The following is a 72,089-nucleotide window of genomic DNA, read 5'->3' on the forward strand; positions in this document are numbered from 1 at the left end:
GGAGAGGGTAAAAAGACTTTGGGGGAATGATGAGGGTAAAGGGAGTGATTAATGAGCCATTGTGATTAAAAACCCCAAGCCAAACGCCCCTGAATGTAGTTCTGCGCCTATATGTTTCTCAGATTGCATTTGAGCTCTATTGTCTACGTTAGATTCTTGATAACCCTGATAGATTATAGGTATAGGCATAAATTCTTCTAAATGCGGAAAATTGGTTGTCCAACTTAGTATTACTCGTACTTGCTTCAGTTTCAGTCGATTTTTCCCAAAGGGAAATAATTGTTGTCAAACTTCGTTAGTAATGTCACTGTAGTGATCCCTTGACCTAAGGGCGAACCTAGCATACCACACCTTAGATTTACTCTACTATTGAACCTAGCAAACCACACCTTAATTTCACTTTTTATTTTTTTTCTCATATTGCAGTCTTTGGTGCTAGGATTCTACGCATATTTGGGGTTTTTAAGGGCTAGGCTCTGTTTTTCCATTGGCTTGTGATATTTCATGTTGTAACATAATACTTATTTGCCTTCTTTGAAAGAAGCTTACTGAATGTATCTTGCTTAATATTGTGTCCTTGTGCTTCTATGAAACTTGGTTGCTTCTGGCTTGAGCTGCTTATTAAATTTGATGCATTTAATAGTTTCATTTTTTGGCTTTGCTGTTGAAAGTTTACTCCTTGTTGGCTTCTGAAGTGAACATTTTGTGCTGGAGTCATGAAAATTAGTTGCTTATTTAGTTGATTATGATGGCATTGTTAAAAGTACTTCCATTATGTTCATTTATTTAAATGCCTTTCCAAGTGATTAATCAAATCTCCAAAACTTCAAAAATGCTTATTTTCTGATGATTGTATCATTGCATGCAGAGCTTGGTCTTAGTGTGCCTCGATGAGAACGGATCGTAGTTTGGAACTAGAGCATACTTCAACAAGTTGCTGCATGGCCCTTTACATTTCTCCTCACCATTGTGAAGTTTGATCTGACAAGTTCTGTATGAAACCCTGCCATGCTTTAAAGTTATCATATTTTCAGGATATGAAGTTTATTGCTCAGATAGATTTTGTTTAATAGTAACAGATGAAAAGCTGTTAAGTCATTTTTTTAATCAATAAAACTTCTTCTCAGCCATTTAACTTTTGGCCAAATGAAATATTCATGTGGAAGTAAAATATTTGTGATTCAGTCTATTGACTCGGGCACTTTTGCTGGATAAGCAATTTAGCCAAGCTGCATTCTTAATTGTTTGCAGGATATTCTGCATTTCCTTATTCATAAATTTGATTTTGAAGTTTTCAGTTTTCATAAACTAGTTCTTACCTTCCTGATTATACAGTCTTGTAACAGAACTGAATTTTGGTACAACAAATACTACTCCATAGCAATTATTGTGGATTTCTGCACTTACTCGAGATTTCTACACCTGTCAATACACTTGCATTTACCGATGGTGACTGGTCATTAGTGCACAACAAGAGCCTCTGTGTGACTGTCCGCAGTATGGTGAATGCTTCACCTACGCTTTATGCTCAGTTGCACATTGGCATGTGTTATGTGTACCATCTTTAGGTACGTTTGGGTGTGATGTAGATTTTGTCGAGTGCTTGTAATCTTATATTCTTATTACAGAGTACAAAGTTTTTTTTTTTTTTTTTTTTTTTTTTTGGACAACACAGTACAAATTAGAATTAATCTATTTCCCAAAGTAATTGATGTTTAGCAAAATTATATTCAGAAAGTTGGGACCATTTCATAGTGTAGAGGGTAGCACGAGTTGGTTTGGTTATTGGTTGTGTGGCCCAATAAGTTGGTTATTGGTTTAGAGGGTAGCACGACCTGGCCCATTTTTGCACGACCAAGAGGCTCAACAAGGCTCATCAGCTGACTGAGTTAAACAAATCATAGTTTAGTCACTACGGAAGTCCGGAGTAGTTAGCAAGTTGACATGTACTTTTCACAAGAGAGTTAGGAAAACCAAGCTTATCTTCTACTACGAATATCAAAATATTTTTGTAGAAACATTTTAAACCATCAATTTTTGTAATGTCAAGTGTAACTAACAACAATTAGTTAGCATTGGGATTTGTGCTCTTGTTAGCCAGTTTTGTCAATCCTCCATGGACATGTTTATTACAGTACAAAGTATAGCAGCGAATTTGAAAACTAAGTTAAGACATCGTCATTCTATTTCATTCCCAAAATCCTAAGGGGGCGTTTGGTTTGCGGAATATGGTTATGAGGTATGGATTTAGAATAACTAAAATCCATATCATATGTTTGGTTGTCAAAAGTATGAATTTTAAACCTATACCTCAAATCAATGAGGTATGGGGTTTAGAAACCTTGGGGGGGAGGGAGGGAGAGGTGGGTTTGGTCCATTTCATTCCCTTAGGTATCAAATAAAAGAAGAGAATAGTGAGATATTTCATTCCAGAATTGAACCAAACACATTGTATTAAGTATCAAGTTCCAACTCGATCACCTTAATCTCATTCCTGATTCTAAACTCATACCACTCTGCGAACCAAACGCCCCCTAAGATATGTGGGTTACGATAGAGTTTCTCCACGAACAAAGTACAACTGTTGTGTCGTAAATCATTTAGGTCCGTTTGGTTTGATGTAAAACATTTTAATGGAAAACATATTTTCAAGAAAAAAACACAATTGCAAATTCGTTTTCTGTTGTTTGGTTGCATACAAGAAAAGTTTTAGAAATATAAAAATAGGAGTGGAAATGTGGATGAGAGGGAAGTAAAAAGGAGGTAAGGAGGAGGGAGGAAAATACGATTTTCCTTACTTTGTAAAGGAAAATGTTTTCCATCATTAAGGATGTAATTTTCCACCATTGGGAAAATTGCTTTCCACTCTTTCACAAACCAAACAAAGTAAAATGATAAAAATCATTTTTCACGAAAATATTTTATATCAATCCAAATGGGGTCTTAGTCCGTAAACCGTAAAGTCAAACACTTTCTTGGGACAACACACTAGATGACTAGAAGTAAGTATAATTGATAAATTCCCCCAAAAAATCTCCAAAAAGAAGGGTAAAGAATAAGGGAAGTAAGAGAATAGAGTGTAGTGAGTAGTTAGGTATCTTAAAGAAGACGAGAAACGCACGTGAGAGAGAGCGAGTGTATTGATGTGGTTTATTGGTTGATTGAGATAATTTTTGTCTCCTTATCTTTTTCTAATTAAAAGCAACAACTTCCTCTCTTTTATCATCGTTTTCATGTCTCTCACATGTACTGTATTGAGTACTAAGTATGATACTTTGTATCTATACCTTATTTTATACGTTATTTATGTCATAATTTGTACGGATATACTTGCTACGTACCCCACGTGTTATTATGTATCTTTATGCCATCAATCTTTGGTCTTTCACTTTGTATTATTAATTCAAAGTTAGTTGCTTTACTTTGATGGGTGTTTTAGTCTATGAATTTTAACCAATTTTATGCACTTTTTTAGTGGCAATAATCTTTATTTAATGTGGTAAATTTACTTATTTACATATTCTTACAAGATCAATATAGATTACATTTTATATTGTATATAGTATGGTTTTTAGAATTGCAATTTGGATATTAATTAGAATCTTACAATTAAATAATTCAAGTTACGTGACTAATCTTGATTATTAGTAAATCTTAACTTGAGTAGGATATTACGATCCTACCAAAATACACATGTTAATAAGTGCGAGCTTGGATTTTAGTACAATATTACAATCCAAAGACCTGTCCAACAATAATAACAGTTTAAAATGAAAAAAATAAAATCACTTTAGCCGCAACTCTCATATATTTTTTATTTTTTTTTATTTTTATCTATTGTTCGTGGTCCAGAAAATTAAAAGTAAGGAGATAGGATAAGTGATTACCACCCCCCAAGTACTACAGTTAGAGGATTCGATTTTATGAGCTTGAAGCTATAAGGTATATTCCTAATCAACTAAACCAGACAAGCTTGGTACAAAATATAAAGTTGATGGATGAAAACTTAACGACCTGATTCTAAATTGCCCTATCAATGTAGAGTAGCATTCTGATACTGACAATTTGCATATGCACATTAATCGTGCATTATAAGTTTGAGAAGCTATTGCGTGCGAATGCCCGCACGCAAATTTCCGTGCGCAGCTGGCTTGACTGATATGTTTTACTTGTTGGCTTATATGTTTCACGTGTTAGCTGATATATTTCATTTGTTGGCTGATATAATTTTTGTGTTGGCTAATATATTCTTTTTGAAGGCTGATATATTTTTTTTTATTTTTGATAGGTTACTTTTGTTGGCTGATATCAGACATCATTTGGCTTATATGTTTCTTTAGTTGACTAATATATTTATTTTGTTGACTGATATATATATATATATATATTTATATATATTAATTGTTGGTTTATATGTTTTATTTTGTTGGCTGATATGTTTATTTTGTTGGCTTACCTGTTGCTTTTGTTTGCTGATTTCATCCTTTTGTTGGCTGATACGCTTCATTTGTTGGCTGATATGTTTCTTTTGTTGGCTGATAAGTACCTTTTGTTGGCTGATATATTCCTCTTGTTGGATGATATGTATCTTTTGTTGCCTGATATATTCCTTTTATTAGCTGATACGTTTTTGTTGATGTCTAATATGTCCATAGTAATAATTGATATCAAACATCATTGGCTAATATGTTACTTTTATTGGCTGATATACAAAGTACATAAAATTACAAAGTATTTTTATTTCGTTCTTCTCTCTCCTCTTTCCTCCTCTTCTTCTTCCTCTCTTGCTTTCTCTCTCCTTTTAGCAGGTCCTCACCGACCTCACGCCACCCCTCACTCTCTCTCCTTCTCCTTCGTTCCCCACTTCCCTTTCCTCCTCGACAAATCAGTCTGACCACCGAGCTTCTCCTCGCCGTTTGTGCCGCCACCGTTCATCGAACCCATCGCACCTACCACAAATCGCAGAGCACACCACCACAAATCGAAGCCCACCACAAATCGCAACCCACCATAAATCGCAGCACACTACTCTTTGTTAGTTGAAGAGTGAAGATTGAAGAACCCTAAATATTCGGTTAGTTCTGGATTCTTCATGGCCTTTGTTCAATCGATTAAGATGAGGTATGATAATTTTGAATCTGAGTTTTTGTTGATTCGATCTTTTATCGACGATTACTCCTGGATATGGAGTTTCTCGATGACTTTTCCGACAATTACGACCTCCACCTCTGCCGCTGCTACTCCCGATACCTCCTAGCCGCACGAACACTTGGGTGCGGGTGCCCGCACCCAATAGTTTATGTATAAGTTTTGATTAAGAATGGGAAGAATACCGTACTTTTTTTCTATAAAGAAAATTTTAGTGGGTCCTTACTCCTTAATTAGCATAATGGAGCACATGTTAAGCCAACAAAATTTATAATTTTTTGAAAATATGTATGTAAATAACAGACAGACTCTTTACCGTGAACGTGGAAGAATCCTCCATGCATGGAAACCCATCTACTAAGAGAGATAGCGACCATTCTTAGTTTCGAATTGCATTTAAGATCGATCATGCTTCGTGCATTATAGATGTTATATTTTGTACGTCGTGACTTATTAATTTGACAAGTTATTGGTGTGTTCTATTCACTTGATTTTCACTTATCTGAATTTATCAACCTTATCAAAACTTATTTTAGTTGTAATATACTTTAGTAACCCTTATTACTTATTTTTCCTGAACTTATCTTATCTGAACTTAACTAACTTATCAGACCTGAAATAAATGAAAATAGGGTGAACTTAACAAACTTTAGTCCGATTTATTTTAACTATTTTCAGGCAATTTTATATTAAAATAATGTGCGTAAAAAAAAATTGCATTAAAAAAAGGATTAAAATAAGTTAAACAGATTAAGCTCTTACCCTCGGATTATTTGATATTAGAGAATTGATGATATAACGGATCGGGAGTGATTAATCATTTGAGAAGCAAAAACCTAAGTATATAGTTGTATGTATGAATCGTCATTAATCTACACTAATTAGCCACTCCAATATAATAAAAATAATAATAAATAAATAAATTATTAAAATTACTTATCATGTCAAACTATTTTCATAGTATATTAAAGTTTTATTACAAACCCAATATATATATGTTGGAAATTTTATAATCAAGAAGAAAAAAAACGTGTTAACCCATCTCAACATTGAATTATTAGTTTACTAGATTAGTGCCCGTGTGATGCATGGTAGTAATAATCATTTTTTCATAATTAATTGTGCTATAATATAAAAATAAGACAACTCATGCGGAATAAAAAAAATGCAATGCATATAGAAAAATAAAATAATAACGCAAAAATTATTAAAACTACCATTGTGAAAATATATATATATTTATATATATATATTGTTGGTCAGTTGTGTTGAAAATATCTAAAAGTAGTATATATATTATATTACATTAATAATGCATATTATTTCCAACAAAACTATACAATATAGTGACAATATAACTAAAGACTTATTTATAAACGCCTTTTAATAAACATGAAAATGTTAATAAAACAAGAATAAAATCTACAGTAAAACTATTAAACTATTAGCACAACATACATGTAAATATATAAATTACAAATAATATATCACCTTTATATCCAATAAATAATTTCAAAGTAAATAAATACTACTCGGATCATTAAAGGCAATTATAATCAACATTTAGGCAACACTAACCTATTAATAGTACATTTTCTGTTTAAAAATTGATGCTCTACATAGTATCGTCGCTCTTTGTTACTATATAAAAATGTGTTTGAAACTATCCAATAATTGTAGTATAATCATTGTTTGTTTATTACCTTAAAAGTGTATTTGTTGATGATAGTTATTTATCGAAAAAAGAATACACAAGAAGATGTCACTTGTCACTATATCTGATGTGTCTTTTACTATGCATCTTATTTATAATGTCAATTGTAATAAATTTATCATCTCAATCACATGTTTCTGCAAAAGATAATATTTTTTTTTTTTTGTATTTACTGAGATATAAATTTATTTAATTAAGTAATAACAAAAAAATTGATGAAATTTCACATTTTCCTAGAATTAGACATATGATATAGTTGTCGAACATAACAATTATTATATAGTCATGTAATACGTCATTAGTCTAAGAAACAAAATATTAGAGGAATTTGAAACAAAAAATTAAATTGATGTTTTAAAGTAATTTCTTTACTATCAATCATATGAACCAATTTTATTACATTAATACTTTTAGGGCAAAATTTCAATAATACTCCGGCTAAAAGATGTCCAGGCACTAATGATAGTATCTTGTACGTGAATCAGTGGCTCACTTTTTCTATAATTAAAAAAAAAAGAAGTTAGAATAATATTTTAGGTAAATGTAAATGGAAGAATTAAGAACACAAAATAAAAAGAAATACATTTTTATGTAAAGATAATATATAAGATTTGGAATATTATTATATAGTTGTATTATACAAATTTTCCAAAAATAAAAGATTTTTGCTAAATGGGGATGGAGAGTTTTGGAGGGAAAAAACAGCACCAGAAAGTGACACGTGTCATTTCTGATGTCTATTTAGTATTATGTTATTGATTGATGATATATAGTGTTTACTAATGGAAAATAGTTATTGCAAGTAGTTGATTTGGACAATTAATGGCAACAAAATATATAAAATATTTTTCTGTAATATTCCTAGTATTCCTTGGCGATATATGTGTACATACTACATAGGCTATATGCTTATATACATGAATTGAAATAGATGCCAGACTGCCAGTAGTGCGTGTTGTGCGACGGTGCAGGTTTTGACTATTACGTACAGGTTTGAGGTGGAACAAAAGATTACTAAAGTTCCTCCATACTCTGTAATCATCTGACTATTATCGCCGTTAAATGTTATTTATAATTTTGGAGTATTATTTGTGAGATATAAAAAAAAATCCAAAATTACAAATTACAATTAATGGAAGAAGTATATAAAGTATAATTCAAATACTTCCTCGTTCATCATTCGTCAAAAAAAAAATGTATACTTCTTTAGAAAATTTAATAAACTCATTTTAGGTAAATTGCATATATCCAATAATGTATCCTTAATTTTTAACATGGAATACATGTTTTAGTTAATGTTTGCAATCATATGGACAAGTTTATAATTTTATCTTTCTTTCTCTTTCTTTTCCCCGTTAGTTAAATTTTGTATACTCCCCTCATATTGCAATATTAAAGGAACAAATGAAGCGCTATATTTTCTTCTAACTTGGAAGTGTCTAAACATTGAATTTTATCTCACACTGAGATAGAGAAATTGTGTGTTTGTATGTGCACGCGTCTGCTTGTTACTTTGTTAAACCTCTTAACCTTAGAACGAGGTCACCCCATAAAAGAACAACCCTTAGGTTGAAAATGCATTTAGACACATAAAAATACAAGTACTTGGTATAGACTAATGAATGGAAAGCTGTGACATTTTAAAAGAAAAAAGTAGGTAAATAAAGTCGTGTAATAATTTATAATTTCCTGAAAAGAACCAAGCATAAATATATGGAGTCATCCCAAAGGAAGCAGTCGAGGTATATTTTCCAAAAACGAAGAGTAGAAACTAGAATTAAACTTCAAACTAAAATAGTAAGAGTATCCCAAACCTTAGGAAGCATCTAAAAGGCATCAATAGACTATAGTGAGTAAGGTTTCCAAAAAAGAAAAGTATCAACAGTCATAAAATATTATAATCGTACTCTGTATATAGCTGGTTTTTGAATTTATAAGTTTTAAAGAGATGCTCGTACTTACATATACGAAGCAATAAAAATAATGCGTTTCAATATGATACATATACGTATTCAGTACATAAACTTTGTATAATCTAGTGCTAATTTGTGTAATTAAATTAAAAAATATAAATGATCAAATAAAGGTGTACATATATTACAGTCAAAGATAATATTAGGCCGTATTACTTCAAATGTCACAATCTTTCTCCATCCTCGATTGTATCAAGAACGATATTCTTTGTACCTAAGAGGGAGCTAAGCTAGGAAAGAATATATTCTATGCAATAATGTCTTACATCAAATTGTAATAAATTCATATCATCAGTAAACAAAAAACTAACAAAATCAACAGAAATATATATATTCTAGTAAAAGATTTTATCTACTTCTATATTTAAAAAAATAAAAATAAAAATAAAAATAAAAATAAAAATAAAAAAAAACAATGAAACTTAATATTCTTTGCTTTAAATTTAGGTATTAGTTGTTTGAGTTTGAATGGTAAAGGGCAAAATTAAGGCAATAACATGATAGTACTGGTGACTAGAACATGGGTGCATGCAGTGAAGACCATGTGATAATCTCCGTTAAGTCTGCTGCCTAACTACGCATTATTTTTAAAAATTATTTAATTGATTTTGACTTATCTACGTTTATTTTCAGCCACCCCTAATTATTAATTTAATATTATAATTTATAAATAATGTCTTGAATTTTTTGTTGAACATGCTATATGACAGGCCCGCCCGCCCAACCCAAATTTTCACCTAAAAAAATTAATTAAAATAAAAAAATCTAAGGTTAGAAAATTTCTTACTTTACAAATATTATGTCAGTGACCAATCAAAGTTTAGAGTTATTAACGGCTCAGAAGGTAAGATTATGTCTTAGTAAACAAAATAAGGTCATGTATAGTAATAGAAGGATTTGTAATATGCGTATGGAGACTACTATTTATGGAATGTACACTCATGGTTTACATTTATGATGAGGCTACGTTTTATGTGTCAACAATATAATAATGCGGATATAACATATAGAGTATATAGAGCAAACAATAAGGAGCGTATAATATAGACGTTTTACATGAAAGCTGTAATGTCTTTGTAAAGGACGAGAAAATCTATCGACCTGTAATAGCATTTTGAATAAATAAGATGCATACAAGGTTTCTCAACCTAAAGCTTCGTGCTTATCGCTTACACACTTTAATTTGCTCTCCAAAGTTTATCTAACCTCTCTAATATGAGAATTATGTTTTTATAGACGGTTTAAACATGTATCTATCACGAGGAAAACAAAACTATTAATAATTTATGAGTCGGTTTCTTCTTAGTATTTGAAATATAACACATGTAGTTATTTGTGCACGTATCGTGGAGTCACTTTTGGACATGATAAATTAATCATAGACGTGACAAATTGATTGCTAATGAAAGTGGCATAGCCAAATCATGAATGTGAAGCTTATAGGTGACTTTCTCTATGGCTCATAGACGAATTTAGATCACGTATGACCTACTTTCAATACTACTTCCTCTTCTTAGATCGCATTCTCATTGTAACATTGGTATGCTGCAATTGATGCTACAACGCAAGCCATCTCCACAACCCAACACAACAATCGACATTTTTTCCAAATGAATACTAAGGGTATGTCATCTACTTGCCTAATAATAACTCATTCGAAAACAAAAAATGCATTTCGATAAGCTTGAGTTCAAATAAGTACAAATAAATATAACCCGCTCCATTAGGATTTAGGAATCATTGAATTAAAACAAACAACTCAACATCTTGGTATATCATATGGACAAACATATATCAAGCAACAAGAAACAAGAAGCTTCAAACGTTCCACATAATAACAAAACTAAAAAAATAAAACAATTGAAATTAGCTAGTTATACATACTTAATAAAGAATTGGCCTATGGATCAGTGTAGCTGTTGCCTAGGATCCTGTAACGATTATATACTACCCTAACATGATATGGTCATATGATTTTAACATTAAACTATATTATTAATCTGACCGTGCAGAGTGCAATTATATTCCTCTTTCTCACATCATCTCATGCATTTGCCAATATTAATCTAACTTAATTTAATTAATTAATTTGATTCTCTCTTTAATTTAATTATAATGTATGTACCTCGAAAAGTGTGTAAACTAAGTAAAGAGGTTAATCATGCTAACAACTGGGGCAGCTTGATTTGGAAAGCGGAAAACAATGTTAAAAACAGAGGTTAATCATGAATAACTCTGCTACTAACATTCTCTGAACTCATGGGGTAAAACTCTGGTTTTTTTTTTTTTTTTTTTTTTAAATCAATCATCATCTAGGTGATTACTGGTCAATTTTTATTTTTTTCTTAGTTTAATTTCATTTATTTTTCCTCTGTGTACAAATTATTGGGTTAGTTTTCCAATGTACTTCTTTTAGTTTTATTAATTACACCGACAGTTTTTACATCACTCAATGTTTTGTAAATGGCCTATATTAACATTATATAGAATAGGACATATTTGTATAATGTAGTAATAATAGTGTGGAAAATTAGTATTCACTCAAAAAAAAAAAGCTACTGTATGAATTTTGAGGTTAATTATGGGAACACTGTAAAGTGACGCGAAAAAAATGAGTTTGTAAGAGTAATTAGCTATAAAAGTGCGTGGAGGAAAAGGATTTATGAGGATGCTCATACAAGATAGATTCTTGGTTCATGCTATTGACATCTTCTTTTCCTATATTCTCCCTTTCTCATCAATTGTTATCTTTCATTTCTTTTTAAATTTTTCCGATCAAATTAATTCATCAATATCTTCTCCCAATTGCATCTTAACAATGTTAATTAATCACACTCCAAACCCATCATCTTCAGCTGTTTTCGTATCTTTTATCATTTAAATTTTCTAACCTAAAATCGATCAAAATAGAAAATTGAGCTTGTTAATACATAATACGAACTTACGAAGTATAATTTTTTGCTAGGTTTTTAATTGGTTTTGGCTTTTCTATTTCTTAGATTAAATAGCTCTAAATACTACATTTGGTAAATGACTTTCAAACTAGATAGAAAATTGCTTTCATAACCAAAATGAAAAACCTAACGAGGAAGATTACGTTTTGGAGCGACTTTTAGATTTTATTAAGAAAGTTAGTCATTTAGACTCATTTTATAACAACTAATAGCTAACATTTGAGTATACCATATATACATCGTTAGAGTTTATACACACATCTATTCCTAGTACCAAACTCATATAACCAAGTCAAATCATCAATACACACAATTATCTAGTCAAATAAGTGATACATCAAACAAGTAATTTTTAAGCAAATACCAATATAGAATAGTGAAATGACGGTGTTTTTTTTATTATTTTTTTTATTTTTTATGGTAGCTAGTTCAAACCTTATATTCCTTCCGTTTCTAAATAATTGACATACTTAATTTTTTTCACCACTTTGATCATGTTTATATGTGTAAGTAAGATGCTGGATTTATCTTAATCTATATTATTGAAATATCAAATTTTTATTAACATTATGTTATATCAAAGTAATAGCAATAAAAGATAGTCAAGCTAAGAAAAAAAAAGGCAAGTGTTTTAATTAATCGAAAACGGAGGAGTAATGAATAGTTGAATAACACCCACGTCAAAAAAAATTAAAGAAAAAAATTAATGAAGATATTTCGAGAAGGAGATAGTACATGCCGTAAAGTGTTGAGGGTCAATCATGTAGCAATATATTATGCCGTTTATGTGTATTTCATTTTTGTTTGAATAAAGTGATATCACTCCACTTATCAGCTCAATCACAACCTTTAGGATTTCTAAAGCATCAGTCGGTTAGTTTTCGGTAGGATCTCTAGATTATATGATTCCGTACACTTTATTTGATGTGATGGTACTCTAACAGTGTGTCTACACAAATCGATAAATATGTTCCTATATTTCGACATTTCATCATATACTCTAGCTTTTAGTGTCCTAGTTAGTTCAACTTAATGAATGATATTCATTAATTCTTACTTATTCTTCCTATTATGACAGATATAAGAAAGATTAACGAAAGTAACAAAAAAAATCATATATAGATTTTACGTGATTCATTAATGATAAGCTAGCTATGTCTTACAGATAAGTGAGAGAAGAGTTTCATAGACTACAAAACAAACTGCTAGGTTAAATCCTAAGGGAGTATTAGATTGAAAAGAGGCCTGAAAACATAAAATCGTAGCTAAAATAACAAGTGGGGTTAACTGATTTAAGGCATATTCTAATACAAAACTTGATCTTTTCATATGACAAAGTTTTAAAAAAATAAATGGTTACACTTTATTTTTAAGATCAAAATTTGAAATCTTTGTAAAAAAAATTCGAAGAAGTGATAGTTGAAAAAAAAAAAAGAAAAAAAAAAAGCATAGTTTATTAAAAAAACGAGGGACCCCAAAAAAACTTGTTTTAAGGATAATGTATACAGTTTTGTATAATTTCCAACAAATTTAGTCGGCTACAAGAGGCAGGTCTCGCATATCTTTCTACCAATTCTTAACTACAAACTATTTTCATGATTGCGGGAGTTTATGCATCACTTTCATGCTATAATTTTAGCTAATTAGCTTAAAACCCTTGAAAAAGAACTTCTAACCTTAATTCTTTTGCACTCTCTTCGCCAACCCTTGCTTCTATTTAAAATACCAAGCAATTGAATTGACAAATCATTTGGTACATGTCTTTGTCTCTTTTTTTTTCTTTTTTTTCCCTTTCTAGTGTTAAGAAAGGTACAATGACCATGTTTAAGAATACTTGGATTCTAGGGTGAGAAAAATTAAAGCTTTATCATTGAGAAAATTTCTTAATGCCTTTCGAAGCGTTCACTTTTGTTTTCAACTTTGTCGAAATATAAGGATATGACCTCTTCCTTAGAAACGAATTTCTAAACCCAATATTTTTATAATAGAACTCAGCTCGTTTCAATTTTCTAGATTAAATAGTAATTTGTATAATGCATATCTTATCAGTCAAAAACATTGAAATACGCTTTTTTTTTAACGTACAATTCCCCTTCTACAAAGCAATTAGCATTAATTACTCAAGTAGTATCTCTGAAGTTTAATTAAGTGCAAACTCTTGAACCTTTATCACCTATTTAAGGGGTACTTTAATGTAATTTTAAACATACGTTTTTCTTTTCACAATAATAATGTAAAATATTTAATATCTTACTTTCAATCAAATATAAAAAATAAAAAAAAAAAATACAAAAAAAAATGACCAAGAATCTTTGGACTTGTAATCTGATCAATTTATATATACCTCCCCTATTTAATTTCTCAATCCAGCCATCTTCCATAGTCACTTTGACTTTTACATTGCAATACAATTTAAACTATTATTACGTTAATTATACGATAGAGTGTAAAATATGATCTTGGGTCTCAACCATTAGCTTAAACTTTTGGTTGAATTGGTCGTTTAACATGGTATCGGAGCAAGTATGACATAAAGTCACGGGTTCAAATCTCATCCACCCCCACTTTTAAGTGGAATATTAAGCGTTGGGTATGAAGAGGGCCTATGTTGCATCCACACTTCAAGCCCAACGGGCTCTCATGTAAGGGAGCGTTGTTGAGTTGGTCCTTTAACATTATATAAAGTTAAAAATGTTATATTATGAAAATATGCACCAAGATTAACCCATCAACGCTTAAAATAATGACATTTATCTTCACTTTTTACTCATAAAGTATGTTTAAATTCAATACAGTAAGAAGTCAAAGTAATACACGTATTGAGAAATGAAAAAATAAAGGAAAATCGTTAATATCTCGAACTCGAAAATAATAATTAATGGGAGGGGGGCAGGTCCCCTTTGCACTTACTTCTTTAGGGACACTTACTTAGTTACTTGTAATTTAAAGAAGATGCACATGATGTCGCTTCAATGCGCCCTTAACAAAGGGCCCCTTTCACCCTGCTCTGCCCTCTGATTCTACCATCACCCCTTTAAGTCACCATAACGGAATGTGGATGGATAGGTGTTGCACTACCATCCATCTTTCTTTTTTCTCTTTTCATTTTTTTAAGTTTCCTATTGTTTGCCGACGATATTTAATTTATAATTTTATCTTACGCGCATGAACCTCTCTAATTTAAATTATATATGTATGGTGATAGGATTTGCGCATCTCACATGCTCGGGTCGATTTATTTAAGATAAATTATTACGTAATAATATCTAACGCATGTGCAACTCTGTTAGTGATAATATGGCTCATGTACCGACATATGTAGTGCACAAGTTAAATAATAGTAATGTTTTATGAGAATTTTGAAAATTACAAGTATGTTTAACGGTGAAACTTTGACAATTAATTGTGTCGATAATGTATCAACCACTTATTTACAAGATTAGTTAAAGCCTATAGTACTATGACTAGTGTTAATTGGAAATCACAAGGGGCTTAGTTGGCAAGTCAATTACCCGCTAGTTGAGAATTTGAGAGAATTAAATTAGCAATTTAAGTTGTGCTTCATCAAAGGTTGCTTTCTTTATTAGGTTAGGTTTAGTGATCATGTGATGCTTAGTGGAAGCACACTATTTTTTCCTTTTTTATTAATATATTTAATAACAACCCCCTCCCCCCCAAAAAAAAAGGGGGGGGGAAGTGGCAAGACTTGACTTGTTAATGCTCATGCACGTCCAAAGATTAGTCAAGCTAATCATCGAACCAAACGGAGTACAAAGTTGCCAATGCATGGGAAATAATGTTTCTAAAATTTGCCAAATTTGGCAAGGAAAAATAAAGGATTATGAATTATAATTATGTAAAAAAAAAAAAAAAGGCTACAACAACGATTAATTTGCAAAAAGCAATGCACTCCCTGACTATTTTTTTCCTTTTTTTCTATGCTCTTTTGAGCTAGGGTTTAATCCCTTGCTCGAATGTTGCTTTCAAAATTTTTTAAAATGAACCAAAGAAAATTGAACTTGGAAAAATTGTTTCTTGAAAAAAAAGAAGAAAAACCTAGACAAATGCTAGCTACTATTATCAAACTCGTCTAAGATTAAAATTTTAAGTCCTCTTTGTTACCCTCACTAGCTAGCTAGCATAATTTGATCACTCGACTATATGAGTTGCCTATAGTCTGGCCCGATATGTTGGTGGATCAAATAATCATCACCATTAGAGGGGTCGAACATCATATTGCTACTAGTATTTGGATTATGATGAATGAGTTGTTGTTGATATTGGTGGTGTTGTTGTTGCATTTGTTGTTGCCTCATTAGTTCCTTTTGTCTTCGGAGCTCAGTCACCTTTCGGTGGGAGTTCGAATGCTTTGTTAGCATGAAGGTCGGGCTTGCAGCGGGTCGGTACTCTGGCACCAACCGACCCGACTTGTACCGGACACCGCAAGCATTACAAAGCGTCTTTGGGCCCATGGGCCCAGTACGCCATTGTGGGGTCTTGTCAGTCGCGCAATGCAAACACTTCCTCACCTCACCCCCGGAGGTCGAGTCCACCATGGGCCCAACCCCACCTAAACTCGACCCTTTCTTCTTTGAACCGACAGACTTTGCGGGCTTTGCAACTGGAACTTGCTCGTTACCACCCGGGGCAAGGACAAGGAGGCGCGAGGCCCAATTGCACGAGGCAGCACGGGAGCGCTTGCTTCGGGCTTTCCCGGGCACGGCCATCTCCGGGCTAAAAATTGGGCTTGTCGGGAGCGGTGTTGGCCGGGTTTGTTCGGTCGGGTAATACCGGGTTTCCGAGACATCATCAGTTCGGGTCTTCATTGCTGACATGGCAGGAATGAGGTGGAATTTGTGCAAGTCTTCACTCGAAAATGATTCCTCCACAAAATTTGAGAGCCATTCTAACTCAGCTAAATCGTCATACTGCCCAAACATAAACAAAAGATAAATTAAGTTCATAGTAAATTAAAATTGATAAAAACAATATTACAGTATAAATTGATCATCATATAATCAAAATTTTGGCTTCATATATTGAATATTCGTTGGCTTTTTCTCCCTTTATTCATGGAGTACAAAATCAATGGACCCACAACGATTACTTCGTTCATAATGCATTCACTGACTCTCTTCACCCCCACCCTTTTCTAGATAAAGACGTTAAAGGACAAGAAAAATTCATCAATTTTCCAAAAGAAATTGGCACAAAGAACAAAACTAGCTAGTAAAATTCCTTAACTTCAAATTTCTCATCATAAAAAGTAAAAAAAGAACCAAATTTCCCAACATTAAAGAATTCATGATTATTAAACCCTTAATGTCATTGTCTAAACCATATAACACTATATACTTTACCAATTAAAACAAACAAGATTCCAAACTCAAGTCTTAATTCTTAGCCTTATTATCCCTCAAATTAGCTAAAATTCATCAATTTTATTTTTATTTAAAAAACCCTTTTATAAAAATTCATAAATAAGAACATATTGTTAATTACTTAAGTGAAATAACTAAATTAAAAAATTTAAATACGTTATAATGGCTATAATTCTTAAAATGTCTAACAATGCCGGCCCTCGAGTTCTGTCTAAGAACTCGTGGGCCGGTACCATTGTACATGACTTTTACACATCCTTAAAACGCCCCTCTGAAAACAAAATAACAACACATAGTTGTATAAAAGAGTGAAATAAAACGTACCGGAACACCGAGCTCGCCGGAGAAGTGAGACCCAATATCCCCGGCAGGAGGGAAAATGGAGTCATTGTTACCGGAGAAGGAAGAATTGCAGCTATCAACGGGGGTGACAACGGTAGAATCATCTGAATTATTAGAGTGATGAAGATGGTGTTGTGGATGATGATGATTATCAAAAGAGGCATTAACATTAGTATTATCATTATTATTATTATTATTATTATTGCTAAGATTGTTATTATTAGTATCATGAAGAACCACACCACCATTAATATTATCATCATTAGAAAAATCAAGAAGGTCCTCAACAATAAAAGGGTCACCACTACAAGAGAGTCGCCTCTCGGGCGTGTTAATAAGGTGGTGGTGAGAAGGGGCGAAATGGCCGAATTCGGAACCCGAAGACGCTTCCATTGTTGTTATGGGCACAAAATGATGTGGTGTGGTGTATGGTAGAGAGGTTTATTAGAGCAAAAGAAGAAGAGAAAGTAGATAGGAATTGAAGTGTGTAAAATGTGTTTTGGAACAAAAAGGGTAAGAGTTGTGGAAGAGAGAAAAAGAGGAGAGAGGAAGAAGTGGTGAGGAGAGACTTATGGAGTGGGGAGATGAGAGAGTGAATTGGCGTTTCAAGGGGACTTGTGGACAGCTGCTCTATATTGCTTCCACTTTCTTTTATTTCTACTAAAAATAATAATACTCCATTTTTCTTACTAAATCAATTTTAATTTGATTAGTTAAAAACTCAATTAAATTAAAGTGGGGGAAAATACTTTGATGCCCTTTTGATTTTTAAGTGCTTTTTAGTGAGAGGAGGGTTGCTTGTTTTACCAGTTTTTGTCATTGAAGCTAAATTTTGACACTTTTTTTAATTTTTAAAACGTTGTGCTTTAGATAGTTAAAGGGTGGACCATATTTTTGTTTATCTTTACAGCTAGTAATAGGGGTTAACTTGAGTTTCAAGTAGGTATTGTTGCTTCCAATTTTTTTATTTTTTATGTAATAAAAATATTGTATGTAAGTGTGTGCCTACCTTTAATTCTTGATAGCATATTTTTTGTGCTAGAAGTATAGAAATCACTTTTTTTTATTGTCTAAATAGTTGTGTTTCTCTATTTTAATTACGGACAGTTTTCGATTTGCCACTCTTATTTTAACTTTTATTCTTATACAATTGAACATAGTTAACACATAAGATGTCATTTAATTTGTTATATATAATCTCCTTTATTGCATATAATATTAAGAAATTACAAATTTTAACCAGTATCACAATATAATGGTTACTTTTTTACTACAAGTAATTCTTTTGACCCTTGTTACTTGCCCTATCTACTATTAGAGCATAGCTAGTCGTTAACAATTTAGGGTGCTTATTAGGAGAGAGAATGTGGAAAAATAATTAAAAAAATAACGAGAAATTTTTGGGGAAAAAAAAAAGCAATAACTTTTTTTTTTTTTTTTGAAACCAAATAAAAAAAAAAAAAAAAAAAAGGTAATGAAGCTTGGTCATTGAGTGAAATAGTAGTGCCAACTTGCTTGGTCATTGAGTGAAGGAGGGAGATTGTGTGGTGGGGTTGGGTAAAAGTAGGAGAGAGAAAATATATAACCAAAAATTTGTGGTCAATCATTGGGGTACATTGGTTATTAAATAGGTATAAGAGTGATTATAGATGAAGTGGAAGATAGAAATTAATAAAATAAGTGATAATCACAGTGGTTGTGGGCAACCATTGGGTTCACTCTTATATATATGCATGTATTCACTCTGTTCCTACAAATTTGGCTCACATTGCATTTGTACGGTTTTGAATGAACATTTTTTACTATGAATAACTTCGGCTATATATGTGTGTGTGTGTGTGTGTATGTGTGTGTAAAATTATGATACATGGAAAACCTATAATAAGGAGAATCTAATAAGATTACACATGCTAATTTATTCTTATTGTATGTATGAATCATAAATTATGATTAAAATATATATATATATATTTTGACATTGGCTAATCTTTTTGATAGTTAGATGTCATAGGGGCTAGACTAGTCGTCTTGATCGGCAAGTACAAGTAAATTTACATGTAAATTTAGATACTACCTTATTATATGTAATAAATGAATATTATTTTTGAGATATATAATATTCTTTTATTGCACATAATAAGAAATATGGAGATAATAAATAAATATAAATAAATTTAAATAAGTGAAATCAGTTCATGCAAATGTATTTAAGTAAATTGATTTGCATTCTTACTCCATGTACAGGTGATGCAATATTATTTATATAAATTAAATTTTTTATGCAATTGAACATAATTTTTATCTACTACAAGAAGTTATATAGCCATAATAACGATAGTTGAAATTTTGAATTGTATCAATACATATATTGTTGTATCAAATTATTATGCTCTCAAAAAAATACTAGTATTACTGTTGTTTTCAATAACATTGAAATTGTACCTGCGACGATAATCTTGAATTTTTCAGTATAAAATATGTCTAAAAAATTTCATGTAAAATGACATTGGTAAAATTTAACTCTCAAACTATATGTTAAATTCGAAAAACTAGCCAATTAATCCAATCTCATAATAAGTATATATTTCACTCAATAATTTAACTGAGAATCTAAATTTTCTAAAAATAACCTCTATACCCTACCTTTACATCAACCTCATATAAATTAACACAATGCAAATAAGGGTAATATTGAGTTCGATTTTACGGAATAGTTATCAAACAAAATATAGATTACTAATTACTGAATTTGTTGTATGGATGAGAAGTTATAGCAAAGAGAATTTTAAAATGATCCAATTTATAAAACCAACAAGCAGGACTTGTATTGACACTTACTAGTGGAGGAACGAAATGAATGATAAAAATAAACCAGGAATGTCTTGCATCATATCATTTATTTTGGAGCCGGGACAACTAATTAAATCTTACCAAATCCTTATTATAGAACAAGTGAGGCCAAACAAATTGAAAACCTCAATATGGAGTGCAAACTGATATTAGTGCAGGTTGATGAAACTTACAATGACACTAAAGCCAATGTGCAATGAAAGTGCTTGAGAGATGAAACCACTGAAAGTTGAATGCACTCGACTGTCGAACTTTGCTTTTAGGGATCGAAAAGCATTTTGAAGATGCATGGAATGTTATATATAAATATGGTGCTAATTTAATTAATATTAATCTTAATATTGATGTGTGATACCTATAAACTCATAATATAAGTTTGATTATTTGAAATTAGAGTGAATTAAACTCAAATTAGAATGAAAGATTTGGTGTATATTTAATTTATATCCTCTTCTATTCAATTTATTTTCCCTAGTAGCATCTGAAAATTTTTGTAGCAAAACATATATAGTTGTATCAAATTATCTATGCTAAGCTAATTTAAAGTGTCCACGACAGATCATGTTATTATGTTCTATAATAATATTATTATTATACATATAATAATATTAAAACCTCTGTTTAAGTTGTCCTAATGTGATCTTGAGTATGTTTAAAATTTTAATGTAAAACAATCAATTTGGTGAAATTTGAAAGGCTAACCTTCTATCTTGCTTAAGACTTTAACATGTTGACCTAAACATCATATAACTGATCAGACATAAAACTAAACTAACTAATATATAAAGTTGAGCTTTTTTTACCCCATGTGACAACAACACTTGGAATTCCAATATTTCGTTAAGTGTTATTCATTATACAACGACAAATAAGCATTAGCATAACACATTATACGCTACCAAGTAAGTAAAATTTGGAAGATATTTTTAAGGAATATAAATAAAGGTTTTAATATCTTACATACATGAAATAGAGTACATCAAGTCTTGTGTGTGGTTAGCTAGCTATATGATGTGACCACATTTGTTTATAGGAGTAACCTTTTATTCTTTCATAAGGGATGAAACTTATTTTGTTTATATAAGTAATTTTTTTTTTTTTTTGAAATGTTATAAGAGTAACCTAATAATTCATTATATGAGAAACATTAATTAATAATTATTTTTTTATAAATAAGAAATAGACAAAAATTGATCTTAAATTCAACTCCTTAGGAATCGATCTAGCAGGTTTGTCGCTGCGACTCGTGCATTAGCGTCCAAGTTTACAGCCGGATTCTCTTCCCCTTTACTTTTTTTATTTTTTATTTTTTATTTTTAATTTATCTTTAATTTCTTTTTTTTTTCTTTTTATTGCCCTTTATTTAGGGAACTGTGCATTTTTTCTTTTTTACAAGTTTTTTTTATTAAAATAAATTGTCTGATTTTATCCATTTAATAATTGATTTTTTTGTTAATTAATAAATTAATTAGGATTATCTCAAGCTCTACCCCAGTTAGTAAGCACGATGTTACAGCTCAGCTCACCATGTTATAAAAATTAACAGTTGGGACGTCACTGACGTGTCATTCAATGACTGGCTTTATCTAAATTTTTACTTACATTTAACTGATTACGTTAATTTATGTCTAGTTTAAAAAAAACTGCATTTTTATTTCAGTGGATTAGCTGAAACGTGGTAGTACCTGATTAGATATGGACTAGGTGAGTGGGACCTTCACTGTAGTGTCAATCCCGAGGTACAGAATATGTGGATAATCTTAAGGAATAATCTGAGTAGATGCTACTCATTAATAACACAAGGAAATGTAATAATAGTAAATCCCAAAAAAAAAAAAAGAAAAAGATTGGTATATAGTTTTGTGGTAAGTGGTAACATAATGTGTAGTGCAAACACATTCAACCTACTCATTACTAATTGCATCCAACTCACTTCATGAGCATGTAAAAAATCCATTTGGGATGGATATGATCCCAATATTTTATGAAATCTTTTTTAAAAAAATTGTCAAAAATAATACAAATTTTGAGCGTTCCGCTAAAAACAAGTCAAACTTTTGATTATTTCTAAATAATACAAACTCTGAGGGGTATCCGGTTTAAACAAGTTATGACCTATTAGTAACTTGATTAATAGGTATATGGAACAAGTGTCATTGTTTTATTGGTTTGACAATTTAATTTGATTTTTTTATTTAATGTTTTTTATTTTTTAAAAGATATAAATTTTATTATTATTATTTTAAAAAAAAAAAAAAAAATCCCTCCCCATCCAGCCACCCCTTTTTCTCCTTGCCCATCCCCTTACCCGGTGCCAAGCCCTCCGACGACACCCTGTCGGCCGCCGGCGACCCCATTTCCGGCTTCCCCCACCCACTCCCTTCCTCGACTCCCACCTACCTCAAAAACCCACGAAATCCCCCTCCTTCCCTAAGAACCCCCAATTGCCCCTTCGCCCGCCAATGAAACCCGACTAGAGTACCAGCTAGGGTTTTTGAGGGTGGGGAAGGGAACAATCGGGGGTTTTGCGGGTTTTCGTAAGAAGAGAGGGGGATTTTGTGGGTTTTCGTGAGGAGGGAGAGGGGATTCGGTGATTGTGGTTTGGGTTGGGGGGGGGAAGGTGACGGAAGGGCGAGGCGGGGCGGCGTGAGGCGGTTGGGCTGGCGTGCCGGGGGTGGAAGTGGGGGAGTGAAGGGTGGCTTGTGGTGTGGATGAGGAATGACTGGTGGTCGGAGTGGAGGAATGGTTGGTGGTGGGGAGGAGGAGTGGGTTTTTTCCCTAATTATTAAGTAACTATGGTTTAAATGTTAATTATGTGTTAATTAAATTGTTCAATTAATTTATCAAAAAATAAAAAAAAAAGTTTACCGGTCATTTAGGTTGTAGATAAAATGTCCCGTTTAAAACAAATTCACACTAAAGTTTGTATTATTTAAAAATAATCAAAAGTTTGACTTGTTTTTAGCGGACCGCTCAAAATTTGTATTTGCCATCTTTTTTTCTCAATTGCTAAACATCGCCCGCGAATCTCCACATAAAGCCCACAAAATTAGAGTGAATTGTCACTTTTGCCCTCAAAGTAAAAAACACAATTTCTTCTCTCAATTCTCTACTTCCACTTTCTCTCTCTAAAAAACTTTCCGAGCGATGTCGAGGCGGCCCGGCAAGGAAGTGGCGGCACAGGCGGCGGGTGGACAGCGGTTTTCCGGCGAGAAGGTATTTTTTATTAATTTTGTGTTTAAAAATTAAAAAAAAAAGGTCGGAGGCGGTGGTGGCGCCTAGGCCAGACGCCACCACCACGGCGGCGGCGTCTAGCCCAGACGCCACTACCACGGCAGCGGCGCCTAGGCCAGACGCCGTGACGGTGGCGATGGCGTCTGGCCCAGGCGCCAGAACCACGGCACCGGCGTCTGGCCTAGGCGCCGCCGCCGTGGTAGTGGCGTCTGGGCTAGACGCCGCCGCCACCGTCACGGCGTCTGGCCTAGGCGCCGCCGCCTTTTTATTTATTTTTTTTAATTTTTTTTGGTTTTAAATTTGAAATTTAATTTTCGAAAATAATTATTTTTTTTTTTGATTTTTTTTTAAATTTGTTTTTCTTTTTTTTAATTTTAAATTTTATGTTTCTGATTTTTTTTTTATTTTGTTTTAAATTTTGTTGGTTTTTTTTAAAAAAATTTTATGTTCCTCTTTTTTTTTTTTTAATTTTTAATTTTATGTTCTTGTTTATTGTTCTTGTTTTTTTTTTTTTTTGAATTAGTTTTTTTACTTAAAAAAAATTTTATGTTCCCTTTTTTTTGTTATAAATTTTTTTTAAAATTTTGATGTTCTTCTTTTTTTAAGTTTTTATAATTTTATATTTTTCACTTTGTTTTTTCCAATTTGTTTTTTTTGGGTAATTTTTTTTTTTGCTTTGTTTTTTCCAATTTTTTATTTATTTATTTATTAGGTTATTAATTTTTTTATTTTTAGGTTGTTAATATTTTGTAATGTTTTTAATTTATTTTCCATCATATGTATATTGTTTTATTTATTTATTTTAATTACTTTTTTTATGTTTATATTACATGTTTATATTGCATATTACATGTTTTGTTATTTTGTGTTAGGCATCGTATTTTCGTTCTGGGGCTGGGAAGAGTATGGACATTATGAGAAGTACGATGAACTCAATGGAGAGCTCGGGGCCCAGACACGTTAGATCCCGTGGTATTTCGGCCTCGGCTCGTAGAGAACGGGTGCACTATTCTGAGGATGATGAAGATGATGATGGTGATGAGGAGGAGGAGGAGGAGGATGCAGATGAGGATGTGGACGATCAGAGTGGACCATATGATGATTACGGTCCATTCAGTCAGAGGCTTGATGATGTGTATGAGACGCGTAGGGTAGACGTGCGTAAGGGTAGAGATGGTAGATTTGTTAGTAGATCTGGCACATCATCTGCGTCACTGCCGTGGATGCGGTACGTCTCATAAAACATTTGTAGTTGTGTTTTTTTTCATATAATACGTCTCATAATACGTCGTTATTGAATTTTATGTGTTTTGTTATGTGTAGTGGATGGGAAAGATGACGCAGTTGGGACACAGACTTTTTGAGGAGAGGGACAACATGACGACTGCAACAGGCAGAGCTGTTATTGATGAACTGGAACGGGCCCTTGAGCAGTGGCAGTGGGCGTCACAGAGAGATTATTGATATGTCGGCAGTGCATTTATAAAACATTTTCCTAGTTGTTTGTAAAAGTTAACATTATCTGTTCTTATAATTATTATTTTAAGTTCTTAGAATTTGACATTATATTTTTAGTTTTTATAACTTTTATTTTAAGTTGTAATTAGTGGGCATACGAAAACTAAATACAGGTTCACATTTAAATGGGAAAACTAAATACGAAAATTAGAATCCGAAAATTAAATAAATGGGAAAAACATAGCAATAGCAATATTAGGTCACATAGAAAAGGCAACTAGATTGTTCCACTGCTGCACCCGGTCATGATATAACGCATCCCAGCCCTCTACGCTTGCTGTACGAATGGTGTACCACGTTGGTATAATCGGTGGGACCGGAAAATCGGGTGACAGGTCCAGTCGGATGAAATGTCTGTATGACGGCCCCAGAAATCCAATAGCAACCTCTCTTACCGGTCTGGTGACGGTCTCACGCGAACACCAAGGCAGAACCGTGGTACACGGATAGTAAGCTCGACCATGCAAACCAAGGCCGAAATGCATCACTGCACACTTGTAGATGTTTGCAACGGCGAAGAGATCAAGGGGCGCGTCGAACCAATGATTTTGACCGCAACGTCCTCCTCCCCACCGGATACGCTGCAGAGACCTATCCAAGTCCTGTCCGTACACGTGGCGATAAACAGCTCGGTTTGAGGCGATTTCACTGTACATCAACTGACGCACTAAACCGTAGTTGTCTTCACCCATCTGAAACACATCAGCCACAACCCGAAATCCACAGTTACCATCTGCAACCACATCATTCCACCCGTCCAGGAACGGCATCATGATGTTAGGGATCCTGTCTTTATATGGAAAATGTTCAATGTCCATTCTGCCTGTTGCACACATCAAAAAACACAATTAACAAGTTAGCAGAAAACTAAACAAACACTCTAAAAAGTAAATTAAACTAAAGTACCGTACCGGTGCCGGGCATATTCACCGACGAAGATGTTTGACTACCACTTGATGACGATGTACGACCACGGCCACGACCACGACCACGACCACGAATGTACTCAAACGCACTCCTTTCCCGCCGTGGTTGTCGGCCCCGTGGTCGCTCGACCCCCTCAGGTTCCTCATGATCCAAGCACGACGAGTTGAACATGTCATGAAGTACGTGGGTAGCACTACGAATGACTGAAGGGTGGCTGGAGGACACTTGGTCAAACATCGAACGAAACTGCTCCAACTCCTCCTGTTCACGGTTGACTGTCTGTGGAACAGCATGCTCTCCGATAACGAGCGTCCGCCAGAATGTATGAACCTGATCAACATGTAACGACGCCCTATCTTGCGTAATTACGCGGTGAATGGTGCATGCACAAGGTAGTCCATGAGTCACCGATATAGCACATCCGCACCGAATAGCCACTTCATCACCCAACTCCCTCATCCTGGTGTGCTCGCTCAGAATCAACCCCAAGCAGTAGTGTGACACACGACCATGGAGAATCTTAAATATGAAATGGCTATACATCGTGCCATGTCGCCGTCTGGAGTCCTCGAGAGAGTTCTTGATGCCGTTCCTCTGAGTATCAATAGCCTTGTTTATTCTCTCGAACAGTGTATCCAGAGCAGAGGTGGAAGAATCAATCCAGTCCTTCAGAGCTCTATGAGCGCTCTCAACTCTACATGTAGTAGTGTTTCCAAAATGAAGAACTTGGTTTGTCCAATATTTGACAAACTTTTCCCTCTGAGGCACCCACTGCTGCATCACATAGTCTACGATTGCCGGGCACCATTGGTATGCATCCTTGAAGTTATCCAAGGCTCGGTCGTACTCTGCCTCCGTGGTAGCTTGCAGGATCTTCCGCCACTTACCATTTACCAATCTCTCTGCTGAATCTAAGTTCTTGTTGAAAAGGTTGTAGGCTTTGACTTTCACGCATTTGTTGATGTGCCATGTGCACAGTAAATGGCTCGACTCCGGAAACAGCTCCGCTATAGGGGCAAAGAGACCTCCCTCACAATCGCTGACGATGGCCGATGGCTGAACACTTGGGCCGATGTAATTTCTCAACTTCTCCAACACCCAACGGTAACTCGCAACCGTCTCATCCTTCATAACTGCATAACCAATCAAAAAGTTCTGGTTCGTTGGAGTCATCCCAACCATCTCAACCAGTGGAAACTTATACTTGTTTGTCTTGTACGTTGAATCGATCAGAATCACAGATGGCCAAGACGAAATCATATCAGCACAATCAGGATGCACAAGGAACAAATGAGTCACCTCCGATGTGTCTTCATCAGATTCAAACCAGTACAGGTAACCACGTGCTTGTGCCTGGTGTAGAAGCTGCTGTATAGGGTTCCTTCCCTCTGACCGTTCAAACCTCAATTTATGTCTGACGTTGTAGATGTGTCTTCGGTTTGGCTGGTCTTCAGGAAATTTCTCCAACACAGATGCTAATATTTTAGCAGGCTTCACTTGAGCATCACTCATTTCTTTTACAATTAGTTTCGCAGCAGGACTTAGGCCACTTAACTGTCGATGACCCACTTCATATGCGATCATCTCATGGTTGTGATACCCCCATTTACCGTAACTCTTCACTTCCCAACCGTCACCCCTTTGCTGTTGTCGAACCTTTACTCTGAACTGACACCCACAACCTTTCCGCTTTGTATCAAACCGAATCGCTTGACTGAAATCTCGTTCCTCCCTTTTGCGATAACGGTCGCATCTCAAAATGCGATCCATTCTACCATCCCGTTGAGATTTATGAGTTGCTACTACTAAACAAAAACCTGATCTAATTGCAACCTGTTTCGCCCAATCAACCGCTTGTTGAGCATCTTCGAACAGACCATCGTGTACAAAAATCCCACTATAATCATTTCCGTCTCCACCATAATCCTGCAACAATAACATATAAATATAATCACATAAGAGTAGATTAAATTAATACATTTGACACAACATTAGCACAAAAGCAAAAACAATAATAAATTATAAACAACAAACAAAGAAATAAACAAAAAGTATTCAAAAAAAAAAAAAAAAACAAAACACAAAAATAAAAAACATAAACAAAACTTTAGATTAAATAAATAAAAATAAACCAAAAAAATAAAAACAAAAAAAAAACATAAAACGAAAAAAATTGTAAAAAAAAAAATAAAAAATAAATAAATTAAAAACAAAAACAAATTAAAACAATTAAAAACAAAACAAAAAAAAAACCAAAAAAAAAAGAAAAAAATTGTAACACAAAAAAAAAAAATAAACAAATTTTAAATTAAATTAAAAAAAAAAAAAAAAAAAAAATAGTGGTGGCGCCTAGCCAGGACGCCGCCACCGTGGCGGTGGCGTCTAGCCAGGACGCCGCCACCGTGGCGGTGGCGCCTGGCCAGGACGCCGCCACCGTGGCGGCGGCGTCTTGGCCAGACGCCACGGCCACGGTGGCGGCGTCCTGGCCAGGCGCCAGAGCCACGGTGGCGGCGTCCTGGCTAGGCGCCACCACTACGGTCACGGCGTCCCGGCAGGACGCCAGCCGCCAATTCGTGGTTTTAGATGGCTTCGTACCTCCTTTTCCGGCGTCAACGGCGTCTCTCCGGTGCATCTACCCGACGTTGAGGGCTCTTCGGTTTCACTCGGCGATCCAGTCCTGCTCCACATTTTTTATGAGTGAAAAATTTTATTTTCGGTAAAAATTAAAACAAGGGCAATAATGTCAACATTTTTAAAAAATGTGGGCTTTATGTAGAAAAACGCGGGCGATGTTTAACAAATCCCCTTTTTTTCGCTTTTGTTTCAAGCAATTTCTCATAAGGTTATTGTCATTTTTTTTGTCTCCATATACTATTGTTTTACCTTTATTTGGTATAATTTGTACGACTAGATTTCTTATATTAAAAAAAAAAATTATGCTTATAAATTTAATTTGATCCCAAAACTTTAATTCAGTGAATCAACTAAGTTAGTAAACACCTACATTAGTTAATAACTGTAGCAATACATCAGATTGTTTGATAACTTAAATTGAGTCTTGATCGATCTAATGATGCTTACTCCTTCAAAAACACATTTGATAGAAATTTTATTGAGGTTGGTAGCCATAGGCCACAAGTGACCCTAGTGCCACCAAATTTGCAAGCAAATACCTTCAATAATATCCAATTGAAGTTCCTATTCAACAATTGTGACACCAAAATCATAAAAAGGCATAAGAAGATACATGCATCTAACAAGCTCACTCCTTGTAATTGTCAATAATGATTTAGTAATGTTGGCTTCTAAATTCAACTAATGTCACGCCAATCATTTTAGTAAAAAGATTCAAGAATTATCTTTTGCTATGTGTATGCGATGTATCATATATGAGAAGATTAGCTAATTGATTTTGTAAACAAAGCTTATAACATCTTGTTTACCTTTCCCTTTTTTTTTTTTTTTTAAAAAAAGTAAATTTTTCAATGTGTTTATATTTCTAGTAAATAATATCTTAGAAGTATATTTCAATTCACTCATTCTCTTCTAATTGCAATTGTTTGAGGTTTACACAAGCAGTGAATTACTTTATATTGACCAAAGATATAATTGATCATCTATTATTATAAAAATTGCAAAAAAAAAAAAAAAAAAAAAGGAAATTTTTGCACTCTATATATATATATTTCAAAAAAAGGAAAGGTAAACAAGAAGTTAGGATAGTCTTCTCTCAAGACTATACCCTAACTTATCAGAATAAAGACTAAAAGCAAATTTACTATCTAGGAACGGATCAATATCTTGGTGAACTTGCATAAAATGGCCCAAAGAAGCAACATAGTCTATTGCTCTATTACCCTCTCTATAAATGTGGCGCGAATCAACATAGGTGAAATTTCAAATCAGCTCATTGACGTCTTTCATCAGTAGCTAAATTTTCCACGGGCACTAAGTCTTTCCCTATAAAATATTAATAATTAGCAAATTATCCCCTTCAATAAATACTTTTGAAATATTATGGGCCTGCGCCAAAAGAAGACCCTTATGAAGGGTTGTAGCTTTTGCAATAAGAGGAGTACTCATACCAATATTAAAAGAACGACTATAAACATTATCTCCTAAATGATCTCTTAGAACAATGTCTACAGCCCCTGAACCATCCCGAACAGAACCATTAAAATTTATTTTAATAACACTAGGGGGAGGGGCGACCAAGAGACACGTATACTCCTAAGGGTAGGATGAGAAGGAAGAGCGAGAGCAAGAGTATCCAAAGAGTCGAGACAAGAACGAAAATGCCATTCATGATAAATTTTTTGTGCACGAGAAAAAATGGCCATATGAGAAAAAGCAATTTATCAAAAATCACTGATTTCCTAGTTTTACAGGTACTCCACAAAGAAGTTACAACCTTTTTTAGAGACATAGAGAAATTACCCCTTAAAATTTTAAAAAGCAAATAAATGCTAGTAGTTAAAGGGACTCGACCAATCCAACGAATAGTAGCATTAGCATTCCAAATTTGAGAAGTATAGGAACAAGATAGAAAACGATGAGTTTGAGTTTCATCATGACAATTACAGAGGGGGCACATAGAAGGAATATCCAATTGATGATGAGCAGATTAGCCCTAGTAGGTAGAGCATTATGAAGAAGTTGGCAAACAAAAATTTTCAGTTTTGGAGAGATATCAAGTTTCTAAATCCAAGAAAATTTCCATTTTGTATGAGAAGAGATATTACGAGCAAGCTAAGAAGCTGATTTGACAGTAAAATCACCAGTGTTAGAGAAACCCCAGCAAGGCTCATCTTGAATAACAGAAAAGGGAAGTGGGATTCCTTTAATAAGATGGACAATATTAGACGGGACATAAAGAGAAAGATTAGAAATATCCCATTCATTATTTTCCAAAATAAAATGATGAACAATAAGATCTAGGTTTTGGATATTCAAAGTATCTAATTAAGCATAGTAATTAAATTTTCAGAAGAGAACCAATTATCAAGCCAGAATAGAACACTGGTACCATTAACTTTTCCATCTAAGGCCACGAAGTAGGAGGGGGCGAATTTGAAAAATCTTTTTCCAAAACTAAGAGTCCTTTGGTTGAGGACTATGTATAGCAGTGATAAAGTGTGTAGAAAAATCTACACAAACTTTTAAAGATATAGCTCTAGAAGGGTTTTTTATGTACCTTTTTTTTTCTTTTTTTTTTTTTGGTGGACAACATGTTTACACATACCATTTTTAGTAGCTACCACAATTCGCCAGTAAATCACCATGCTATAATTATCTAGTAACTAGATGGAAGCCTATGCGATGCACGGTTTTTTCATCTAAAATTTTTAATTATTTGATTTATTGTATTTAATAATTTCAGACAAAATTACAAAAGTTTAAAATTTATTTTTTTTACTATAATTTATAATGAATTTATTAAATATAAATAAATTGTACATATGATATTTTTTCGTTATATAAAATCTTTAATATGAAATGATAAATTTTTAATAATTTAAATCCTAAATCATTATTCATTGTTTTACCATATCTTTTATTTCAATATAATTACCAACCTCGTCCACGACCAACCTACTACATCAATGGATAAATTGAACCGTGAAATGTTAGCCAAACTGAAATTGATATAAATTAAATCTGTACATTTATATAAAATAAATCAATATATTTACCAATAAATGAAAAATTGTTGTGATATAAAATCAAATCTATGCATTGGAATTTTTTCATCATCTCCAAAAATACAAGCCATCCATATATTAAGTATACAACATCTAATCATATGCCACTACATAAACATAAAATCGTTAAATATCCTAAATAAATACAATGTAACTAATACTTACAAATATAAATTTAAACATAAGATTTTAAAAACTACCCGGACATTGACGACCTAAAACTAACACAAAATTACTAACACATAATTCGCTTGATGGGGTTTTGTATTGATACGAAATTTTATTTGTGTCGTATAATGTGTTAGACCTGCATGTAAAAAAACATTTAGTAAATAAAACATAAACACATAATCGTTGAGTATCCCAAATTAATACAATGTAAGTAATAATTAGAAATACTAATTTAAGTATAGGATTTTAAAAATTAAGCTAAATTACTAACACAAAATTACTAACACAAAATTCGCTTGATGGAGTTTTTTAATGATACGAAATTTTGTTTGTGTCGTATGATGTGTCAATTTATAATGGTAGGTATCACAAATTTTAATTTAATTATAATTAACGAACAATTTGTATTTCTTATCATAAATACTATCAAAATTTATGTTATAGTGATAGGTATCAAACTTTATTATAAGCGTTTATCATTTAAATATTTCTTAGTATATTTTTTTTTGGATTTCTTATACTCGTAATATTGAATTAATAAATTTATCTTTTCCTATATTTTTACTTTATTTTTTTCATTAAAATAATTTAATTCGTGGATTATAATCTACGTGGCATTAAAATTTTAGATATATCAAATCTATTTCGTTACTTTTATCTAGGTGGCGACATAATTTTTTAATTCAAAAATAAAATACAAATCTATCTTCTTATTGGTCGAAATAAGTATATTTCTTACATGGCGCTCCGAATGCTCTCCAAAAATGCCTAATATATATATATATATATATATATTAGATTTAGAGACATAAAATTTGGGTCACACTTACCCTTCAATAAACATTTATTGGCTTTAGCATATACACACAACTTTTTATTTATTTTTTATTTTTTATTTTTATTTCAAATTTTGCTCACATGATCGAATTAAGAAATATTTGGCTACCTTCAGTAATATCGTAATATTTATAAAATAACATGGAGTATTATCAAGTGAGACATTATTAGAATTATGTCAATATTTATTTTAAATTACACTTTTCATATATTTCACCTGTATGGCTGTATGCAACTACAAAAATAGTCATACTTTATGACCATGGAAAAAATGTAAAAAATTCCCACTAATCAAAATAAACAAGCATTGATTAGCACAATCTCCATTGAAATCTATTATATAATTTAAGAGTCAATTTTACAATACTTCACCACAATCCTCCAAATCTCCAATATTCAAATTCTATGCATTTTTTTTATAAAAAAAAAAAAAAAAAAAAAAAAAAAAAACTATCCATTCAACTATTTTTTTTTTTAAATTTTTTTTAAGGGATTCTAATAACTATCAACATTTCACTCTGTGTTGTTTTCTTTTACGTATAATATATTTCGTGCATTAACACGGATGTGCTCTAGTTGGTTGATAAATATAGAGTGTTGGACCTAGCTTAAACTAAAAGGAACCAAATGTAGTGCTCCCATTGATAGTTGCTTAGAGAAGAGGGTTTAATTTTTGAGAAAAACATAAGATCAAATAATACACTTTATTAATTTAATTTTATGGAATAATGATGAATTATGATTTTTGATTAAATTGCACTTTTTTCCCTTTTTATTTTAAGAAGGGACTAAAAAGGAAGAGGAGGATGGGTACCAATACCAAACGGCACGTGATTAGGCTAAGAATACTGTCAGTGAAGGTCACCCACATGTGAGGGAGTGTCTTAGATACCGTCAAAAAGCCAATCTAACGGTGGTCAATGCCACGTGGCAGGAATCGTGGGTCCGTTTTTTTTCCTTTTTCTTTTCTGTTTTCTTTCACCGTCTGATCTGGAAGGGTTTGATCGATATAACGTGAGCCCACGTGCCACGCTGTCACGTGATGTGTGTGTGTTTTTTTTCCATTTTTTTTTGTTTTTTGTTTTTTTTTACTACGTATTAGATTTTATTTTTTTGTTATGTTCATGTACTTGCGTATCTTATGACCCGCACGTCGGTGGAAGTCGTAGATGTTAATCATGTTATTCCGATACTCTTATTGTCTCCCTTTAATTTCCTTTGACCTTCATACGTTTTATGCACTTCTTATACTATGTGTCTCTCCTTTTGGAGATGTGTATATTGTACTCTTATTAATTCGTAAACATGATATAATTAAGGTATGTTGTATTAAGGAAGACTTGACTCACTTGATAAAAGTCTTACCTAGAATTAGATGTTTGAGATTTGAAACTTGTCAATTGAAAATGCTTGGGTTTAGACATTACTAAGCTTAATTGCCTTCATTCCCTACACCAAAATACCTAACTTACTAATAATATAGGATCAAATCGAAAGGATTAAAGACCTGATAAGGTTCTTCTCCTAGCGTTAAAAAAAATGATATCGTCAAATCATAATATGTATGCAAAAGTTACCGAGAATAGTCAGATATACTTACTTCGTAACACTTACCATGACTTCAAAGTTCATGACACGTTAATTTTGGGCCAAAAGTTTCATAGCGTTTATATAATTAAAAGTTTTGAACTGATAAAATTAAAGACTAATAAGCTACCCACCTAACTATAAATAGATATAGAGTATGTTTTATAATTTAATAAAAAAAATAGTTAATTGAAAATCACGTGAATATAACGCAATGTTTTATTCGGTGGTAGCATTAGTTTAGATTTAGTATATGAAAAGGGCCAAAGTCAATTGTTTCAATAACTTTGAAACTGATGATGAAATGATAACCAATATGAAGTATTATTCTAGTCATCAATATTAGATTTAAAATCAACAGTTGGAGGGAACAAGTAAATGTGAGTTGGCCTAGCCTCACCAAAAAGTTGTCCAAGTAGATTTCCATGGTCATGAGTGAGTTGGATTTCATTAATTATTATTATTATTATTATTATTATTATTAATATTAATATTATATCTCAAAAACAGACAAAGTTATACTACTCTTCTAGTTATAGCAAAACTTATCCAAGTGAAAATATGAGTAGTAACACGTGTCCCAATATCCTGAGTCGTCGAGATACTACTACAAAAATGGTCAAAGAGACTTCAAATAAGAGACCATTTAATTAAATATTTGGTCTCTTTATTTCAAGAGACCATTTTTTCTTAAATAAATGGTCTTTTTTATTTATTTATTTAATTCAAAAAAATAGAAAGACCACTTTTTAAAAATAAATGGTTTCTCTTTTTTTTTTTAATTTTTTTAAAAAAAGAGACCACTTTTCTTAAATAAATGATTTTTTTTTTGTTATTTAATTAAAAAAATCGTGTAAGGGTTTTAATTTTTAAAACATTAGCATGGGTTTTATTTCATATCTTCAATTAGACGTTTTCCATAATGTCTCTCTCTTTCTCTCTCCTCAATCTCTTCTCCTTCTAAACTAAAACTCTGCAACTCTAAATTTCCCAGATCTTCGTTTTTAAGATTTGAATTATGAGTTTCTGTCAAAATATTCGGACTCATTATTCAACGATCTACATTTTGAGTATGATTTGTTTTGTATTCGTCAATGGCTAATCTTCAAATTGGATTCGTTTTGCCAACTGGATTTGGTGTGTTCTTTAATCCGTGGAGGTGAAACCCCTTTCTTCTCCTCGCTACGCGGCGCTCGGCGAAACGGAGACGACCGACGAATACGGGAAACCATTTTTCTCCCAGAATCTATCCACAACTCTTACTCTCTTGTTCGTGATAAGTAATTTCGATTATTTATTTTAGGTGAACAAATTCTAACCATTAAATGTTAGATTAAACTTCAGATTTTAGAGTAGGTTTATGCGATTTCATTTTGTTATATACTTTATGTTTGAAGACTTCAAATAAGAATTTCTAGATCCGTATTTTGTTGTATGACTTTTTGATTGTTGCATTTTCAAAATCAGATATTAGAAAGATGTTGAAAATTAATTGCGTTGATTTTTTGTTGTAGAAAATATGTTAGGATTGCGCGACGAAAAGCTGTTCGTAGTGGTGGTGTTTCGGTAAATCAAACCAATCTCTTAATTTGATTTTCATTGATTGTATTTTGAGTATGATTATCTTGTTCGGATTAGATTAAAAAGGGAATTTGCCAACTTGTGGAATTGATTAATATTGTATGTGGCAGTATACTCCGTATTATTTTAAGGAGTTTGATGTTGCAGAGGATGTTTATGCTAGTGATTTCATCGAGCTTTTGAATCGAGGTGGGATTTTTGTGTGAAATATATAGTGCGGAGGGTATCTTGTTCTAATTTATGCGTTTGTTTAATATTTTTAAATTATAATTGTCTGCTAATTTTGGATGTCTTGCAAAAAAAAAAAAAAAACTCAGGATATAAAGTGTAATTGAAGAAGATAAATGGTTTTGCATGTTGAATTGAATTGTTCGGTTCAAGTCCTTGATTAATAGCATTGTTGAGGATTTTGTTATTAGTAGGGGTTTTTTTATTACGTATATTTTTAGTATGAATTTTGTATAATTTTTAATAAGAAGATTGATTGTACTCCGTAATATTTGTGAGTATGTTTTTAGTATGGATTTTGTATAATTTTATTGTAAGTATAAACTACTTGTATTTCGTTGTAAATGTTATAAGTAAAGGTATTGTTTTTTTGTTTAATTGTAATTATATATAATTATTAAAAACAAATAATTTTGTTTTTTTAAAAAAACAAAGGAAGAGACCATCTATTTGAAATAGGTGGTCTCAGTTTTGAAAAACTAGGACCATTTATTTTAAGTAGACGGTCTTAGTTTTTAAAAAAAATAGAGACCACTTATTTAAAATAAATGGTCTCTCTTTTCAAAACAAGAGACCACTTTTGGCCAAAGAGACTGCTTAGAGAACACACCTAAAATGGTCTCTTTGTCCATTTTAATATGGTCTCTTTGGACTAGTGGTGAAAGTAATTTGGATTAAAATCGAACTGAACCGAAAATCGAACTGAATTAGTATTTCGGTTTGGATTTTTTTTAATTCGGGTTGGATCAGTTTGGAAAAATGATAAAATATGGATTACGATTTGAATTCCGGTTTTGGGTTGGAAAAACCCGAAAATCGAATTTTAAACCAAATTATGGCCCAAGATATAAGCACATGATGCTTGAGCCCAATTCATTTCGGCCCGCCTTCCCCTTTTTCTCTCCTCTTCTCTTTCTCTCTCATCTCCTCTTCTCTCGTAGATCCTCTGATCTCATCTTCCCCTTTCTCGTACTTCAACAATTTATACATCAATCATCGTTCCCCATCCTTTTCTTCATCTGTAACGTAAACCGGTAACCATGACCACCGCCACATCCATTACCTCGTTGCCGGCATCAACAACCTTAAGATGGTCATCCACCGCCAAGTAGCAGTTAATAGGCGAAATCAAGGGTGAGATAATGCTTAATCAAAGTTGTAAATTTCAATTAGTTTATGCTAAATTTTCAATTTAATCTCTATTATTTGTGTTATTGATTATGTAATTTATTTTTCTGGGTAATGTTTAAGGTCGTTGGATCTGAAATTGTATGTGAATACTCATAGTTATTTGATGTAATTTGTATGTAAAGCTAATTTTGAGATTATAGATTTTATTTTACGGATTTTTCACCAAATACCACTGAGTTATTTCGTAATTCACCATATACCACACAAAATTTTCTAATTCACCAAATACCACTGAGTTTTTGGTAAATATCACGACATACCATTAATGACTAACGGACGTTAACACCGTTAGTCATTAAGGCTAATAATACCACGTGGCAAAATATAATTGGTTCCTTTTTTAATTATTTAATTTTAAAATAATTATTTAGTTAATTATTAAAAAAAAATAAAATTATTTTCTCTGTCCTTCCCCGAAACACCACTAGTGCTCCACCCATTCCCACCACCACTGCAGCACTCCGGTTTCATCCCACCATCACCAAGGCACCAACCAGTCCTTATTCCACCCAACCCTTCTGCAGCCCCGATTCCACCCCTTTCCAACCACCGCAGCCAACCCCCACCACCTTAAACTCCCACAAGCCCCACCAACGAGCCTGAACTCCCCACCCCACCTAACCACAACTCCCTTATCCTTCACGAACAGCAGCCTTGCTGCCGTTGTCTCTCCTCGCACCAACAATAAAAGCCCCGCCGCGGCGCCGCATCACCAATTCCCTAATTGCGCATCAAATCACAGCCAACACCGCCAATCGCAGGTGTTTTCTAATTTTATTTTTGCCCATTTCGTGCTTTTAATCTTGTGTGGTGAGATTTGCGAACAATTATGTTCTGGGAAGTAGTTATGTTAATGAAATAATGGTTTCATTGAAAAGATCAAAGGATTGATGATTATAAAAGCAATTGATTTGTTCGTATATACTTGGTACTACTTTATAATCATGATTGTGTTTGGCTGACTGTTTAAGCTTTTGCCCCGACTCAGCTACTTTTTGTAATCTTTATGGTTACATTGGTTATATTTTTATTGAAGGAGTGAGAAGGGCGATATATATATATATTTTGATATGAATGTTCTTGAATCGGCTTGTTTGGTTATTGACAGAATGACAGGCAAATCGTAGTAGGGAATTGGTGATACGCAGGTGGATTCGGGAGGGAGAGCGGGATTCGCAGGTGGTGTTGGGGAATTCGGCTAAGGTGTGGTGGCTGGGGATTTCGGGAGGGAGAGGGGAATTCACAGGTGGTGGCTGGGAATTCGAGAGGAAGAGGTGGCTGGGGTCGAGAATGTCGTTGGCGGGGGGATGGTCGTGGCTAGCTAGCCGGGGGTGGGGGTTGGGCTGGGGCGGCGGTGGCTTGTGTTGGTGGTGTTTAATTTTTATTTTATATTTAAAAATAATTTTTCTAAAGTAAATTAATTAAATAAATAATATTAATTAGAACCAATTACAAGCTGCCACGTGGCATAATTAATGTTAATGACTAACTGAGTTAACGGAAATGTCATGTTGTGACATTTATGTTAAACTCAGTGGTATTTGGTGTATTAAAAAATTTTGTGTGGTATATGGTGAATTACGAAATAACTCAGTGGTATTTGGTGAAAAATCCGTTTATTTTATAATTTTGATTACAAAAATTGCATATTAATAAAAATTAGCCTAAATTATTTGGATTGGTTCGGTTTTCTTGTTGGAATTTAGGTTCAGTTTGGATTGGAATAGATTCTTATTCGGTTTGGATTTGGATTGAAAATTTTAAAACCGAATTATTTTCGGTTTGGGCATAATCCAAACTGAATACCGAACTTTCACCTCTACTTTGGACAATTTTGTAGTAGTGAGCTTTTGAACTCTGTTCAACAACGCAATAACCTCTTTCTCTAATTCTCCAAGTGAAGAAAAGGAGAAGGGGAGGAAACCATATCCAATTGCCCGACAATTATTATTATTATTATTATTATTATTATTATTATTATTATTATTATTATTATTATTATTATTACACAAATTATTAGAGGCTAGTCATACGGTGTGGTCAACCATTATGGGGTTACTTCATTGTGTTATAGCCTTCTAAGGGTTACTCGGTCAGTGTTACAGAGGTTACTTCGTTAGTGTTTTAGAGGTTACTCGATCAGTAATACAGGAGTTACTCGAGCAGTATTATATGAGTTTTTTTGCTTTTTTTACAAGCGGCCTCATAATATAGCCAATCGCACATAAAATGCGCTGTCATTATCATTATTAGTACTCCTTAACCCCTTCTTATAGTACGGAGTACTTTGAATTTATGCCATGTTCGTTGTTTAAAATGTATCCATCTTGTAAAATAATAATTGCTATGCTTTAATTTGGTGCCTTTTTTGAGATTAAATGTCGAAGTTGATTATACATTAGGAGCATAGCATTTAGGGTGTTACTTTCAAGCTTAGCTTGTGCTCAAGGTGAGTTTATCCTGAGACCCAGACTCAAACTCCATATTCTGTCACAACAGCTTTCCACTAATTTTTAATTACTTTTTTATTATTCAGACTTACACAAAACTTTTTCTATTTTCACACATTATCCCAAGACTCACTCCAGACTCACTTACCCTCCTAATACTAACATTAATTATTCAACAACTTGTGTTGAGTTGGCAATATATTATTGGCCATGCAAAGTTTGTCAGCTTATTGCCCCCACATGCATAGTCTTAAGCTGGGTTTTCATGTGCCAAACCGCATGCAAGATTCATGATAATCTTTTATGACATTATTGCCAAAGTCTTGCATGAGACTCTTCGTGGGACTCCGCTTTAGACTTGCAATAAAGACACCCTCAATTCACTACTTAAATGTTCGAAATTGAGGTTCAGGGCAACCACTTTAAACAAAATACAGGACTAATTGGCTAATTATTATAATTACTTAAGTACCATTATCATAAATTTATAAGTATACAACGTGCATGTTTGGCCATCTGACATGTGCGAAATTACTAGATAAATAATATTATATTGGTGTACTTACGAGATACTTCCTCCGTTTTCTTTTAAATGCAACACACCTTTTTTTCACGCTTTTTTAGGAGGTGATTAGAGTTGGTAAACAGACAAATTAATCAAAATAATTTATACACATATTAGCTAACCCTTCTCTAATAGTGGTGTTAAAATTATTTTAATAAAGTAGCACGTTTACCTATTCGAATCACCTCCTAAAAAAACGTGTTAAAAAGGTGTGTTGTATTTAAAAGAAAACAGAGGAAGTATATAAGAGTTACAATCAACTAGAAATCGTAACTATTTACCAGAAAAACATTACCTAAAAAGAGTAACCATGCATAAAGTCATAAACTAATAACAAGACATCATAATTCATAGATATTAACCCAAAAACCATAAATTTTAATCCCAAAGCCATAACTATTAACAATTATTTGTTACAATTAACCCAAAATCGTATCTATATATTTACAAGAAAACCATAAACATTAACCCAATTAAAAACCATAATTACTAACAAGAAAACTTTAAATATTAATCCAAAACCATAATTATTAACTCGAAAACAATAATCTGTACTAAAACTAACTAGTGATAGTAGGAGTAACTCATTTACCTTATAAGGTGATACCATTTTTCCTCTTTTCTAATGTGAGACACTCACAAGTGGAGCTACAAGTCTACAATGTGTTTTAACAACAAAAATGCATAGTGAAAATCGTGTAAATTTTAAGTGAGTTGAATTTTCAAGAATAGAGGAATTATATTAAAGTTAAAACTAATAAAGTAAAGAGCACAATAAGGTTTGTTGGGAATATACAATTGAGTTTTGTGTATCATATTTTAGACTTAATATTGCTTGAGCATGACATCAAGTTTGAGCGCAATCATGCAAGTAATCAAATAAAGTTCAATAATTCAGGAGAGGCATCATATACTTGGGCCCTCTTCTTTTGAGCTTCTGGGTAGAGTAGAGTAGGAATCAGCAGAGTAGAGCAGAGCATATTTTATTATTATTATTATTATTATTAAATATTAATTATTATTATTATTATTATTAAATATTAATTATTACTATTATTATTATCTTTAAATATTAATTATTATTATTTTTATTATTAATTTTTATTATTATAATTCATATTATTAATAATAATTAATAATTAATAATTTATTATTAAATATTAATAATTAATAATTTATTATTAAATATTAATAATTTATTATTATTAAATATTAAATATTAATTATTATTAAATATTAATTATTATTATTATTAATTATTATTAATTATTATTTTTATTAGTACTATTATTATTACTATTATTATTAAATTTGTATCATTAATTATTATTATTATTAAGTATTAATTATTATTATAAATATTAATTATTAATATTATTAAATATTAATTATAATTATTAAATATTAATTATTATCATTATTATTATTAAATATTAATTACTTATTATCTTTAAATATTAGTTATTATTATTACTAAATACTAATTATTATTATTATTAATTATTATTTTTAAGCAGAGCAGAGCAGAGCAGAGCAGATTTAAATAGAGCAGGGCAGATTTTAACAGAGCAGAATAAGACTCAACAGAGCAATGCAGAGCAGAGCACAACAGCTCAAAAAAAAGGCCTTGGTATTCAATCCAAAATCTTGTAAATTATGGTTAGTATATAATTTTGGTAACTGATTCGAAGTAGATACTAATATAACTGTTGACTCATCATGATTTCTTTGTGGTCATCAAGCAAGACTTGACTAACTTCGTAAGAGACTTGCTTTATATCTTAGAGGTTTAGGTCTTGTTTAGTTGCACCAATTTTGTGTCGGCACTCAAAATTCCTAGGAAATACATAATGTGGGAATTCATTTACCCACCGCCCCTGGGTAATTCAAATTTTTTAGGAATTGTAAATTCCCTAATGCCAAACAAACAAACTAAAGCAATTCCCTAGAAATTTGATGGAAATAATTTCCCATGAATCGATTCCACATGGAGAATGCATCAGTCCAATTTTCTCAAACTTTTGCTTTTCTTGGTTTCTCTTGAAAAAAGCCCACTTCTAAAAACTCAACACTTCTTTCTTTCTTCAACTTCACAGTTTTTCAGTGAAAACTGAGAACTGAAGGAAGAAGATTCAGCATCTGAAAACAGAAAATTGCAGATTTTGCAGAATAATCTGATTGATAGATCGATTACTATAAATAGAAAGCAATGATAAGAAATCCATTTCAATGGCTGAATACAGTTGTTACAGAACCACATTATTTCTTCCATTTCCTGGTTTTCTTCTCTTACCTTCCAATTCGTATTTCTGCTTCTTCCATTTTTCCTCATGATGTTTCTCTCCTTCTTCTTCGCCGGGTAACCAAGCTTTTTTTCTCTCCTTTATCTTTAATTTTATGTGATTGATTGTCAAAATTTTTTTTATTGATTTTTTGTTGATTTTTGCAGGAGATTCAAGCAATTCTCGCATTTACAATCTTTTCTGCTGTCAGGGTATTTCTTCTTTAAATTTTTTTTATTCAATTTCAATTTTTTTTAGCAGTAATATTGATTATAAAATGGGTGATTGATTTTGAATTTTTGATCTTTTGTTGAAATTTACCCAGATGGTAAGGGAAGAAACATGGGAGGGAGTTATTGGTGATACATTGCTTTTTGGGAAGGTGATACCTTGATTCAATTTTTGCTGAAATTCATTATTATTATTATATGTTATTATGTTGAATGTAGATAGTATGAGTATGATTTTAGTGATGGTATTAGGAATTAGATTGACTTGAGTAATCAAGTAAAACCCTCCATAGATTGGTTACTCGAAACCGTGTGTGCTTAGGGCCCCTATTGCCTTAGTGCACCTTGTGTGCAGGCTCTAGGAGCCCTATCGTCTTAGTGTGCCTTGCGCCTTTGTTCTTACACAAGGCAAATACCCATTTTGTTATTTCTATACATGATTAGGGAACTATTGGAGATTTGGAGGTAGGCCAGGTAGCTAAAATTATAGCAATCAACTCTCTTGGATAGACATGTTGCCATATCGGGCTTTAAAGAGAAGAGGCAATGGATTATAGAACCACCAGATGGTTTCATTACTTTCATGTGAAAAACCCGGTTAACTTCTGCCCTCGTTTTCATGGCTCCTTGAAGATACAATGGCCGAAATTCTTGAACAGGGATTAGATGCTATAATGATCCATTTAATCACTTAACTACAGCAACAAAACATGTTTAGCTACCATCTTTTACTTCCTGCTTATGATTATACTGTATATTGTAGTATCTGGTCAATGTCAATATATCAGATTTTCACTATGAAATATGATAAATTTATTTGAATGTGTGAGGCAGATGCCAAATAACTAACAAACTAAAATTTGTGAGGTTGGTAAACGTTAGGGGTGTGTGACTGACTTGTCATAAACAACGGTAGCAACAACATCAAACCTTGTATGAATCACACTATATGCATGTAATGCACCTATGTTGCACAGACTGAGAAACAGTAAAGTTTGACGCAAATCAGGTAATTGGGGAAGCACCCTTTTTTATTTTATTATTTTATTTTTTTTCCCTTGCAGGTAGGAGCCGTGGAAATGTAGAATAAAGACAATGATTCAATAATTTCGTTTAGAAATCTGAAATTGTAACATCAAAAAAAAGTGCAAATAAAGAAGGCATTAAAGTTAAATTTGGTTTTTTAGAAGAGACTATTAGAGAAAAGGTCTTATTATGCATCTAAAACAGGTCATTCACATAACAGGTTTCCTCTTGAATTTCCTTGAGTTTTGAGCTTCCAATGTTTGGAAAGGGGAACTTTGGCCTTAATGGGAGATTTAGATGTATACAACCTTTATACCTAAACGAAGTGAAGCGATAGAGAGAGACTTTTTAGACAGATTAACCTTGACAAGTTGCTAATATGTAGGTTATTTTATCCTCTGACGGGTGCTAATTAATAAGCTTTGGTTACTGGTTATCACATAAGTGTTATTACAAAATGACCTTATTTATCAAAAAAAATTCTATTCTTTTAGTATTATAAATGATGAATAGTTGTTTCATTGACTCTGTATTCTCATGGATAACTTTATTTTATAGATATTGTGTTTCACTGAATCACTGGTGAAAAGTTTTCAGAAAAATGTTAAATGTTAATATGTTTTTTTAACATGAATATCACCTTCTGTTATATTTGTAATGGAAGATTGCTCAGCTTATTGTGGTAATACTTGAATTGAACCAATTAACGAACTTCTGTCATTATTTTCTTCAACATGAATATCACATTCTGTGTTTTATCTGCAATGGATGATTGTTCAGCTTACTGTGATAATTCTTGAATTAATCAAGGAGCTTCTATTGTTATTGCAATTCCTATAGTGTAATATGTTGGACTTGAAATTGAGAGAAATCTTAGAGCGTTACTGATAGGGATGCCCATAGCATTTTTTTTTTTTTAATTCTTTCGCCAATTTTATTGTAATAAAAGCAGAGTTTTAGTTTGTACTCCATAGTTGTGGTAGAGATGTTGGTTTATGCTGATTGAATTATTTAAATCTTTGCTTGTTCTGATTCCAGTTTTTGTCCTGACTCCAGGCATTTCTTTTTCTGCTTGCTCTATATGTGGATTACCATTTGGCTTTATGGTACATGGTGGCATTTTTAGGTAGGTCTTGTAATTTTTGGCTTTTACTAGCATGCGGGCTGATACATTGACATAAAAAAACAAGAGCAACTTCGGATGAAGACACACTTTATGAGTTCACAAACATATGAGTAGTGTGTGTGTGTGTTTTATTGGAACAAATCCTTTGCAAACCTATAGTTTTATACCCACAAATACTTGTCAAGTTTTGAACGCTTTCTCTAAATAATGCTACGAAGAGTTGCAATTCCAAGTTTACAACTACTTTTTTAAAAATTCCCAATCTACCGTCCACGTCAGCAAGTGGAGATAAAAAAACTGTTTTTTTATCGGCACAGTGAGGAACCGCTACTTGAACTCTTGAAGTAGCGGTTTTTAAAGCTGTAAACCGTTAGGCTACTTGAGGGCTTGTTTGACATTGTTTTTTGTTTTTGTTTTCAGTTATTTTGAAAACAAAAAAACCAAAAACAAGAAATAAGAAAAAGTTATTTTTACTTTTCTGTCATCAATTTTGAAATTATCATGATTTTAATAAGTTTGACTAATTTTTGGTTCATTATATGACATTATCATATGATTTTGAAAAAGAAAAAACAAAAAACCAAAAAATAGAAAACCACCGTGATACCAAACAATCTCGAAGTAGCGGTTTCTACTTAAATTTTTTTAAAAACAAATCTTGAGCTAGCTACAGGATGTTCTTCGATTCATCCAGAATTTCACTTCCATCCCACCTCAAATATTTACCTAAACTCAAATAATCAAAACTCAAAATTAAAGCATGAAAAAAAATCAACAAACAAATAAAAAAAATAAAATAAAATCACATAACGATGATGTTTCAAGATTGATAGTAGTCAGAGAAAGAACAAAATCAAGTAAATTAGGATTGATAATACTCCAAAAAAAATCTAAACTTGGTTAGATCTAGATTACATAACTACAAAAATTTACATTTGGGCATATATTGCATTAACCTTGCGGCGACAATCTATGACGACGAAGGCGGTGGAGAAGGCGGAGGCGAAATCAACCTTGAATAAAACATAAAGATTGAGAAAGAGATTTGCAAGATAAAACCATGAAACCATCCAAAATCTGAATTAAAAAAAATCAAATTCTCAAACTTAATTTATCTATGCCCAATCTGAATCCACCCAAAACTTTGAGGATGAACGGCAATGGATAATGAAATTGGAAGAGAGAATGAGAGAAGTTTGTGTGAGATCTGAATATTGGATAAGTATGATGGCAATGGAAATTGGAGCTTCTTTGGTATGAACGACATATTGGGACAATTAGAGGAAAAAATAAGGAGTTTTTTTTTTCAAACATATATATAAGGTAGGAAACTGCTACATGAAGTAGTGGTTTTCTCACAAGAAGACCGCTACTTTAGGTAGCGGTTTTTCTATAAACCGCTATTTGAGTTAGCGGTTTGGTAAAAAAAAAAAAACCAGAAAAATAATTACCCAATTAAACCGCTAACGTGGACGGTATATTGGGAATTTTTAAAAAAGTAGTTGTATACTTGGAATTGCAACTCTTCGTAGCATTATTTAGGGAAAGCGCTCTCAAGTTTTGTTTTGTTTTCTAATTTATTTAATTGAGGTTATCATATTTTTTTGTATGTTTTCTTTTAAACCAAGTCTTATATCATTTGAATTACTTTCGGTGTGTACATATTTAGTACTGGATTAAGTGCTGTTGCTATCACTTATCAGCTCTTATTCATTCATGTATTATGTAAAAATATAACAAGTGTCTAGCCCCCAACTCCTCAAGTGACATAAATGACTTTGAAGCTATTTTGCACCAGTCAAGCTAATGAGTGGAGTGTTTATTTTCTTTTGTGACTTGCTTTAGTTTTGTAATCACTGTTATACAATTTGTTGTGCTGAAGTTGGTTGTCACGTGTGACTGACACAATTTTGGTGTTTTCTTCTTGCAGTGCTATATATACTCTCTCAGCAACCTGTATTTCCAGAACTGGGTAAGCCGATAAATGTACCCATACATCTCTCTCCCCCATCCCCCAGCTTCTCTTTTTAAAATGAGATTTCCATCAAAAGTTGTTTCAAAAAGTTGATAGCTGAGCTCTGCCATTGATCTTTGCATGATTTTCCATAGGCGCGGCAAAGACTATGACGCCATTGCAGTTGGAAAGTACATTGATCGAAGGGGTTTCGTCAAGATATTGGCTGGTGGGTGAACTCTTCATTAGATCTTTTCATGTTTCACTTCTCATACTGAATTAGAAGGCTCGACTTTCTGTTTAATGATGGTATGATAGCATTTGTAAACTGCAACCTATTATCTTTTATCCTCCTCTCTCTCTCTCTCTCTCCCATGCTCCTTTCCGAGGATTTGTGGATTGTTGCTGTAAGTTCAGTTTTTAGGAACAGGAAATATTGACCATTTTGAATCAGAATGAGATTCATTTGCTGGCTTACTAGGTCTGAAAAATATCAATATCCCACTAAGTCAAAGGATTAGTTCTATTATGGGGGCACAATGCAACATAATTTGAGGAAATCTCAAGTTATGGGACTTTAGTCCCATGTTGGTCATTTGGGGGTACTGGTGTGGAGCTTAAATAGGTCTATGGGCTCTACTCCCTTTGAGCTAGTTTTTGGGGATGGTTCTCTTGTATTAACATGAGGTACCTTCAATCATCTTGATTACCTTGGGTTCCTAATCCAACCTAGTATTAGCTTGGCTATTGTGAGGACTATGACTATATGATCCCTTGGACTTGGTGCTTTGTCAGGCCCTGCATTTTTGACGCAGTCCTATAAGTATTTACCAAATTTGTAGTAATATACAGCAATTCCTTCATTTGGATTTTAGTATTGGCGCACTCATCAACTGAATATCCTTGTCGCCGAGCCAATCCGAGCCAATCATCACGTTATATAATTACTGAATTTCATGTCAGTTTGGTGACCTAAAAATTCTGTATTCATGCATATTTGTACATGTTTAGTCTTATTTTTCTCATCTCTTTACGGCCTGTTTGGTAGGTGGTAAAAAAAAAGGTGGTAATAGTAGTGAATTTATATTAATCTTGTAAGGGAAGTCCCATTTCAAATGTCAATGTACTTGTTAATGCTTGTCTAGATTTAACATCTCTTTTCTTTGTGAATTTTCAATACCACCTCTAAATTGATAATTGGATGATAATGGAAAATTGAAATAATCAAGAAAACACATGTTTGGTGATGGAGTTTGAATTACCAAGGAATTATCAAGGGACTTTTACATATAGATTCATTACCATTACTGTCATTCATTATCACCTATCAAACATGTCGTTGAGGCTTTTAATGGCTGAGGACTCATTACTGTCACTCAAATCATAGTTCATTATCTCTACCAAATGACTTGTCAAGTTGATGACTCATTGAATTCCACTGTTTTAGGTTGAATTTCGTACTTTAAGTTCGTCAACGTGTGTACGGAACAGTCGCAATTTTCCTGAACTCTCTGTTACGTAAGTGTTTTTTTTTTTTTTTTTCTTTTTTTTTTTTTATAATTTCTTTCTTTATTTATATATATAAACTTGGGGCTAATCATTCTGTCCTAGAGATGCCAGATTCTGATGAAATAATCTTATTTCTTATCTCTGTTCTACTGAGTACTGACAATCATTCTGTAATTTTGAATATTCAATGCAGATATGTAAATGATAATTTGTCCTTTGGTATAGTTGATCTTGGGCTTTTCCCTAACGTTGCTGACAAAGTTGGAATTACCCTAAAAGGTAAATTTTTGCCATGGAAAAGATTATTTGCCTGTCTTTTCTGTAGATTTTATTGCTTATGGTTGCTTTTAGTCAGTAATTGTGAATAACTGATACTAGCAATGTAATTTATTAAACCCTGTATCTATAGGAAACGTGGGACTTCCAGCATACATATTATTTGAGAACGCTACCGAGATAACTCGCTACCCAAAAGTGGATTTCGATGCAAAAGTTTTTCATCCTTCTGTAACCAAGGTACACACACTGCATGCCTGATAACTGCATTTACTGCTTTAATTTAGTATGTTAATTGATGGTTGAAGATGTGTTAATATTGATAATGAGAATGACCTTTTTGTCCTTGTCAATATACATGCTAGTATTGATTCCCAAACTGTCCCCCTCTTCACTCTTCTGTACATGATTGAATGTATGATTTTGACATTTCTTGTGTCTGCATATTCTGGCTTATTGGATCTACTCTCTATACGCCTAGTTGATCTGGTACTTTGCCCGTGGATTATCATCAGTTCATCACCTTTACATAATTATAGGATGACATATAAAGGGCTTCTTGTGGCATATGTATGAGCTTTATCAAGTTTAAAGTCTATAGAAATGGTCTAAATAAAATATCCCTTAACCCCCTGTCTTTCTGTCAATGTTATTTTAATTTGAAGGCAAATACAGCCACATCAACAAGTGATCTTTACTCTTCTAGTTTGGGTTGGTTTGCACAGATTTCTCTCTTCGTAAGGGCATAAGGCATGCAGACAAAAGATACATGACTAGGATGAGGAAATTTTCTACTGATCAACCTAGTGTATGGGATTCAATGCAATGCTACGGTCGAAATGACTGTTGGGTATATATTATGTAGAGGATCCGTCCCAATTTGTTCTTCCAATTTGGCTTCATCACGCATACTAAGAAAAGTAGTAGGAATTGGTTGCATGTTGGATGTGACCAAAATTACTGAAGTTGGATGAAGCTTATGATTATAGTGAGTGTAAGAGTGATTAAGAAAAAAGGTTACTGTGATGGAGAGAGGAAAGGTAGTAAGCGAAAGTGGTTCCAAAATATTTGATTGGGATGGACCAAGCCTGGATAAAAGAGGGTTCTGGTAGGCCAGTGTAAAACTTTGTCACAACACATGACATGAACCGCAATGATTGAGAGTAGTACTAGGATGGGTGACCTCCTGGGAAGTACTCGTGGGTTCATGTAGCCAACCCCACTTATGCGATTAAGGCGTTCAAGCAAGCAAGCATGGACCAAAATGGAAGTAGACAATAAAACTGGGACATACATACCTGCTAGTACATGAATAAGATGCTCTGTTTATTCCGTGGTCTGCTGAATAATATGCCAGTTTTTAAATCTAATGTCATTGCCTAGAGGTAGTGGATATTCACTTATTCTGTTGTTAGGAGACGTGAAAGATTTACTGGGTACAGTACCTTTGTTTCACCAGTAAGGGCATGCTTGGATCGAGGGAAATGTATTAATAGGGTAATAAAAGTCAAACTAAGCAAAATGAAAGTAAATAGGGAAGGAGGAGATAGTGATGGTGTGCTTGTAAGGAAAATTATGTAGTGATGGTGAGGTATGAGGTGAAGAAAGAGGCTCATTTTGGGGATAATAGTTACACTAGGGGGAGGGTGTGTAACTATTACCCTCATTTTGAGGGTAATAATTCCTCACCTCTCTCTTTTCCTCATGGAACAACTATTTTATTTCATTTGTAAATACCATACCTTCTACAACACCACCTCTAATTACTTATGTTTTTTCAAGTTTGACTTTTATTACCCCTTTAATAGTTAATATATTACCCCCAATCCAAGCATGCCCTAAATCTTTTGGTCTTTTTTCAATTTGATCTGAAGATTGCTCAGTCACTTTTACATTTGTTTGTCACTATTGAATTTCTGCAGGAATATTTGTCTCGGCATTTCGAGCTTTTCACATTTGTGTGTCACTATTGGATTTTTGCAGGAATATTTGTCTCGGCATTTCGAGCTTGATCGGCTTCTACTTGAATATGTACATAGCAAATAGGCATATATGGTCAAGACTCAAGAGTTGTACCTCCTCATGTTGTAATTCTTATAGTTCTCAAGCACATGATATGCATTTGTAGCTTAAGCTTCATTTGTTTGATTCATTGCTGGAAGTTCTCTACCCAAAATTGTCTTTGGTGCAATCATATACGTATATATGTATAATATCCAAAGCTTTTGTATTTTTTTTTCTATGCCTGAGTTATTACTATTTTTGCTAGTTAGCTAGGGTCGGAAATATGAGAACAATTATAGACCAATATATGCTGTTTTAGCCCCCAGTAGATTGGATTTGCTCTGAGAACAACCAAACTCATAAAAACAGAGCTCTTTGTTCGTGGAATTAAATACTTGTATGAATGTTATGGCTAAGGATTTACGTAGTACTAGTTTAGGTCCTGTACATTGTACGGGGATTACTTATAATTAAGTTATTACAAAGTATAATATTCTATATAAGTAAATTATGAAGTATAATATTGTATATACATAGAATATATTCTCTGAAAACTTGACAAAAAAATATTGTAAAAAGATATGTCATATCATTTTTAAGGAATAGGAAGTATATATTTAGAAAAATTAATCAAGATATTTCTATAACATTTGTATCACTAATTTCGTAAAAAAAAAATTAACAAAAAAAACTAAAGACACACCAGGAGATGACATGTGTTATTGTTGGTGTGTCTTTTAGTATATAATTATTGATTTGAAATTTTAACTTGTGCCGTGAACCAGAATTACCAAAAACAGTGCTTACATTGGCTCCTGAAAGAAAAAACAGGCACGAGACAGCACTTGTTCGCCATGCCAACTCACTCACCAAATCATACAATAGTAATGACAATGAATCTTGGTTGTACAAGTTTTGATAAAACAATATTTATTAAAATTAATTACCTATCAATCCTCACTTGAAGATTTGAATAAAATGCTGTAAAACCCAATTAGGTCATGATGATACAACTCTTAACTCAACTTGGCTAAACTGACCAGAACGAAGCAACATGTATCAGAAGTTACAACACAAGTCTTAAAATTTCTTACATGCCCTTTTCAAGCATGGCCCTCACTCTTATGGGTAAACCATAGAGTCTGATAAAACCACCAGCATCAGCCTGATCATAAATCTGCCCATTCTCAAATGATGAGATATCTTCTCTGTACAAGCTATATGGACTTTTCCTACTGGTTACCGAGACAGACCCCTTGTACAGCTTGAGCGTTACTGAGCCAGTAGTTGTTCGTGTAATTTGCTCCATGAAAGCATCCATGGACTCACGAAGAGGGTCAAACCATCGACCTGCATAAACAAGCTCTGCATACTTAAGGGCAAGAGAGTCTTTTACTTGTATTGTTTCCCGATCAAGGGTCAAAGCCTCGAGTTCCCTAACAGCATTAAAAAGGATGGTTCCACCAGGAGTTTCATACACCCCACGACTCTTCATACCCACCAATCTGTTTTCAACCATGTCAATACGTCCAATTCCATGTCTTCCTCCAATCTCATTGAGCTCAGATAATAGGGTTGCTGGGGAGAGTTCCTTTCCATTGAGTGATACAGGGGATCCAGAGACAATGCCTATTTCAATGTATCTGCACATTTAATAGCAATGAGAACAAAGTAAAAATATGAAGGAATTCTTATTGACTAAATCTAAAAGATATATTAATGTAATGTGTACTCGGGTGTGTTTGGCGCATCTTCCGGATCTACACTCATCATGTACATATCCTTCTTCGGCTCATTCGCTGGGTCTTCCAGGATATCACCCTTTGAAATCATAGAATAAGTCAGATCATTAATTTAGATTCAATTTCCATCAACAGAAATAGCATTACAAGAGACAACAATCAAGCAACAGACTTCTTCAGCATTACTGGAAGAAAATGACCAAGCACAATTGCATGCGTGCAAGAAAACGACCGACCAGTTGACAACAAAGTATTTTACATACAGTAATATGGACTACTACTTTAATCAAAATAAATAATGACTCGATAATATAATTGGAGTCAGCAATATGGTTCTCCATCAAGAATCTAGCATCAGATTCTGCAACTTACCTAAAACCTAATGCAAGAATCAACCCTCCCCCAGCAACTTTTCCCAACACAACACACGTCTAGAAGCTTTAGAAATTGAAAGGAAGAAGTATGAGAAAAATACCTCATGGCTAAGGTGCCACAAATTCCTGTCTCTGCTATAAATAGATTTTTTTGTTACAGGAACAGGTACGTTGTGTTTTTTAGCATATTCAATAGCATCTTCTCTTCCTGTGATGTCCCACTCCCTCCATGGTGCAACAACATTGAGAGCAGGATTAAGAGCGAAGAACGTAAGCTCAAAACGAACCTGTAAATGAACAGTAATAATGGTTTGATCAGAGAGAGAATGAAACACAGTTCTCATTCTACACTGTACGGAGAGGGTATAACATGCCTGATCATTTCCTTTTCCAGTGCACCCATGACAAACAGCATCAGCTCCAACTTCTTTAGCAATATCCACCATAGCCTACATAATAAGCAGGAAGCGCATTGATTCTTTATTAATCTGTTGGATTCTTCACGTACATGATTGACAAACAGATGGTAGTATTGGCTTTCTTCAGGTTAACCATGTGTGTGTTGGAGGGGGGGTGTGTGTGGGGGGGGGAACTAGACTAGCTAATATGCATACCTTTGCTATGACAGGGCGTGCCATTGACGTCCCAAGTAAATACTTCCTCTCATAAACAGCACCCGCACGCAAGCAAGGATATATGTAATCTTTGACAAACTCCTCTTTCAAATCCTTCACCACTAATTGACATGCACCACTCGCCTTTGCCTTCTGTTCCAAGCCCTCCAATTCTTGCAGACCCTGAATTAGGAATAGAACTTTCAATAAAAGAATCACACAGAGAGAGAAGGGTAGCTTGTACAAAATACCTAAAGGATTACTTACACAATAATTTCTTAGAAATTTAATTATATAACATATGAATGTCCAATTACACTTATATCATTCAAGCATATTGTCATTTGGAAAACACTTTAAAAGCTTTGAGAAATTACATCAAGTGAACACCCAGAGATTATAATGACATTTGAACCAGAGAAGAAAATACCCACTTCAAAGAATAGAATGAAAAGTAAACGTTCGGACAAGGGAAATTCAGGTGAAAAAAAAATAAAAAAAGAAAGAAAGCCATAATCATATCGAAAAATGATAGTAGTGTTAGCCAAAGATGTACCTGGCCAACATCAGCAGTAAAACAAACAACTTCACAGCCATAATTTTCCCTGGATCAGAGAGCAAGCATTCTCAGTATGTGTTAAAAACAGAACAGCAATCAAGTGAGATGAAAGAACAGAGAGGGTTATGGCTCTTGATGACTAGCTGTTTTTCCCTCAGCTACACATGATCATGACCCATAGGCTCCAATATATATAATAAATCAGTTCATCTTTATTAATAAAATTTGATTTGGCATTACATTAATTTCACTCAGCAGAACCGTATGGTGAGATGGGTGCCAATTGAGCCGAAGGCCCAAAAATACATATATCTGCTTGCAATTTTGCCACTACCCCTTCAAATTCAAACTATATAAGGTACAGGAAAGGAAAACATCGTAACCCATACTTTAAAAAAATGGAGGGATGTAAACAACTCAAGTACAAAATGTCCATTAGATATGCTTAGGGATTGGGTAAAGATAAGTGATTTAGCCAACTAGTAATCTGCAAGTCAATCTTCATTGCCTTCCACAACTATGACAATTTGCAATGAACTTTTTGGAATTAATATACTCTCCCTAGGAGCTACAAGTAGTTTAGCTAGTTTAATTAGTGACGTGCAGCATTCTTTTAACACTGGTTAGTTTTGTTATTATTAGATGGATCAGTTCAAAAGCAAAGTGTAGATGGATTTCTTATTTACAATGAGCTCAGTTGAAATAAATATCTATATAATTTCCTCCCCTCTCAACCTAAAAGCCATAATAGTGAAGCTTGAAGCATAAAAAATACATTAATAGACAAAAGAGTTAGAATGTACCTCAGCCAAGGAACAATAACTGATGTGTCCAAGCCTCCACTGTAAGCTAGAACAACTTTATTCAATTTGCCACGCAGACCTCTACCATTTGTTTCTACCTCTTTTTCACTTGATAAAATTGCTTTGATAGCTGCATCAGACAAATCAGGTCATAGGGATTACAAGGTAAAAGTTATAGCATAGAATCAAAACTATATAATGCAAACCATACAATAAAAGGCAGGCTCGTAACAAGCAATTTTTCTAGATTGCTCAGGAGCAGGGTCGCACAAGATACAAGTGCAATAATACCCATTCTTTTTAAGAAAATACCTATATTATACAACATCTACATATTTACATTCTCACCCTGTTTCTTCTGAACTTCACTTGTGCACCTGCTATTTTGGACAACTGCACTGCCACAGAACTCGCTCACATTTGCACCAAACTGATAACAGACAACCAATAACATCAAATTCGAGCATCGTCCCAATGCAAGAACAGAAAAATGAAAGGAAACGATGATGCAGAAACACACGCTTCACTTAAGAACACGGCATAAAATTAGTTAAATATCAAGCAATAAAGGCAATTCATGTACCTTGTTAAACATTGACAATCTTCTTGAGCAGCATAATTTATCTTGAACCTGGAGAAAACCTACACAAAAGATTATTGATCATAGTAAGTGACAATCGATAAGAAAACCTCAATAACTAATACTTCTATAATTTGGCACATATAGAGGGACAATGATGTAGACGAGATTTATAGCCACCTCCACTCGAAAACCAACTAAGCTAATCGGCATCCACACAAAAACTCGATAACTACAACAATGCATTTTGTGCAAGCTACATTTGAGAAATGGTCAATTCAACATACATACTAGTATATACATCAAAGCAAACATCTCCTATCTACCTCCCCCTTATAATTAAGTAAGACAAGCATAGCCAACTTTTGCAAATATTGTATTTTACACTACAAATCCATTAAAAGCGACAAGTTTTATGTAATTAAACGCAACCCCATTATCATTTCATCTTCAAATTTCAATAATTTCCACCCTCCATTTCCATTTCAATTCTATAATAACATTCATCAAATAACAAATGCCCATCATTTTAATTCACCAGAAACAAGTTAAAAATCCCATCATTTTAAATCATTAAAAAAAACCCAGAACAGCTAAAGAATAAAGAAGATAGAAATGGGTACCAGAAGTTTTAGGACCATTGAAAATTGAATTAGAAGGAGCAGCAGCAGCAGCAGCAGCAGCAGTAGCAGAGAAGGCATGAAATTGAGCCATCGTTCTTATCAACTTGTTTCTCTCTTTTCACAAAGTAGTCTGAATTCTAAAATTTGAGGGTTCTTTACTTTTTAGGGTTTAAGAGGAAAGGTTTATGGGCAAAGCGGGTCAGAGTTTCGGGCTGAATGGGACCCAAGAAAATATTCTTCCTATAGATATTCCTTAGACCATTATTAGCAGTGAGGGAAAAAAAAACCTCTCAATCTCTCTCTACCCACTTTCTCACTTCTCATACAATTCCTCTCATTAAATGTTTTTTTCACCACATCAATGAGGAGAAAAAAAACCTCTCATCACTTTCTCCTCCACTATTTACTATACCCCACTATATGCACATCATCTTTTTATTTTATCTTTATTTTGAAATAATGTTTATACTACATATTTAATTTTCCAATACAATTAAAAAATAATATTTAATTTTTCAATTACGTTCTTTTTATACTTTTGACTGGGAATTTTTTTAAAGAATAATTACAATAATAATAATAACAAGAAGAAATTGGGAAAATATGTTAATTTCTCTAATTTATGGGTTTTTTTGAAAGTATATCAAAATATAATAAAATGCATGTCTATTTATAGAGAATTAAATTTTATGGCCGTTGGTGATTTTTTTTTTTTTTAAATAATTATAACGGTTATATTTTAATTACAAAATATAACCGTTGTAAAAATTCACGAAAATAGCTGATTGGCTGAGCATAAAGGCACTGACGCGTGTCACTTCCCAATTGGCTGGGCTGACGCGCGTCAGATGCCAACCTTTCCCATTTTTTTTTCTGATTCAAAGACCAAAACGACGTTTGGCTGTTTTAAGCGCCAAACGACGTCGTTTTGGCTAAGAATCTCAGAAAAAAATAGAAATTTGCACGTGTTGTGGGCCCCACCATATTACTGTTCATCCTCAAAAACCCTCAACTCTTGAGGAAAATCAGTTTCACTCAACGGTGAGTGGTTTTTCACTCACTGATGTAGTGTTCGGGTTTTTTTTTTACACCTTAATTTTTACTCGTGAGGGTTTTTCTCCTCACTGCTGTGAATGCTCTTACAGTATCATTTCATTTGTTTTTATTAAGAATCTTACTTTGAAAATTATCTCTTACTACTACGTAGTAGTTACTATGGACGGTCCGTTTGATAATCCGTTATAAACAATAGTAATGGTCTAATAGGAATGATTTTTCATGTGAATTCAAAAAAACAGTCAGGATCACCAATTAAGGTTGCTAAATGACCACTCAGTGATAAAGGAGACGTATTTCCACAATGCTCGTTTTTCAGTTGGGTAAAACACCATTATCATACGCTATCTATGATGATATTGTGGTTGATAATGATTGGTTTGATGTTTGTTATTTTTCTCATATTAAAAGAGCTTGTAACACCGTAGCTCACTTCGTGGCATGGTGGCCTGGGATACGGGGAATAGCACATAATATGTACGTTTGACTGTTTGAGTTCCTTTCCAGAGTATTATAACTTTGGCGGATTTAGATATTGCTTGATTATATTATATGCTCTTTTTAAAAAAAAAAATCATTCAAAATCACCCTTAAATCATCTATTTTTCTTCATACATTTTTATTTACATCTAATATGGTGTGGTGATGGATGGTATTAGGAAAATATGAAGAAAAGAAACGCTAGGGGAGATGAGATTGTACTTATATGGAGATTTATAGGGTGTTTTCATACTAAATTACACTAAAAATCCATTCAAAAAAAAAAATTACACTAAAAATCATTTTCATTAGCATTGCCTCACACTACTTACCGGCAAAGTATTTTCACCCATTAGTGTTTGGTTTGATGATAAAAGTTGGTTTGATGATAAAAGATAAAGACTTATATAGTTATATATACAATACGTTATGTCACAGCTCCAAGTTTAAATCTCTCGCTCCCATTTATAATTTATATTTGTACCTCATTTGGATTATTAAAAAAAAAAATACATATAATAAGCATTTCTTTCATTTAATAGTACTCGAAAGAATTAGATTTATGCAATATTAATATTTCTAAATTTCCTACCTAAAGATATTATTGAATTAGTTCAACATACTTCGTATCAATTTTAAGTCAAGTCAGATCGGGTCGGGGTAGTACAACCCTATAACAATGTGAAATTTTTACCCTACACCCTAGTGTAGGATGTTCTACCTATCCCCCCCCCCCCCTCAAAACTACATTGTTTTGTAGCTAGTATGGGTAGTACTCTCGAACAGCTTTGATTCTTTTTTTTTAAAAAAATTCCTTCCTTTCTTATCATTCAAGCTATGTATATATATGATTTTAAACCATATATTTTCTCTCTCCTCAATTGATTGTAATACCTTCATTCTCTCTGCTCAATTCATCTTCTTCATTTGATTTTTATACTAATTTTCCAGTTTATTTTTTACGATTTTGATAATCGTTGTTGATCATCAATGTCTAATTCTTCCTCTGCCGATTTCGATCGTGATTTCGAAAGTGTGTTTTCATCTGAAGTTCGATTGATTGATTCGTTTGTTCAACAATGTATGATCATAATTTTGTACTTTTTGATTATCAATACTGTGTTATGTGGATGCTCTGTTTATTTCTACATAATTTTGTACTCGATTTTGTTGCTTCAATGTATGTGTTATATGTTTTCATTGCTTCAATTTTGATATTTTGATTATGATGATGATGAACATTTTTGGATTGTTAATACTCTGTTGTGATGACGATGAACATTTTACGTTCATTTTCAATGTCATATTGATCATTTGTTTTTACAATTTTTTTCATGATAATATTATGTGTTTAAAATTTTCAAATTGAACATGTGCAGTTTCGTTATTGAACATTTATGTATTAACTATTGATCATTTTTGAAACCCTTTATGTTCACTTATAATTGTGTATTAATAATGTGTGCAATAGAAAAAAAAAAGGGTGATATAGTTGATGAAGAAGCAGCTAAGTCTGAATTAACAATTTAAATCTGAAGAAGAAGCTTTTGAAATGTATAACGAACATGCTTTTAGGAACGGTTTTGGAATTCGAATTGGGAAGAGTAAGAGGAGAAAAGACAATTCATTTTTTATTATTTGTTTGTTGTAGTGAGAGTTATAAAGATGATAGGTGTAGGAATAATAGTGTTATGATAAGTGTAGGCTTATATTGAAAGCACTCTTCAATCCAGCATATCTGATGATTTAGATATTTCATCTTTTGTTAAGGTTTTGTTTTCTAATATGTGTATATATGTATTTGTAATTGAACATTTATTGATTTAATATTGATCATCAATTAACTTTTTTTTTTGCAGGCGAAGGATTTAAATGTTGTTGAACGTGTTTCCGTTAATCAAGCTCGTTCTAACGTTTCTACAAATATAAAGGTGTTGTTGGTGTTAAAACTAATGCTCAAATTAATCTAAGAGTTCCAATTCATACTAGTGCGTCTACAAAATCTCAAACTGGTTATTTTGTTCCACCCATAGTTCTTGGCATTGTTCAAACTTCAACTCAGGATTGTTCAAACTTCAACCCAGAAATGTTCAAACCCCATTTCAGAAATGTTCAATCAACAAATATTTAAGTTATGCTTCCCACGGTTCCAATAAATGATCAAGGTGCTCTTGTTCAAAATTCTTCAAGTGTTAAAGACATAATAATTTATTTCTATATAGTACCTTTTTTAGTATATTATATTGTTTTTTTAAAATTCAACATATGTAAATGATTATTTATCAATTTGAAAATGAACAAAAGTAAAGAACCAACAACCAATTTGTAAAACCTAAAAAATATATTTTTTTTTCATACAAATAAAGATTAAAATGAAATATCAATTACAATAATTTTTTTAACAAATAAAATCTATAAGTCTATTTTCCTCCAAAAACAAACATCTATAAAACTATATATAATAAATGAACATATACACATTCATAAATGAACATATAACATGTACTATTCCTTTGCAAAATTTCTTGCTTATCTTCTATTTAACCTAGAATTAGTGTTTTTCTTCAAATAATATAAGTTTCGCATCCTTGCTTCCTAATTTGGTCCACCTGTTGAACAAAATGAATTAACAAATGTTAATTATTATAGACACTGCTTTATAAATGAACAATATATCTTACATTATTGAACATTTATCACTTTTACACTATTTGGTTTCAAATCACAAATCTAACTCTCATTAAGTTTAGTAGTGAAGGTTTCTATATGCTTCCTAATGTATACTCCGCAATTTGTATAATCAGCGCTAGCGTTGCTAAGTCATTTTATCTTCTCCAAAACAACTACATATTCTTCAATTCTATGTGCAAATTTATATCATATGTGTAACTTTGGACATCACTACAATATAGCTAGATTGGTTGTAAGATATTAGTTTTAATGCATACAAATGAATATTATCAATATTACACATGTGCATAATGTATAAAAGAAATGAACATTCGTCTCTTAGGCATATAAATATATATATGTAATCTGAAATGAAATAATATTAACATATATTTTAAAATGAACATTACTTTATATGTAAATGAACATTATGAATTTCATAAATGATCAAAAGATTTCATTGAATGAATAAGTCAGTTTCTCAACTCAAATGAATGAATATTTATGCATTTCATAAATGTGCATAACGTATCATAAAAATAAACATTTTTTATTTAGGCATATAAAGTTAAATATAAACTCAAATAAATTCAAATATACAAATGAACATTTATAATTCAGTATATGTTCATATATTACCTCGAAATCGTAGAAATGTTAACATCTATACCATGAGACTTTTTAATATCTTTTAAAAGTTCTAGATCTACAACTTGAGACTTTTGTTCGCTGTTTTTTTTAAAAAAAAAATTTCTACTATTGTTTAAATAGGTTTTTGAAATAATACTTACGTTTCTTCAAAATTTGCCTTGTTGTGTTCAACGAACAGGATTCTAATCTGAGTAATCATTCTCTTTATCTCTCTATTTCGAAACATATTTTTCGGTTCTACAAAAACAGCACTAATATAGTAGATTTTAATGATTTTTGCATAAAATAGTTCTAATCAACTTAGATTATGTTTCTGAACATGTAATTTCAAAATAAAATAGAAAAACTAGGGTTCGTACAAAAAATTGTAGTAAAATTACTTACTCTTTCTGTGAATTTTTTTGCAATTGTTGAATTTCTTCGCAAATGTAGACATTTGAAGCAATTTAGCAGTATTTTGAAGCAATTTCAAAGTATTTTGAAGCAGTTTCGTAGTATTTTGAAGCAATTTTGGTTCAGATTTTTTTCTTTTGATGAGAGAGAAAGTCTAGAGAAATGAAGAAGAAGGTTTGAGAGAGAAATTAAAATGATTTGGTGGGTAGTTACTGCAGGTTTGTGGGTTATGGGATGTGGGATGTGGGTAAAATGATAAGTTTAGAGGGGGGTGTAGGTACCCCTACCTACACTAGGGTCTAGTGTATACCAATTAATAACAATGCGGGTCAATTGGTCAAGGTTTCTAGTTGGATGCGGGCCTTAAGAAAGAAAAAAAAAAAGGTGTTTTATTGACAATTCATCACAACTGGCGCAAGTAGTGCTACGCCGTCACAAACATCACCCACCCGTCTATTTTTGTCGCCGATCAAAAACCAATCACCATCACCATTTCTCTTTCCTACTCTGCCAACTATACAAATTCGATTTCTTGATATTTTGTCCTGGAAAATACATGAATAGTAAAGTTAAATAAGAAATATTAAACTTAAAAGACCGCATAGCGCAGTGGATTAGCGCGTCTGACTTCGGATCAGAAGGTCGTGGGTTCGACTCCCACTGTGGTCATTTTTTACTTTTATTATTTTATCCTCTATTGAAATGCAAGATCATTAGGGTGTGTTCTATTCAGTTGTTTTGTTTTTATCTTATCTGAACTAACCTAAACTTAATATTAAACCTTATTAAAACTTACTTTACTTCAAATATTTAGTGTTCATAAAATTAAATAAAAGACATTTTTGCTCTAAGTTGACTTTTGCTTCTGTAATCTAATATTATCTAGTTTCAATAAATATATTTTCTCTATTTTTGTACCACTATTGATTTCTCACGTTTTTTAATGTATCATTTTGTATTTTTGGCCATTAATAACTTTAGATCTTTTAAAGTTTTAAGTAAAAATTACGAGTATAAAAATTTGATATAATGAAAATAAGTGATAAGTTTAACAAGACGTCATATACTATACTCCTTTTTACTCCTTCCGTCCCTTTATTTTTGCCCCATTGTCTTTTTTTGGGTCTAATTTTGACCATAAATTACCCTTAATCTATAAAAGATAATATAGTCATGAGTGGTTTTGTTAGATTTGTCTCATTGTATATTTTATTAATATCATATTTTTATAATTTTACTTGTATAGAAATAAAGATATAAACGTTTTAAGACGCGTCTTGAAGACCGTGCACATTCGAATGGGGTAAATAAATAGGGACAGAGGGAGTACCAAGCAAAGTTTGGTCTAGTAGTTAAGTTTGATGGTTCAATTCTCACTAGAGATACTTTGAGGGTAGGGATTTCCCTTACCCTTCTCCCCGACTTTTAAAATGTCTAAACTAGCTCATAAACTCGAATGGGTTGACTTGTGAAAGGTTTCAGTTCGATAGGGCAGTTCATCTCACCTATATAAAATATAAAAAAAATAAAAAATAAAAAAAATACTATACTATACCAGTAAAGAAGATTAATAAAATGATGTAAATGGTGCCTAAAGTCAATATGATACAATTAAAAAAACGAAGAAAATAAATGACAAGTTTTAAAATGGATAGAACCTAGCCCATAGTCTTCCTAACAAGTTACAAGTGAGCTAAAAAGCCCATTTTGGTAAATTTGAAGTAGAAGCTTGAATTAATGCTCAAATGCCCATCTTAAATATATGGACCAGCAAAGTGATCCACTAAACGATTCAAAACGTTTCAACATCAGCTTCATCACGTAGTTTTTCAATTAATCCTCTAGCAAAATAAGAAAAAACTCCCATAACCTAGTATGTCAACCTTATACTTTGAACATGTATTTGATGTATAGTTGAATTATGATTACTTAACTAATATAAGCCCATTTTATTATAGACTAGATTAGGTTTCGTGCCATGCACGGTAATTAATTTCACTATTGTTTATAATTTAACACAAAATTTTTAAAAAACAAAAAAAAAAATATTTTGTATAATGCATGTGGACAAAATATATATAACCATAGTATTTTTTTTTATTATGTATATAATTAAATGAAACATGAAATATAATGTCAACAGAGTAATTAGACAAATAAGTTTAAAATTTTAATGATAAGTTGATATCGTTTTTCTTTTAATTAACTAAATAATTAAGTATTTTAAAATTGCATATTAAACACTATGGGATTGTAACATAAATAATTACTAAAGTGTTTTTGATACAATTTAGGATAGTGAAAAACATATCTAATTTGTCGTGCTTTTGATATACATAAATAACTAAAAATTTAAAATAAATCAAATAAGATTGATATTGTAAAAAAAAAATAAAAAAATTATGCTATTAGGAAACCATTTCCTAATAAGAAAAATTAAAACATTTTGAAATTTCTAAATAGAGAATATATGAATAACAAAAGAAGGCTTAGGGAAAATAGTAATAGTAATAGTAATAATCAAGTATGAATCAATTATTTCTAAAACGCATAATTTTTTTTATTTTTGTTACAAATCACTGCATATATAATATTTGAAGATTTGAAGGAATAAAATACTGCTTAAGGATTAGGAAATAATATATACTCCATATATATACAAAGTAATAAACGTTAGAATAGTATTTTATGGAAAATATGTGAATCACAAATATATATTTTGTTTAAGTAAGTGAATGAAATTGGTGAATATTTTTAGTATATTTTACAATAAGTAGTTGATGTCACCATGGAAAAAAACTTAGAGTAAAAAACAGTACCAAATTGTGACACGTGTTATTTCTAGAGTCGATTTCTTCCTAGTGTTTGTTTTAATATTACGTTATAGATTGAATAATAATAATAATAATAATAATAATAATAATAATAATCGTGCAGCTGCTCACATCTTCAACAGGATCAGGTTCGCTATAGCTAGAGGGGTGGGGGCCCAAATTGTATCTCGGCACCCCACTAATTCTTGTAAATCGATTGACTTTGTAGGTTTTTGTTATAATAATAATAATAATAATAATAATAAAAAAAAATGTGAATCACTAAAATATATATATATATATATATATATATATATATATTAGGAAAGTGAATCATAATCAAATGATTTGATGAATATATATAAAGTATATTTAAAATAAAAGTTTAAAAAAAAAAACAGTTTTGGAGGAAAAATACAGCACCAGAAGTGACACGTGTCATTCTTGGTGTCTGTTTTAGTATTATGTTATTGATTAACTAATTTCCTCGTGTTGTATAATCTAAGGGCAAGTATTAATCAAGTATTTCAAACCACGAGATGTAATTTAAGTAAATATCTTTATGCTTTACTTGATTTATGTACACTACAACTCTATAATTAAGCTCTGTTTACCAAGATTGTTGTCACTATTTTAACAAATCCAATATTTTTGTAATGCTTTACGTTGCCAAAAAGTTACTAGTTGTTGGTTAATGTTGACAAAATATAAGAAAACATCTCTTTATTAACTTTTGTAACATATATGATTATGTTTTCCAAATGATTGGATTTTCTTGATTAAGCCATCTAAAAGGTAGAGTTCTTTTTTTCATCCAAGAAATTTCTCATGTTTACAATTGAAAGAGAATTCTACGCAAATGTTTTCTACATAAAATTTAATCCGCTGCCTAGCTAGCTAGCAAAAATACAATTCGAGTTTTATGTAAACCACGATTGATTCAATGTAAACTTGATACAAGTAAATACATGGATGTTGTGCGATTTGGGCCGGGTTTTTAATTAAGCGGGCTAGGTTAAAAAGTCTTAACACAAACATGACCGTTGTAATTCGTATTTTGCTAGTCCAAAACTAGTATGGAGTACAATTTTTAATCAATAAGCTTTGTTTAATTGCCCTATTATTTTTGTTTAAGTATCAATAAGCTTCATATATAATAACAACAACAACAACAAAAAGTTGTATAAGGGTAAAATATTCCAATCCCCTTAATCTATACTTTTATATATTAAAAAGCGTTCCTAAAATCGTTTATTACTCGACTACCATTGTGCCAAATCATCACTTAATGACACGTCATGCATTACCAATTTACAAATCATTCCAACTATTATTAATAGATTAATATTAAAAAGCATTTGATGGGTTTTAAACACTAAACCTCGAAGAAACAAGATCTAACTCCTTACCATCTTAGCCAATAATAATTCATGTCATCTATACAAATAAATATAACTATAAATGACACACACCAACTATAAAGGAAAAACGAGATAAGCAGTTTGACATTATGTTTAACATTTCTCAAACAAGAGTGTTAAAAATTGTCTTTCTATACTCTTTGTTAATTAGTCACATTATGTTTAACATTTATGCATAATATGCATAATTGATGATAATATATTTCACAAAGAAACAATTTAATCAAAGTGGTAACCCGGTGCAATGCCCGGATAGCATACTAGTTGAAAGTATAAAATTTCTCATTTTAATCCAACTTTCAAGCTTGCATAGTTGCATTTAATTAGATTAAAGTCGTGTATAATATGGAAGATTTAGCAACATCCATTCACAATTAAAAGCATATGAACCCAATGGACCCACCAAAAGCAACAACCAAAATTGATTATCATCTTCAAAACAATAGTGTTAGTAGTGTATCATAGTTGGCAGTGGGGTTCTAGATTAAAATTCAAGATATGATGGTTGGTGCGGGTGGTGATAATTTTGTGGTGGGGTTTCATTTATTTGTTCAATTTTAATAATAAAATCAATTTATTAACAAAATCATATGATTATACAAAAAAATGAATTTAACAAATACATAATATATTGAATCGAATAAAGAATTGTTTTGTACGGAGTATGAATTACAATAGTTGAGTGGATCTTGCACTGTAAAAATCTCCCGTTTATTTTGCTTGAAAATACAGGCTTTTTAAAGAGACAATCTAAAGATTTGTTGTTGTTGTGAAAATGAGTTTCATTAAATTTAATTAAATGTAAATACTTCATCCGTTCTCAAATAATTGCTACACATTAACACATGTACGATTTATTTTACGCTTTCTAATGCATATTCCCTCTGTATTTAAATAAGTGAAACGTTTCTCTTGTGCACGCATGTCAATGCAAAACTTTGACGATAACATCATTCATTAACAAAAAGTAAAATTTTTTGAAACAAATTTAATAAATTTTATGTAAGACAAAAAAGGTTTAATTTATACTCTCTCCGATTTTATGTGTCGACTTTTACTCTATTTACACGTACGAAGTACAGAGTACCATTTTAACTAATGTTAATGCTTTAAACAGTCATATACCAAATGTGAATACTCATACTTGTTAAAATTCCGTGTTAACAAGTACTACCTCCCGCTTATGAAAATTCCTTACACTCACTATTTGCACAAATTCTAAAGCAATATTTAACCATTACTCCGTAGTATTTAGTATATCCAATTTCGTGTGTGAACAAATTATGAAAATTTAATGTTTAGAAAATATATATCAAGACATCTAACAAATATGATCCACGTACAGGGGTGGTTCTGAGCATGTGCAGGGTGGTCGATCGCACAGGGCTCCTAAGCGAAAATACTATAAAAGGGCCCCAATATTTGAAATTTACTTATACAAAGTAAAGAGATAACTTGTTAATCAATAATCTATTCTTCAATTTTATCATAAAATTTATAATTTAGTAAAATATTTTTCCTTAAAGAAATGATTTTAGGGCACAATTTAACAAAATTGCACCGGGCCATTTTCAGTGTTAGCACTTGTAGTGTAGTCCCGTCTCTATCCACGTGACTATGTTTTAAAGTATGGAATAATATTGGGAACTAATAGTCAATATTTACTACGTAGTAACTAACTTTATTACGGGTATGTTGATCAAATTTAAGCACTTATAAAAATTCAAAGTGACCACTTCTAAATGGAGCACTACTTGATTTAGCATGAATCAAATTTAATATATTAGAATCTCGCTAAAACTAGACTTAGATACAGGAATTGGCAAATTGATACCTTTAACCAAAAGTAATATGCTGCCGTCGAATATTTGCTTGAATTAAAATTTTTCAAAACACAAGAAGCTTAGGCTATCAAATCAACAATATAAAGTGTACTGTATATCATATGAAGTGATGTGTCCTTTATTTAAACGTGTTACTTTCCGGCCACTTTAGTATTAATATTAGGCTATCAAATCATACTTTCCGGCCGTTCCCACTGTGAGCTAGAAAGCAGTAGACCAGGTGCTGTGTATAGTATATACGATTACCAGATTTGCAGCAGTGCAGAATTTATGTGATTTGATTTGACTAACTAGCTAAGCTAGCTACTCAGTACGAGTATTCTTTTGTAGAAAGATTACCCTAAATATTGTGTATTGTGTATTTGTGTATATTTGCCTTGTATTTCAACTCTCTCTTAGGGATTCTTTTCTTGTCAAAATTTGATTTTGTGTCTTGCTATATAATAAGGTTAATCTTGTTGAATACTGTCCAATGAGTTCTATTTCGTCATGAAATATAATAAAATTAGTTAAAAGATTAACCCCATCTGATTGATGAAAATAATAAATTATATAAGCATAAATTAAGCATGTAGTTGCCAAAAAAAAAAAAAAAAAAAGGGAATTAGTGTGAATGCTTCTAATTTATTACAACGTTTCATATGATTAACAAAGTGTGATATCTCAAATTATACCCACATGTTTGGTCGAAATAATTTAAAGAGGAATTAATGCTAACTTGATTTCGATAAGAATCGATCAAGAGAAAGAGTAATGGTTCATTCCTTCATTTATATATGCACTTTGCTTTAGTTGTTATTATGTTCGTTAATAAGGATATGATATTAGGTTGTGGCATTGTGCTAGGTTAATTGGTCACATGTTGTGAACTTTTAAACACAACACGATCAAGATTTTTTGTTCTAGGCAAAGTCCATTCATCATATCGAACCATATGTAGCACAACAAGCATCTCGTATGATAATATGTGTGTTTCCCTATATGTTGACTAATACATTATATACTCATTGGCAATATAAGATGTTTGTCATGCATGTAATTGTGCCCGTGTTATGTCGTTATGGAACCTCTTGTTAACGAGAAAGACTAAATAAAGAACATGCTACTATTACAAAATATAAAACACTAAGGGAAATAAATGTTGAGTACTTTTGTCATGTGAGAATAATATAACTAATTTTTAACAAGTACAATATTCTATAGGTATAGAGAACGTGTTCTCTATCTAACTTTTAATTTCTCCTTGCTTATTAATAGCCCTGAATTGATAGAACATGCATGTAATTATGAATCTCTTACCTAAAATTAGGGTTTATAGAAAATGAAGATAAAAATATGTACTTATGACTAAAGGATTGAATCCACAGTTTTAACCTGGACTGAAAAATGAATCATATCCAAGTAAGATCAGATTACAATATAGTTTTGATTTAGTACTAAATATAACTATCATAAGATTGTACTACAACATTAACCAATGATGAACTTTTTATATTTGTTTGACAAAAGTTTAAGGTTAAGTTTAAGGTTTTGTCATCCACTAAAACATGTGTGTGTGACATATTATAAGTACATAAGTTTTGTCCAATGTTTTGACCTTCAGAACTAAAATAAGCTTATTTTTAATCATTTGTTATTTGTTATTAACCCTTAAAATAAGAATACAATAAAACTTTTCATTTTCTTTACAAAAGAAAATTACATTGGAATAGTTATAATTTATACCATAAATTATATGATTTTAGAGTGTATTCAGTATTAAAGTTATTTTTGTAGTTTAATCTATTCAAGTGAATCTAACTAATTTAAACTTATTGTACTTGTTATTGTAAATATAATTTAATTTGACTCATTATTCTTTTGGACAAACTTAAATACGAAGTAATAAGTTAAACAAAACTTTGTTTTTTATTTAAGTACAATTGCTCTTGATAAAAACACTTTATTTGGATGTGTAATATCAAATATATTGATCTGATGATCAAATACAATGGGTGTATTAAAAATGTGCAAAAGGCAAATATATGAACAACTTAAAGAGACAATTATAGTGAAATTAGTACTCCACATTATATTACTTGTATTAAACATTGAGACAAATTTGACAAAATTCCAAATTGAATTCAGCTCATCATAGTTTTCACTATCTTAGTAAAATATTTAAATCAAGAGCAACTGTACTTAATAAAACAGAATGTTATAATTGTGTTTTTGCGCTTATATAACTAACTAAAATAATTGTATTTAGGAATATTAAAGCTTAATTTTTAAACTTTAAACGCTTCTGCAAAATTCACAGGAGTTTGAGCTCCACTACCAACTTAATTATGTGGAAAAATAATCAAGCACCATATACAAGTGATACATACAACCCATCATGTAAACTCTATCTATATCATAGGGGCAAAGAGATTTCATCATGTATAATTGCAGGTCTTATGTTAATTTCATAGGTTAATTAGCAATAAATTCTGTTACAATATCAACAATTCCAATGTTATTGTAACACTTTATACAGCCAAAAGTTTGCTAGCTACTGGTTAATGTTTACTTATGTGACAACATTTTTTGCTAACTTTTGTACAAGTATGAAATTTATACGTGTAAGATTTTGTCTTTGAAAATCATTGGATTTGTTTCTCAGCGGGTAATCAAATAATCTGTGAGAAACCCTACCTTTGTCATGAGCAAATCATGCTTAAAAAGACCCAAACTTGAACAAATATACAGTTGTATGTACTATAGTAACTATACAGGTTACCCCGCTATACCAAGTGGTTGGTGATAAGCAGATTAATCTCTGCGTATGTATTTGTGATGTTGTAGTATGGGCCGCAGGGGTGGTCAGACATCATATGTTGTCAGTTTGTGCTCTCTTGGGTATGAAATAATTTGTAATTGCTCGTAAGCTTACCACATCAAGATATGAAAATATCATATCGTTGTAAAAAGAAATGAAAATATTATGAAAAGCCAAAGACGATATTTTAGTGTTGATGAAATCTATGTACGTTCCTACCTAGGCTTCAATTCATTCAACTTATATTAACCGTCTAAATCGTGCATACTTCATCCCTTCGCTGGACAAAATGTGTATGCTCTCTTCACTTAGATTTATACTATTAACATAATTATTCTATCAACATGATTATTAATTTCAAATAGAGGTTGTTTATTCTGTATAAGAACGAACATATTCACACGCACGTATTGCACTCAATCCTACATCCTTAAATTAGCAGAAACGACGCACGCACAAAAATGTGTAAGTGATGGAGAAGGGAGTGGGAGTGAGCGCATGAAGGAAGAAGCAAGGAAAAAAAAAAAGGGGGCATGGGATATTGAGATGGGAATTGGAAGGAGGTGAATGTCTTGACAAAGGCAAACCAATGAGTAAAGTCCGTTACACTGACGATACCTCACTCTCGTCCCTCCCTAGGAGAATGTCTTCTTACCTTTCCCCTCCCACGCCGAAAGTGACACGCATTCTTTCTTTTTTTTTTTCTTTTTTTTTTCATCAAATAAAATAAATGGAGTATAATTATAAATTGTAACAATTTTTTTATGGTGAAGAAAATACATAAATAACTATGGGATCTTAAGTCCTCACGCGCCAATCTACTAGATCTTTCCTTTTTAATTTCTAACAATTATTAGCTTAGGGCTATATAATAATTTGAAGTATATATACTTGTATATCTTTATAACATGATTAAACCATCAAAAATATTGTTGTAAACTCAAATAGAAGTACTCTTCTAGTATGGTTGGATATGTAATAAAACATCTACATATTACCCTTGCACTTGTAACTTTATTTGCATTGCCCTTGTTTAGGGTTCTAGGATGAACAATTTAATCGAACATAGGATTCAGCAGAGTTCAGAGGTGATTGACTTTCTTAATTATTTTCTTTGTAGTAAATTCTAAATGATACCACGATAGATAACGTTCACTATAATTTCAATTTAAGAAATAGAAAGAAAATAAGTGGTAAAATAAGAAAAAGGGATAGTATAGTTATAGTCGAAAAGGGCAGGAGAAATAGAAAAAGAAAAGAATAGGTGGGTGGTGGCTGAAAAAGAAAAAAGAAAAGGAAAGAAGCAGCCCTAAATAAACAGTCCACCCATGTGATAGTGATATTATAAGCAAAATGAGGGAAGGCATAAACAAGTGAGATGGTCTCACTCTCACGCGTGCGGGGCCAATTAAGCTAAGCTATCCTCCTTACTCCTCTTCTCTCGTCTTTCTGCTCTCGTTAACCGCACGCAAGACCCCTCCACCAGAGGAGTGGGGCCTCCGTGTTTGGCCGCGGTGATTAACCCACTAGAGATACATATATATACTCATATTAAATGTGTTAGAGATGTGACTGACACATATTTTTTTTTATATTGATCATATCTCATATTTCTATCAAAATAATATATTTTTACTAATTTAATTAATCTACCTCTAATGGAGGGATTGTTCGATGATTAATATAGTGTGCGTGCATTTTCTATAACAAAACTCAAAGTAAGAAAGGCTAAGCTAGAATGAAGTGTAATTTTTTGACTAGGTAAACCTTGATTGGCCAATAAGACACACAATAAGTTATCTTTGAACTAGATGTTGATTACATGAAATGTCACCTTACATTAAGAAACTACAAAGTATAAGATTTAACTGCACATAATTTTTTTTTATTTTTTTTTTTATTTATT

General features: G+C 32.2%; 5 protein-coding genes, 1 long non-coding RNA gene and 1 other non-coding gene across 10 annotated transcripts; 4 read left to right on the forward strand and 3 right to left on the reverse strand.

The window, feature by feature from the left end:
• Nucleotides 1-15,676: 15,676 nt before the first annotated feature.
• Nucleotides 15,677-18,635, reverse strand: LOC110703808 (GATA transcription factor 12-like). Its single transcript, XM_021881591.1, has 2 exons — nucleotides 17,495-18,635; nucleotides 15,677-16,717 (listed from the first exon to the last, which is right to left on the reverse strand). Exons 1-2 carry the CDS (start codon nucleotides 17,903-17,905, stop codon nucleotides 15,947-15,949), a joined length of 1,182 nt encoding a protein of 393 aa, XP_021737283.1. The 5' UTR covers nucleotides 17,906-18,635; the 3' UTR covers nucleotides 15,677-15,946.
• Nucleotides 18,636-23,450: 4,815 nt separating this feature from the next.
• LOC110703810 (RNA polymerase-associated protein RTF1-like) lies at nucleotides 23,451-25,162 on the forward strand. Its single transcript, XM_021881593.1, has 3 exons — nucleotides 23,451-23,578; nucleotides 24,469-24,824; nucleotides 24,920-25,162. Exons 1-3 carry the CDS (start codon nucleotides 23,510-23,512, stop codon nucleotides 24,933-24,935), a joined length of 441 nt encoding a protein of 146 aa, XP_021737285.1. The 5' UTR covers nucleotides 23,451-23,509; the 3' UTR covers nucleotides 24,936-25,162.
• A 91-nt stretch (nucleotides 25,163-25,253) lies between these two features.
• On the reverse strand, nucleotides 25,254-27,251 carry LOC110703809. Its single transcript, XM_021881592.1, has 2 exons — nucleotides 26,026-27,251; nucleotides 25,254-25,937 (listed from the first exon to the last, which is right to left on the reverse strand). Exons 1-2 carry the CDS (start codon nucleotides 27,221-27,223, stop codon nucleotides 25,315-25,317), a joined length of 1,821 nt encoding a protein of 606 aa, XP_021737284.1. The 5' UTR covers nucleotides 27,224-27,251; the 3' UTR covers nucleotides 25,254-25,314.
• Nucleotides 27,252-35,198: 7,947 nt separating this feature from the next.
• Nucleotides 35,199-38,943, forward strand: LOC110703811. Of its 2 annotated transcripts, none has more exons than XR_002507781.1 (3): nucleotides 35,199-35,641; nucleotides 35,853-38,099; nucleotides 38,447-38,943. It is a non-coding gene; the product is annotated as an uncharacterized LOC110703811 (long non-coding RNA). The 2 variants fall into 2 exon arrangements; XR_002507782.1 differs by having other exon boundaries at nucleotides 35,201-35,641; nucleotides 35,853-37,281; nucleotides 38,447-38,942.
• A 3,381-nt stretch (nucleotides 38,944-42,324) lies between these two features.
• Nucleotides 42,325-51,436, forward strand: LOC110703813 (thioredoxin-related transmembrane protein 2-like). 3 transcript variants are annotated; one of them, XM_021881596.1, is made up of 10 exons: nucleotides 42,325-42,712; nucleotides 42,803-42,847; nucleotides 42,961-43,017; nucleotides 44,948-45,017; nucleotides 46,948-46,989; nucleotides 47,127-47,200; nucleotides 48,419-48,489; nucleotides 48,674-48,759; nucleotides 48,890-48,996; nucleotides 50,679-51,436. In XM_021881596.1, the coding sequence occupies exons 1-10, from the start codon at nucleotides 42,563-42,565 to the stop codon at nucleotides 50,766-50,768; spliced, it is 792 nt and encodes a 263-aa protein (XP_021737288.1). In that variant the 5' UTR covers nucleotides 42,325-42,562; the 3' UTR covers nucleotides 50,769-51,436. The 3 variants fall into 3 exon arrangements, with proteins under 3 accessions (XP_021737288.1, XP_021737290.1, XP_021737289.1); XM_021881598.1 differs by lacking the exon at nucleotides 50,679-51,436 and adding an exon at nucleotides 49,482-50,672; XM_021881597.1 differs by having other exon boundaries at nucleotides 42,326-42,712; nucleotides 50,740-51,436.
• A 111-nt stretch (nucleotides 51,437-51,547) lies between these two features.
• LOC110703812 (argininosuccinate synthase, chloroplastic-like) lies at nucleotides 51,548-56,524 on the reverse strand. Its single transcript, XM_021881594.1, has 10 exons — nucleotides 56,056-56,524; nucleotides 55,436-55,494; nucleotides 55,201-55,282; nucleotides 54,853-54,982; nucleotides 54,047-54,095; nucleotides 53,491-53,673; nucleotides 53,251-53,325; nucleotides 52,978-53,163; nucleotides 52,493-52,581; nucleotides 51,548-52,403 (listed from the first exon to the last, which is right to left on the reverse strand). The coding sequence occupies exons 1-10, from the start codon at nucleotides 56,144-56,146 to the stop codon at nucleotides 51,851-51,853; spliced, it is 1,497 nt and encodes a 498-aa protein (XP_021737286.1). The 5' UTR covers nucleotides 56,147-56,524; the 3' UTR covers nucleotides 51,548-51,850.
• Nucleotides 56,525-61,900: 5,376 nt separating this feature from the next.
• Nucleotides 61,901-61,974, forward strand: TRNAR-UCG. Its single transcript has one exon. It is a non-coding gene; the product is annotated as a tRNA-Arg (tRNA).
• The last annotated feature ends 10,115 nt before the right edge of the window (nucleotides 61,975-72,089 follow it).

This window comes from Chenopodium quinoa, unplaced genomic scaffold (genome assembly GCF_001683475.1).
Source record: "Chenopodium quinoa cultivar QQ74 unplaced genomic scaffold, ASM168347v1, whole genome shotgun sequence".
NCBI classification, from domain to species: domain Eukaryota; kingdom Viridiplantae; phylum Streptophyta; class Magnoliopsida; order Caryophyllales; family Amaranthaceae; genus Chenopodium; species Chenopodium quinoa.

Excerpts from the sequence above, each read along its gene's own strand:
- LOC110703808 (XM_021881591.1), bottom strand. The coding sequence starts at position 17,905 with ATGGAAGCGTCTTCGGGTTCCGAATTCGGCCATTTCGCCCCTTCTCAC. Across the intron at positions 16,718-17,494 it reads CCGGCGAGCTCGGTGTTCCG|TATGACGATTTAGCTGAGTT; the intron begins GTACGTTTTATT and ends ATGTTTGGGCAG.
- LOC110703810 (XM_021881593.1), top strand. The coding sequence starts at position 23,510 with ATGTCGAGGCGGCCCGGCAAGGAAGTGGCGGCACAGGCGGCGGGTGGA. Across the intron at positions 23,579-24,468 it reads AGCGGTTTTCCGGCGAGAAG|GCATCGTATTTTCGTTCTGG; the intron begins GTATTTTTTATT and ends ATTTTGTGTTAG.
- LOC110703809 (XM_021881592.1), bottom strand. The coding sequence starts at position 27,223 with ATGGTTGGGATGACTCCAACGAACCAGAACTTTTTGATTGGTTATGCA. Across the intron at positions 25,938-26,025 it reads GGTGAATATGCCCGGCACCG|GCAGAATGGACATTGAACAT; the intron begins GTACGGTACTTT and ends TGTGTGCAACAG.
- LOC110703813 (XM_021881596.1), top strand. The coding sequence starts at position 42,563 with ATGATAAGAAATCCATTTCAATGGCTGAATACAGTTGTTACAGAACCA. Across the intron at positions 45,018-46,947 it reads GTACATGGTGGCATTTTTAG|TGCTATATATACTCTCTCAG; the intron begins GTAGGTCTTGTA and ends TTCTTCTTGCAG. Across the intron at positions 48,997-50,678 it reads TTCATCCTTCTGTAACCAAG|GAATATTTGTCTCGGCATTT; the intron begins GTACACACACTG and ends GAATTTCTGCAG.
- LOC110703812 (XM_021881594.1), bottom strand. The coding sequence starts at position 56,146 with ATGGCTCAATTTCATGCCTTCTCTGCTACTGCTGCTGCTGCTGCTGCT. Across the intron at positions 54,096-54,852 it reads GTTATTGTTCCTTGGCTGAG|GGAAAATTATGGCTGTGAAG; the intron begins GTACATTCTAAC and ends TCTCTGATCCAG. Across the intron at positions 53,326-53,490 it reads CACGCCCTGTCATAGCAAAG|GCTATGGTGGATATTGCTAA; the intron begins GTATGCATATTA and ends CTTATTATGTAG.